This window comes from Corella eumyota, chromosome 1, assembly GCF_963082875.1.
Source record: "Corella eumyota chromosome 1, kaCorEumy4.1, whole genome shotgun sequence".
Lineage (NCBI taxonomy): Eukaryota > Metazoa > Chordata > Ascidiacea > Phlebobranchia > Corellidae > Corella > Corella eumyota.
The window spans coordinates 19637979-19709248 of record NC_137490.1 but is presented as its reverse complement, the minus strand read 5'-3'; the positions used below and the strand labels follow the sequence as shown (position 1 = coordinate 19709248).

Here is a 71270-nt window from a genome sequence, read left to right as displayed (position 1 = left end):
AAAGTTTAATATTTTTTTTATTAAAATTTAATGTTTTTTGACTATTTTAGGTTTTAAATATGAATTCTTACCTATTTTTCTATTTATTGTTTTTTGGATTTAAAGTTTATGGATATGAAGACTACTCTGGTGATAATTATGCAATTTCTGTTCCATCTGAATCCAGATTTAAACTAAAGTATGATTCTAGTTGTCAAGCTACAAGTTAATATTGATTAATTAGTTATAGTTATCATATTTTAATAAATATAAATGTTCAAATTTTTTGTATTAAAATATATATTTTTAACTGCATATGCTTTTTTAAAACACAAGTTTTTATTGTGTTTTTTTAGGTGTGCGCCAAGTAAAACTCCTTTAATAAATTATCCGTTGAAGGAATATGATTATGTTGATGTTTACAAATGTTCAAAGCTTCACCCAGAATTATTTTTTGAATGTCCATATCGATCTGAATCACATGACTGCAAGAGTAGTGCAAACAAAACACTCTGTTTGCGAAGTAAAATTTCTATGGGATGCCTGGCTTCCTGTTTTGAAAGTTTTCCTCAACAAGGATTCAGATGCTCAAATCGTGACTCTCAGTTCTTACCCCAATTTCTTTTATATGATTTTATTGCTGATTATGACAACAGAGCTGACTTGTGCTTCAACAAAGTCAAAAATCTTAACACCAGGTAAATAAAATTTTTATTTATAATATTTTTAGCATATTCGTGATGATAAAAACTGATTTTAAATGAAGTAGTAAGAAGATGGACAAATTGACATGTGCATTTTCATGGTTTTAAACATATCATAATGAATTTAATAAACCTGCAGGCCTAATGGTGACTGCAGTTTCTTTTTTATATATTACAGTCCTTACCAAGTATATGTTTTGGTCTATAAGCCTGGATAATGCTATTTCCTATTAATCCAACCTTAAGCTCACTTTCTATTGGAAAAATAGCGTATTGCCTGGTTTAAATTTCATTCAACTTACAATTTTTTTATTAAGTAAAACTGTCTTAATGTATTAACTAACACCAGATGTTCATTATTAATTGCATTTTATGTAAAAACTTAATGCTTATGTTTAATGTATATATTTTTTAGTTTCGTTCAAACAAAGAATTTGGTGTTAAATGAAACTGCTTGTTGGAAATGCTTGGATTCCACTTTAATTAATAAGAAACATGTTTGTGATGGAAAAATTGATTGTCCAGATTTATCAGATGAATGTCTTTGCCAAAATCAATGGAAAATGTTCACGAAATTATGCCAACATATAGCTCCAGTTGCATCAACATTTAAGTATTTTTTGATTAAAATTTTTGTATTAAACAGTAACAAAATTGTGTAGGCCTACTACCCAACCTTTTTTAAGCATAAAACTAAGTCATTTATAATTTACAATATTACATGCCTAATTTGAAGTATTGGTATAAATTTAAGTGCTGCTTAAAAAACTATTGATTTTTGGTAACTATTTTATGAAGTTGACATATTTTAATAAAGTAACAAGATGTTTTTGCCTATAGTCCAGAAAACAACTCATGTAATCCAGGGGAATTAATATGTGATAATACAACTTGTATAAACAAAACAGGGATTTGTAATGAAATTGTTGATTGTGAAGATCAAAAGGATGAAAAGTAATTTAAAATTGTTTTTATACTATTTATAAACTGTTTTGATAATAAGTTTAAAGCATAGTAACCTTATTTAAATACATTCATTATTATGTATACCGGCAGCGCGGTGTAGTAGTAAAAACACTTGCTACATCACTATGACGTCGTGGGTTCAATCCCCACTTCTCTTATGCTTTAGCGCCACTAAGTAAGGCGCTATAAACAGTGTGAACTCCTGCTGAGCCAGCACTTAATCAGCAGCATAATTACCGGGCAATTATAATCTAAATAATATTCCAAACTGTTAAAGGCACCCCAAAAGTTGGTGGAAGTAACTAATGTTACACGCATGGATTTGACTATCCCACATCGAGGATAAAGATATATACAAAAAAATGTTATATAAATAATGCACACTAATTTTTTTTAATTTCTTTTGTGCTGTGTTTAGTTTTCCATTTTGTCCCAATCCAATATATTGTACAGAGGCTTCTAAACAAGGACAAAAGTGCAGGTTTAGTTTGTTTCTTATTTTAAGTAATATCCTAAAATTGTGAAATATTTAAATAAATCTCGATTTAATCAGTAAGTTGTGTGCGCCATTTTAAACTTTGGTCTATATATTAAAAAATAAAATGATTAAAAGTAAGGAATATTAACATATATAAATTATCTATTAAAAGGTAAATTGAACATTTTGTTATGGGTGCAGGTGTAAAAAATTTGGAGAATGTAAAAGTAAAGTTGCTACATTCTGTGACGGAGTACAAAATTGCATGCTTTTTGATGATGAGTGCACACCAAATTGTTATCAAAATATACAAAACTTACATGACTGTGCTTTGTCAAGAACAAATATGTAAAAATATACTTTTAAACTATGCATTTATACAAAAAAATAATAAAACTGAAATAATCTTAATAAGTGTTACTAAATTTAGGTTTTAAATTGTATGTATCATATTTTAGTTGTATAACATTTTTTCATTGCATAAAAGTTATAAGGATGTCATTTTAATAAAATTTGACTGAACTTATTGTTATTTTAGGTTCACTATGGACATATGTATGTTTAGTTCGACTACATTTAATCAAACTAATTGTTGTCTACAACTTGAGGTAATTGGTTTACCATTATGTTGCAATGGCATACTGGGTGATAATTATTTTCTATGAGAAGATGAAAGTATTAAACTGTGCCATGATAGACAACGATTTTTTTGTCAAGCCAATGATAATCGGGTAAATCTATTTTATTAGAACAAATATACTAGAATTTTGAAATCCTATGACCTAAAAGTTTGTAAAATTTGTAGGTATCTATTACTCAACAAGAAGTATGTGATGGAGTAATAGATTGTGTTGATAAATCTGATGAAATGCTTTGCCAAACCGATGGCAGATTTTATTGTGAAAATAAAATCCCATTGTTTATCTCTAGACAAAAAGTCAGTTTAATGACTAAAATTGTTTTATTTACTACATCATAAAAGTATCTGCAAAACAAAAAATGTTTTTATGGTTTTCGTTTACTGTGGTGTTATAAGCTATTTTAAATTTTGGCGTTCCCCCCCTATTTTTGTAGTGGTAGTAGCCTACTTGAATAATAAATTGTTATATTATAGATAGGTGATGGGGTTTTTGATTGTGAAGATGGAACAGATGAATGCCCTTCAACGCACGATGTCATTTCATCAACAAAAAATCTTATTGGAAATAATATTTTAAGATATTTTGGAATTTGGTTTATGGGAATTCTTGCCCTTGGTGGAAACTTGGTAAAACAATTTTAAACAAGATTACTTTTTCTATTTTAAACTGTTGAACTGTTTTTCTTAACGTGATAGGTTGATGTATATTTAAATATAAAAACCTATTTTAGGCTGTTATTGTTGAAATTATGAAAAGTGTAAGAAGTAAGGCTTCCAAATCTATATCTGCAAATGAAATATTTGTTATAAATTTAGCATTTGCCGACTTTTTAATGGGATTTTATTTAGTATGTCTTGCTAGTGTCGGGGTCTATTACCAAGGTATTTAGATTGTAAGCTAAAACATTATACATTGCTCATTTTTCCGCCTTAATATTTGAAATTTTTTTTCATTCTTATTTATTTTAATATAGATTTCATTTTTTTTATAGATAGGTATTGTGCATATAGTCGAATATGGAGATCTAGCACCTTGTGCACCACCTTAGGGATTCTCATTGTCTTGTCAAGCGAGACTTCAGTAGTAACCATGGCTTTATTGACTTCTTACCGCCTCTTTTCTATTTTAAAGGTGCTTATTATATAAGAATAAGATGCAGCAAAAGATTTTACCATAAAACAGAATTATGTTATATCATTAAACAAATATATAGTATAAATGAATATGTTAATGTTTGTAAAGTTATTTACTTATTATATGTTTTTTTTTTAGAATTATTTATAAACCGGTATATCTTTTTTTATAGAATTATTTATAAAATAATGTTTTTTAGCCTTTTGCATCTCAGAGTTTTCCTAAAACAAAACATGTAGTTGTTGCAGTTTTCATGGCTTGGTGTTTTTCTGCTTTGCTTGCATTTCTACCACTTGCAAATGTTTTTCAAACCACATTTACTCCTGAAATTAATGTACTTACTAAAAGTCCATTCTTTAACACAACTGAAGTTAGCTTTACAAGTCAAATTAAAAATGACTATTAATTTATTTGTGCAAAAGCTTTATATACATATAATTAAAAAACTTGGTATTTTTTTAATTTGTATTTTGTTAAATTTCATTCATAAAGAAATAGTCTTAACTATTATTACATTAATTTAATTGATTTAGACTATCTGAACTACCTTATACTTTAGTCTAAATTTTCCCTAGAATACTCAAACTTATCTTCTTCAATTATTGATCAAATTAATTTTGCAAGTTCATGGCAAGAGTTACAAGATATAAAAATTAAGAGGTTTCCAGACTTATCTTTACAAATATCAAAGTATATTGGGGAGGTTTTAAAAATTTGAAAAAAATATGGAAAAAAATGAAATCAAAAACCAATATTATTGTTTTATAGATATTATAGCTCTCATAGTGTTTGTATGCCAAAGATTTTTGTGACAAAACAAGAGCAAAAAAAGTTAGTTGAGTCTGTTAAAACATAATTAACACTTATTAGATGTATGTAAGCTAATATTGTTTTCCAGTATCCTAAAAACTATTTACTTACTATTTGTTTTAAAATTAAAAATGAAGTTAAATTTTCGTTTAACATAAAAGTTAATTGTATTGCAAAGGCAATTTTTTTGATGTTAACTCCGTTACCTTTAAATTTCTTTATTAGTTTATACATTTAATCATGAAATATTATTTTTTTATTTAAGTATTTTATTTTTTTTATTTAAGTAAGTAAATATTTATTAAATTCAGAGCTGTAATAAACTTATATTTGATTTGATAAAATTTTTAAAATAGATTTTAATGCAGTAATGATATTTAACTTTATACATAATTATAACGTAACAGGAAGTGGGTTTATAATAAAACTCCATGCATATACATCCTTATTTAACAATAATCCAATTCAGGGAATCCAATTTATGGAATCCAATTCAAAGTAATTATCAAAGTCAGAGCAGTTTTTAACCTAATAATAGATTTGGAATAACAAAAAACAAATTTTGTCATTTTATATTATAAACAAATAAAATGTAAGTGCAACTGTTATAAAGTTTAATACAGGAAGTCTAATTGTTATAAAGTTTATTACATTTACTTCATCATGGGTGTAAAACATAATGTTTATTAGTGTGTAAAGGGTGTAGGCTTTTTGTAATAACTTAATATGGTTTAGTTTTACTTTAAAGACTATAAGTTCAGTAGTTTTATCTTTATTTTAGAATTATAAAGTAATAATTTTTTTATAAATGTAGGGTTTAAAAATGGAATTCTACTTATTTATACTTTTATTGTTCTTTGGTTGTGTACCCTTGAACTTTGGATTTAAGTATGATTCTAGTTGTTTGGCTTTGTATAAGTAAAATTAATTAATAAGAGCTTTTATTTTTTGTAGAAATTAATACATAATCAATTTTTATTAAAAAATATATTTTAAGATATATACCTGTTATTGTAAAGTAGTATCTATTTTTTAGGTGTACACCAAACATTCAATATGGGTATGTGGACAAATATGATTTTGCTGATATTTATAAATGTTGGTGGCAGCTACCAAAAATATTCTTTGAATGTTTGTATCAAGATAAATCACAAAGATGTATTAGTGAGAAGACTAAAACAATTTGTATCCGGAATACATGGAGATGCAGTTATCCCTGTAGAGGGAATCGTTATCGAGGATTTAGATGCTCAAGTCGTGACTCTTATTTCTTACCCCAAAGTTTGTTATATGATTTTGTTGCTGATTGTAAAAACAAAGCTGACTTGTGTTTTAACAAAAAGCAAGACTTAAACACTAGGTAAAATAATTTTTTATGGTTTTAGCACATTAGTAATAGTGAAATTAAAATAAAACAAGCTAATGAAAAATGGTCAAAGGATTATGTTTTATGGTTTAAAACATGTCATAATTATTACATTTTTTAAAATATTAGGTTGGTTAGTTTTCAGAAATAAATTTATAAACAAACTAGTAATTTTTTATGTATTGCATAAAAAAATTTTGCAGTGATAATTGAAAAGATTTTTTTTAGCTTTGCTCAAAAAGAAAATTTGGTGTTAAATGAAACTGCCTGTTGGAAATGCTTGGGTTCCACTTTAATCAATAAGAAACATGTTTGTGATGGAAAAATTGATTGCCCAGATTTATCAGATGAGTGTCTTTGCCAAAATCAATCTAAAATGGTCACAGAATTATGCCAACATATAACTCCAGTTGTATTTACTTCTAAGTATTTTGATATTAAAATTTTCTATTTAAAGTAATATAAACTAACAAAGTTAAGTACTAACAACCCTTTTTTAAGTATAAAACTGTAAAATTAATTAAACTAACTAACCTAATAGCCAATTAAGTTATCAAGTATTAGGAAAAGCCATTCAATATAAAAAATATAATCTACTTTTTATGTGATGGGTATCTTTTTAAAAAAAGCATCTGATTTTAATAACATGTTTTGTCTATAGTCTGCAAAACAACTCATGTAATGCTGGGGAATTGATATGTGATAATACAACTTGTATAAACAAAGCAAAAATTTGTGATGGAATTGATGATTGTAGAGACCATATGGATGAGAAGTAAATTTGAAAAATTTAAAATATTTTTTATTAACTGTTTCAAATTTTTTATTAAACTTTATTTTACAGTTTTCGAAAGCTAAGTTACCATTAAAATAAAAGTTATTATTTTTTTATGCTTAATATTACACAACTAAATCTGTATATTACTTTAACTTTTTCATGCTGTATTTAGTTCTCTATTTTGTCCTATTGCAATATTATGTGGAGAGGCTTCTAAACAAGGACAAAAGTGCAGGTTTAGTGTTGTATTTTAAGCATTATTTAATAATTTTGCAAATTGTTTTACCCAATTGCTGTTAATCCCTTTTGCAAGGATGCTTTAGTATCTAAATTTTTCAGTATATATTTTTGAAACAAATGGGATAACTGGTATATTTAAATAACCGTATTTGCAAATATGTTTTTAGTTTCTTTTTTAAGAAACGTTGACAAGCAATTAGGTGTATTATAATTGAGAAAACTTAAACTTAGGTGTGTTTTAGTTTATAATTTAACTAAAATATGTGAAAATTAAAAGTAAGGAATATAAGCATAAAATATTTTTTATTAAAAAGTAAAATTAAACATTTTGGTGCAGTTGTAAAGAAAATTCCGGATGTACTAACCATTTTGCTACTTTTTGTGATGGAATAGATGATTGTATGGAGAAGGATGATGAATGCGAACCAAATTGTTATTGAGATATACAAAACTTAAATGACTGTGCTTCGTCAAAAACAAATTTGTAAAAAAAATATTTTAAAACTAAAAATAAAACAGTGTAATGAAAAATGGTTAAAAGATTATGTTTTATGGTTTAAAACATGTCATTATTATAACATTTTTTAAAATATTAGGTTGGTTAGTTTTCAGAAATAAATTTATAAACAAACGAGTAATTTTTTATGTATTGCATAAAACAATTTTGCGGTGATAATTGAATAGATTTTTTTTAGCTTTGTTCAAAAAGAAAATTTGGTGTTAAATGAAACTACTTGTTGGAAATGCTTGGATTCCACTTTAATTAATAAGAAACATGTTTGTGATGGAAAAATTGATTGCCCAGATTTATCAGATGAGTGTCTTTGCCAAAATCAATCTAAAATGGTCACAGAATTATGCCAACATATAACTCCCGTTCTATTTACTTCTAAGTATTTTGATATTAAAATTTTCTATTTAAAGTAATATAAACTAACAAAGTTAAGTACTAACAACCCTTTTTTAAGTATAAAACTGTAAAATTAATTAAACTAACTAACCTAATAGCCAATTAAGTTATCAAGTATTAGGAAAAGTCATTCAATATAAAAAATATAATCTACTTTTTATGTGATGGGTATCTTTTTAAAAAAAGCATCTGATTTTAATAACATGTTTTGTCTACAGTCCAGAAAACAACTCATGTAAGGCTAAAGAATTGATATGTGATAATACAACTTGTATAAACAAAGCAAGAATTTGTGATCAAATTGATGATTGTAGAGACCATATGGATGAGAAGTAAATAAGAAAAATTTAAAATATTTTTTATTAAGTGTTTCAAATTTTTTTTAAACTTTATTTTACAGTTTTCGAAAGCTAAGTCACCATTAAAATAAAATATATTATTTTTTTATGTATAATATTACACAACTAAATCTGTATATTACTTTAATTTTTTCATGCTGTATTTAGTTCTCTATTTTGTCCTATTGCAATATTATGTGGAAAGGCTTCTAAACAAGGACAAAAGTGCAGGTTTAGTGTTGTATTTAAAGCATTATTTAATAATTTTGCAAATTTTTTGACCCAATTGCTGTTAATCCCTTTTGCAAGGATGCTTTAGTATCTAAATTTTTCGGTATATATTTTTGAAACAAATGGGATAACTGGTATATTTAAATAACCGTATATGCAAATATGTTTTTAGTTTCTTTTTTAAGAAACGTTGACAAGCAATTAGGTGTATTATAATTGAGAAAACTTAAACTTAGGTGTGTTTTAGTTTATAATTTAACTAAAATATGTGAAAATTAAAAGTAAGGAATATAAGCATAAAATATTTTTTATTAAAAAGTAAAATTAAACATTTTGGTGCAGTTGTAAAGAAAATTCCGGATGTACTAACCAATTTGCTACTTTTTGTGATGGAATAGATGATTGTATGGAGAAGGATGATGAATGCGAACCAAATTGTTATCGAGATATACAAAACTTAAATGACTGTGCTTCGTCAAAAACAAATTTGTAAAAAATATATTTTAAAACTAAGCATTTAGTTTATAATTAACAAATAATTTATAAAACTGAAAAAATCTCAACGAAGTGCAATTACATTTAAATTTAAAAGTTTTTATAACTTAATTTTATTTTAGGACCATAAGAGTATGTTTGAAAGGTTCACGTACATTTAATGTGACAAAATGTTGCCTACTACAAAATTTTAATTTTTTTGGAAGTTGTTGCAATGGTATATTAGGTGAAATGGCTTTAAGAGCATATGGAATAGTTGATGATGAGAACATACAATTGTGTCATGATAGAAAACGTTTTTTTTGTAAAGCAATTTCAGATCGGTATGTTGAAAAGGTAAATTCTTTTTTTTATTAAGTATAACATATTTCTAAAAAAACTTTGTATTTGCAGGTATCTATTAGTCACCAGGAAGTATGTGATGGAGTAATAAATTGTGTTGATAAATCTGATGAAAAAAGTTGCACAAATGATGGCAGATTCTATTGTGAAAATAAAATCCCATTGTTTGTCTCAAGACAAAAAGTTAGTTTAATAATTTAAATTATTTTATTTAGTTCAATTATGAAAATATCTGCAAAACAAAAAATGCTTTTCGGGTTTTTGTTTTTCTGTGGTGTCATGATCTATTTTAAATTTTAACAACTACACCCAACTTCTTTAGTTGCAGTGTTATGTAATAAACTGTAATATTATAGGTAGGTGATGGGGTTTTTGATTGTGAAGATGGAACAGATGAATGCCCTTCAACGCACGATGTCATTTCATCAACAAAAAATCTTATTGGAAACAGTATTTTGAGATATTTTGGAATTTGGTTTATGGGAATTTTTGCAATTTGTGGAAATCTGGTAAAACAGCTTTAAACAAGACTATTTTTGCTATTTAAACTTTTGTGCTTTGTTTTTCTTAATGTAATAGGTTAAAATGTGAATATTAAGTATATTTTAGGCTGTCATTGTTGGAATTATGAAAAGTGTAAGAAACGATGCTTCCAAATCTATATCTGCAAATGAAATATTTGTGATAAACTTGGCTATTGCTGACTTTTTAATGGGAGTGTATTTATTAGCTCTTGCCATAGTTGGAGTTTATTATCAAGGTATTAGGTTTATTGAACATAAAAATATAACTAATTTTTTTTTAATATAAATTTTATAATTTTGTATAGATAGATACTGTGCTTATAGTCGGATATGGAAATCTAGCACCTTGTGTACTACCCTGGGTATTCTTATTGTCTTGTCAAGTGAAACTTCTGTTGTTACAATGGCTTTATTGACTTCATACCGTCTCTTTTCTATTTTAAAGGTAAATTTAAATAAAAAAATAAATTGTATTAATTTTTCTCTACAAAGCAATAATATGTAATATCATTAAACAAATGTATAAAAGACTTTATAAGTTATTGCATGTTTAATGTTCATCTTATTTAATTGTGTATAGTGCTAAATAGATTTTTGTGCTTTAATTTTCAATTAAAAATTATTATTAAAAAAATGTTTTTTAGCCTTTTGCATCTCAGCGAATTACTAAGAGAAGATATGTAGTTGTTGCAGTTTTAATGGCTTGGTCTTTTTCTGCTGTGCTTGCATTTCTTCCACTTGCAAATGCTTTTCAAACCACATTTACTCCTGAAATTAATCTACTTACTAAAAGTCCATTCTTTAACACAACTGAAGTTAGCTTTACAGGTCAAATAAAAATGACTAATATTTCATTTGTGCAAAAGCTTTATGTACATAATAAAAATTTGGTATTTTTAAAATTTATATTTTGTTAAATTTCGCACATAAAAATATAGTCTTAACTATTATTGCATTAATTCAATTGATTTAGACTATCAGAACTACCTTATTCTTCGGTCAAAATTTTCCCCAGAATACTTAAACTTATCTTCTTCAATTATTGATCAAATTAATTTTGCAAGTTCGTGGCAAGAGTTACAAGATATACAAAATGAGAGATTTCCAGATTTTCCCTTACAAATATCAAAGTATTTTGGGTGAGTTAATTTACAGAGTGTAAAAAAATAAATATTAAACCACTGTTTATTTTGTTTTAGATATTATAGCTCTCATAGTGTTTGTATGCCAAAGATCTTTGTGACAAAACAAGATTTTTCCTGGCTATTTTCCATTGCGGTTACTACGTTGAATTTCGTAATTTTTGTTTACATTTTTGTTGCTTATGTTGTGATTTACAAACGCTCACAAGGAAACAAGAACCTTCAACCTACCAATGATAATGCCGTTGCACAAAGAGAATTGAAAAAAAGAAGTAAGTAATAAAAATAAGGTATTTATGTAACGTTTATTTGCCTGATAGTCTTTTGTAAAATGATATTTTATTGCGAAAAGATTCACAAACAACCGTTCACAAGCTTGTATCGAGAATACTACATAAAATACACTGCCACACGGTTAACTGATAAATCACGCGGTTCAGCCCACGTGATAGAGATAACGGTGTAAACACGTGACTAGGAACAGCTAACACTCCAGTCTGGAAAGTAGGACAGCATGCACGCACGAGATTTTTTTCATTAAAAAAATGCACGCCTGGAATTAGCGTTTTGCACGCCTAGTGTCTTAAAAAAATGTGCATGCGCAGTAATTTTTTTACGCTTGCACGCACGAGATCTCGTCCATTGGTTTGTTTTGCCACTTCGATTTTTTAATCCGATAGGTAGATTCATTAAGCTTCTGCGTTATTACAAAAGTTGAGTGAGAGTCTTTTTGTAAATTTTGCACCCCATTTTTATCACGAACCACAACGGTCTCTCCGGGGAATAAAGGCTGCAATACCTCATGTTGATTTCTATTCCTTTTCTTGCAACCAACACACTTTTTATTACATTTAATAACATCAGAAATTATTAAAATCCAATAAAAGCGCTTTTGCAATAACCTCAGCGTTGACATGACGCCTCTGTGCCCTTCTTGTGCTTCTTATAAAATGTTCAACTGTAGTGATATTGCCACAACTATTTATAAATGAAACTGAGACCCGAAAGCGACTCCTGTTTTCGAAAAAGGATATTATTTTCAACCACCAACGATGACAGCTGTTCATCATATTTTAAAAAAGATTTATTATGCGTTATTTTAGAGCACAGTCTTTGTTTCACTTTCTGTATTTCTTTGTCCTTAAATGAGCCTGAGCAACTTTCTCTTTTATGAAATCTTTGTTATTTATTACTGATATTAAACGCATATTAAAAATTTCGTCATCCTGAACACCACCTTTTTTAGGGGTCACTGCTTTTGACTTTATTGTTACATTTCTTTTTAAAGAGGAATAAGTTGGATCAGAAATTGAGTTAAACGCGGAAGGTAACTTGGTATTGCTCGCCTTTGAACTATCATCACTTAATCTAGTGGGCGATATTTCGTTACTGGTTAGATCCACTCTATACAATTGTTCGTAAAGCTGCCCTGTCTCCAAAGCGTTTTCTATTGTAGATGGTAATGTGTGATGAATGTCGGAATGCAACTCACTATCCTTTTTAATTGCATTTAAAAAGCAATTTAGTTTAAGTTTTTCTAGTTCTTCTTTTCTCGAATTTTGATGCTTGCAGCCTTACCATATAGACTAAGTGCAAGCCTGTAGCTACTTTCTCTGGCATCCCATTTGGTAGCGTATGCTATGAGGTTAAACTTTATGAGATATCTTTCAACGTCGGTGTCACCTGTGTGTTTTTCTAGCGCTTGGTTGCTGTTAAGCTCTGGTGATTGGCACACTCTTAAGACCAATTCTTTTTTCAGGGAGGCTAGTTTCCTTTTCATCGCTCGTAGTTCTTGTTTGACTACGTTCTTGATCAACAACGATGATTTAAAATAATGGTCATTATACAACAAGTGTTGGTCTAACGATTGTTTTTCCTTTTTGCAACTTTTCTTTAAATTCGCTGTGGCTTCAAATAATTTGATCTCGGCAGGACCTTCAATGTAACATTTATTTGCCTGATAGTCTTTTGTGAGAAGCCTGATATTCTTTTGTAAAATAAGTATTTTTTTGCGAGAAGATTTATAAACAACCGTTCACAAGCTTGTACCACGAATACTACATATAAAACATTGCAACACCGTTAACTAATAAATCACGTGATACAGCCCACGTGATAGAGATAACGGTATAAACACGTGACTTAAGGTGTAAACACGTGACTAGGAACAAATAACACTTAGCCTAAACAAGAAAATGGAGAAATCGTTACATTTAACAGTATGAATGCGAAAATTGTTTTTATTTCAACAATATTTACTAACTTTAATAACATTTACTTTTAGTCATGCAAAAGAAGATTATGAGATTGGTGTTTACAGATTTTGGTTGTTGGGTTCCAATCTGTATTATGGCTTTCTTAAAAATTTCAGGAGTCCACATTCCAGATTCTGCTTATGCTTATTCTGCTATTATTCTCTATCCAATTAACAGCTCACTTAACCCACTTTTGTACTCCAATGTGTTAGATAATGCTTGGAACAAAATCAAATCTGTTTTTGTTAGAAAAAAACAAGAAATTCTTATACAAAAAGAGTCAAACCAGAAGGGTTCCAACACAAAAGAAACAAACCTTTAATAAGTGTAAATATAATTTAAAACTTATTTGTTACAAATATTTAAACCATTTGTGTTCACCAATATGTAAAATATTTTTAATATTTCCTAAGACAATTTTTCGTTGTATATGTTTTTAAATTTATATTTATATATAGTTGACTTTTGACAACAATATTATGTACTAATTATTTGTATCATATTAAAAATTAAAAATATTAAAAAAAAAATAAAAATATTTAAAAAAAATTATAAAAATTATATAAAAAAACATTTTAAATAAAAAAAAAAATTATAAAAATTATATTATTATTTTTCGGTAAAGTTAACTCGAATATAAATAAAAACTGTTTTGGGTTTAATAACAGCTGGGTTTAATTTTTTTAGCGTTTGTATTATTTTGTATTATTATTTCAGATATTGTTGTGTTTAAAAAATCTTTTAAACATTTTAGTTTTGTTGCTTATACACAGGTTATTAAATTCAAAAACTCCAAAACTTTGTTTTAATTGAATAGTTTGGCAAAAATCGTTGGTGGTGTAGGCAGAGAAAATTAACAAAACTAGTTTCGTTCTTTGTAAAATTTGAGTTTTTGTTCTTACATTTATTATTTCAATTAAGTTAAGCTCTCACATCAAATACCTTAAACTTATAGTAATTTTAATTAAGTCAGTAAAATAAAATATAATAAATGTCAAAAACTTAGGGCTGTAAAAAATTGAGCAACAAAAAAGTAAAATTGTTTTTTTTATTGCAAAAAGTTGTTAAATTTCTGCACAACATATTCACAGGATAGAGATAATCAATCATGTGTTTTTGGATATAGTACATATAAACCTATTGGATATAGTACATATAAAGAAATTCCAAATATTAATCAAAAAAAACTCAGGTAGTGCAATTATCATAGAATTTGTTAGGCATGTTATGATAAATTAATATAATTCTGTTTTATTTTGAAGGGCAATAAGTTTAAAAGTTTAATATTTTTTTTTTATTAAAATTTAATGTTTATTTACTATTTTAGGTTTTAAATATGAATTCTTACCTATTTTTTCATTTATTGTTTTTTGGATTTAAAGTTTATGGATACGAAGACTACTCTGGTGATAATTATGCAATTTCTGTTTCATCTGAATCCCGATTTAAACTAAAGTATGATTCTAGTTGTCAAGCTATAAGTTAATATAGATTAATTAGTTATAGCTATCATCTTTTAATAAATATAAATGTTCATTTTTATTTTTTTTATATATTTTAAACTGTAAATGCTTTTCTATAACCCTCTTTTTTTTGTGTTTTTTTAGGTGTGTGCCAAGTAAAACTCCTTTAATAAATTATCTGTTGAAGGAATATGATTATGTTGATGTTTACAAATGTTCAAAGCTTCACCCAGAATTATTTTTTGAATGTCCATATCGATCTGAATCACATGACTGCAAGAGTAGTGCAAACAAAACACTCTGTTTGCGAAGTAAAATTTCTATGGGATGCCTGGCTTCTTGTTTTGAAAGTTTTCCTTATCGAGGATTCAGATGCTCAAATCATGACTCTCAGTTCTTACCCCAATTTCTTTTATATGATTTTATTGCTGATTGTGACAACAGAGCTGACTTGTGCTTCAACAAAGTCAAAAATCTTAACACCAGGTAAATAAAATTTTTATTTATAATATTTTTAGCAAACTGGTGATGATAAAAAGTGATTTTAAATGAAGTAGTAAGAAGATGGACAAATTGACATGTGCATTTTCATGGTTTTAAACATATCATAATGAATTTAATAAACCTGCAGGCCTAATGGTGACTGCAGTTTCTTTTCTGTATATTACAGTCCTTGCCAAGTATATGTTTTGGTCTATAAGCCTGGATAATGCTATTTCCTATAAATCCAACCTTAAGCTCTCTTTCTATTGGAAAAATAGCGTATTGCCTGGTTTAAATTTCATTCAACTTACAATTTTTTATTAAGTAAAACTGTCTTAATGTATTAACTAACACCAGATGTTCATTATTAATTGCATTTTATGTAAAAACTTAATGCTTATGTTTAATGTATATATTTTTTAGTTTCGTTCAAACAAAGAATTTGGTGTTAAATGAAACTGCTTGTTGGAAATGCTTGGATTCCACTTTAATTAATAAGAAACATGTTTGTGATGGAAAAATTGATTGTCCAGATTTATCAGATGAATGTCTTTGCCAAAATCAATGGAAAATGTTCACGAAATTAAGCCAACATATAGCTCCAGTTGCATCAACATTTAAGTATTTTTTGATTAAAATTTTTGTATTAAACAGTAAAAAATTGTGTAGGCCTACTACCCAACCTTTTTTAAGCATAAAACTAAGTCATTAATAATTTACAATATTACATGCCTAATTTGAAGTATTGGTATAAATTTAAATGCTGCTTAAAATACTATTGAAATTTGGTAACTATTTTATGAAGTTGACATTTTTATTAAAGTAACAAGATGTTTTTGCCTATAGTCCAGAAAACAACTCATGTAATCCAGGGGAATTAATATGTGATAATACAACTTGTATAAACAAAACAGGGATTTGTGATGGAATTGTTGATTGTGAAGATCAAAAGGATGAAAAGTAATTTAAAATTGTTTGTTTTACTATTTATTAACTGTTTTGATAATAAGTTTAAAGCATAGTAACCTTATTTAAATAAATTCATTATTATGTATACCGGCAGCGCGGTGTAGTGGTAAGACACTTGCTACATCACTATAAGGTCGTGCAGTCAATCCCCACTTCTCTTATGCTTTAGCGCCACTGAGTAAGGCGCTATAAACAGTGTGAACTCCTGCTGAGCCAGCACTTAATCAGCAGCATAATTACCGGGCAATTATAATCTAAATAATATTCCAAACTGTTAAAGGCACCCCAAAAGTTGGTGGAAGTAACTGATGTTACACGCATGGATTTGACCATCCCACATCGAGGATAAAAATATATACAAAAAAATGTTATATAAATAATGCACACTAATTTTTTTTTATATTTTTTTAATTTCTTTTTGTGCTGTGTTCAGTTTTCCATTTTGTCCCAATCCAATATATTGTACAGATGCTTCTAAACAAGGACAAAAGTGCAGGTTTAGTTTGTTTCTTATTTTAAGTAATATCCCAAAATTGTGAAATATTTAACTAAATCTCGATTTAATCAGTAAGTTGTGTGCACCATTTTAAATTTTGGTCTATGTATTAAAAAATAAAATGATCAAAAGTAAGGAATATTAACATATATAAATTATCTATTAAAAGGTAAATTAAACATTTTGATTTGGGTGCAGGTGTAAACAATTTGGAGAATGTAAAAGTAAAGTTGCTACATTCTGTGACGGAGTACAAAATTGCATGCTTTTTGATGATGAGTGCACACCAAATTGTTATCAAAATATACAAAACTTACATGACTGTGCTTTGTCGAGAACGAATATGTAAAAATATACTTTAAAACTATGCATTTATACAAAAAAATAATAAAACTGAAATAATCTTAATAAAGTGTAACTAAATTTAGGTTTTAAATTGTGTGTATCATATTTTAGTTGTATAACATTTTTTCATTGCATAAAAGTTATAAGGATGTCATTTTAATAAAATTTGACTAAACTCATTGTTATTTTAGGTTCACTATGGACATATGTATGTTTAGTTCGACTACATTTAATCAAACTAATTGTTGTCTACAACTTGAGGTAATTGGTTTACCATTATGTTGCAATGACATACTGGGTGATAATTATTTTCTACGAGAAGATGAAGATATTAAACTGTGCCATGATAGACAACGATTTTTTTGTCAAGCCAATGATAATCGGGTAAATCTATTTTATTAGAACAAATATACTAGAATTTTTAAATCCTATGACCTAAAATTTTGTAAAATTTGTAGGTATCTATTACTCAACAAGAAGTATGTGATGGAGTAATAGATTGTGTTGATAAATCTGATGAAATGATTTGCCAGAATGATGGCAGATTTTATTGTGAAAATAAAATTCCATTGTTTATTTCTAGACAGAAAGTCAGTATAGTAACTAAAATTGTTTTATTTACTACATCATAAAAGTATCTGCCAAAAAAAATGTTCTTCTGGTTTTCGTTTACTGTGGTGTTATAAGCTATTTTAAATTTTGGCGTTTACACCCTTTTTTGTAGTGGTAGTAGCCTTCTTGAATAATAAATTGTTATATTATAGATAGGTGATGGGGTTCTCGATTGTGAAGATGGAACAGATGAATGCCCTTCAACGCAAGATGTCATTTCATCAACAAAAAATCTTATCGGAAATAATATTTTAAGATATTTTGGCATTTGGTTTATGGGGATTTTTGCCCTTGGTGGAAACTTGGTAAAACAATTTTAAACAAGATTATTTTTTCTGATTTAAACTGTTGAACTGTTTTTCTTAACATGATAGGTTGATGTATATTTAAATATAAAAACCTATTTTAGGCTGTTATTGTTGAAATTATGAAAAGTGTAAGAAGTAAGGCTTCCAAATCTATATCTGCAAATGAAATATTTGTGATAAATTTAGCATTTGCCGACTTTTTAATGGGATTTTATTTAGTATGTCTTGCTAGTGTCGGGGTCTATTACCAAGGTATTTAGATTGTAAGCTAAAACATTATACATTGCTCATTTTTCCGCCTTAATATTTGAATTTTTTTTTCATTCCTACTTATATTAATATAGATTTCATTTTTTTTATAGATAGGTATTGTGCATATAGTCGAATATGGAGATCTAGCACCTTGTGCACCACCTTAGGGATTCTCATTGTCTTGTCAAGCGAGACTTCAGTAGTAACCATGGCTTTATTGACTTCTTACCGCCTCTTTTCTATTTTAAAGGTGCTTATTATATAAGAATAAGATACAGCAAAAGATTTTACCATCAAACAGAATTATGTTATATCATTAAACAAATATATAGTATAAATGAATATGTTAATGTTTGCAAAGTTATTTACTTATTTATATGTTTTTTTATACAATTATTTATAAACCGGTATATTCTTTTTTATAGAATTATTTTTAAAATAATGTTTTTTAGCCTTTTGCATCTCAGAGTTTTCCTAAAACAAAACATGTAGTTGTTGCAGTTTTCATGGCTTGGTGTTTTTCTGCTTTGCTTGCATTTCTACCACTTGCAAATGTTTTTCAAACCACATTCACTCCTGAAATTAATCTACTTACTAAAAGTCCATTCTTTAACACAACTGAAGTTAGCTTTACAGGTCAAATTAAAAATGACTATTAATTTATTTGTGCAAAAGCTTTATATACATATAATTAAAAAACTTGGTATTTTTTTAATTTGTATTTTGTTAAATTTCGTTCATAAAGAAATAGTCTTAACTATTATTACATTAATTTAATTGATTTAGACTATCAGAACTACCTTATTCTTTGGTCTAAATTTTCCCCAGAATACTTAAACTTATCTTCTTCAATTATTGATCAAATTAAATTTGCAAGTTCGTAGCAAGAGTTACAAGTTATACAAATTAAGAGGTTTCCAGACTTATCCTTACAAATATCAAGATATTTTGGGTAGGTTTTACAAAAATATGTAGAAAAATATGAAAAAAAATGAAATCAAAAACCAATATTTATTGTTTTTTAGATATTATAGCTCTCGTAGTGTTTGTATGCCAAAGATCTTTGTGACAAAACAAGATTTTTCTTGGTTATTTTCCATTGCAGTTACCACATTTAATTTTGTAATTTTTGTTTACATTTTTGTTGCTTATGTTGTAATTTACAAACGTTCACAAGGAAACAAGAACCTAAAGCTTACAAATGATAAAGCTATTGCTCAAAGAGAATTAAAAAAAAGAAGTAAGTTATAAAAAAATAATTATTTTACAATAATAATGCGCTATATAGAACATGGGTAAATATTTCTATAATATATTTACTAACAAAAACATTTTTTTCTTTTAGTCATGCAAAAGAAGATTATGAGATTGGTGTTTACAGATTTTTGTTGTTGGGTTCCAATCTGTATTATGGCTTTCTTGAAAATCTCAGGAGTCTACATTCCTGATTCTGCTTATGCCTATTCTGCTATTATTCTCTATCCAATTAACAGCTCACTTAACCCACTTTTGTACTCCAATGTGTTAGATAATGCTTGGAACAAAATCAAATCAATATTTGCTAGAAAAAAACATCCAAATCTTAAACAAAAAAGTTCTACTTCCAAGAGTTCCAACACCAATGAAACGAAACTCTAGTAGGTGTTATAGATTAAAACTCATTTGTTAGCATTCAAATATTTAAACCATTTAAGTCCACCAATTTGTTAACTATGCTCAAACACATTTTTCTTTATGTATAGTGTGTTTTTAACTTATATACTATTAGTAACAATAAATAATTGTTGTGGCCTTATTAAAACATTTAAATTCCTATAATCTTAACTTGTGTATAAATTAATATTGTCTGTGGTTAGTTGCTTTTTCAAAAGATTTTTTGTTAGGTTTTTGTTTGTATTTATTTTTTAGATTTTGTGGCGTTTATTAATATTTTAAAGCTTTTTTTGTGTTGTTGCTTTTAAATAGGTTTATTTATTCAAAAACTTTGTAAAATTACTTTGTGGTTTCGTCCAAAAATAATAATAAAAAAAATTTGTTGTTCAAAAATGCAAAGAGTTCTAAGCTTTTTCAAAAGGGTCATTTGATCAAGTTTGTATAATGAAAATGCTTGTTGCCAGAAATTTTCAGGTGCAAATAGCAAAAAAAAGGCCTAAAGAACAATCTACAGATTAACTATTGTGTAATAATAAATAAAAACACATTTTGCCAAGGGCAACTTGAGATTTGGCCACCGTAAACTAAATGTTACCCCATGTTTATGCAGTGAAGTTGTTCTTGGCACGCCGAGGATAAAGATTTAAAAAATGACATCATTTTACAAAAACGTCAATTCAAAACACAGTTACTTCTTTCGCTATGTCTGTGCGATCCCGTGTGGTAACTAGTCAGCTAGAAGGGGGACCAGAAGCTACGACAGTGAAAAGCTTCAGCCAGAAGATTTGGCCTGCAAAAAACGCGGGGAGCTAGAAGTATGTGGTAACTAGTTTCACTGCTTACATGGTTAGGTGTCAGTGTTGTAGATCGTTTAGGAAACTTCAGCAAAAAAAATAAATAGTATAATTATCGTGTAATAATATTTATTGATATTTCAAACTGTTAAGGTTATTTTAATAAAATATGGTAAGATCTTTCAGCCAAAAAAACAGACTGACAGTACAGAAAGAACAGATGCTGATAAATTTTACAACTAAAATATTTCAAATATAAGTAAACGTTAAATAATTATTTATAAAATTTTAGAGTCTATCAAATTGCAATTTTACCCTTTTAAAATATTTAAAATGGGGGTACTAGGTCTATGGGAAATACTACAAGATGTTCAAACTCATAAAACTAAAGAAGATTTGTTAGGTAAAACACTTGCAATCGATCTTGCAATGTGGATATGTGAAGCAGAATCAGTTAAACCCATGAAAAATGCAATAAGCAAACCATATTTAAGGTTTTATAAAATTTAAAAATTGTTGTGTATTAACTTGTCCTTGTAAAAAGCCGCTTCTACAGCTTAAAAATTAAGTAACACTTATTATTCCAATTTGGTCTTAAATTTTCTTCTGCGATTTGGAATTTTATTTACCATATTGTCAACTTGCGAATTGCTGTAAAGCTTCACAGGAGTTCAGGTTGTTTATAGCGCCTTCCTGATAGATGCTACAAGTACAACGTGTACATTTTTGGGATCAACTCAAGACCTTAAATAGTGAAGCCCAGTTTTCTAACTACAACAACAGAAGTGTTAACTGCAATTGTTTATTTCATGGTCTTAGACTGTCTATTTTTAATATTAATTTTTCTGTTGTAAATGTATTGTTGCTAATTGTTTACAAAGGACACTAAATTAACAAAATTAATTTTTAGAAATTTGTTCTTTCGAGTAACATCACTAACTCGTAACGGAATAAAACCAATATTTATTATTGATGGAAAAGCACCAAAGTTAAAATGGGATACAATGGCGAAAAGAATGAACGCAAGGTAAAAAAACTGTTAGGCTATTTCTGCAAGTTGAATTTTAAAAATTGGAACATTTTTAGCAAAAATTAATATTAAATTGTTTTATGGTGGTATGTTAACTAGGATTTTAATTTTAAAACAAATTAATTAGAAAGGAACCTACTTCAGTTAGAAGTCATGGAACTGGTTCTAGGAGCAGATTAAATGCAAGATTTAATGAGGTAAAAAAGACAATAAAAAACATTTTTTTTATTTGTACCTACGCCTTATATTAATTAATATTGTCAGAACTTAAACATAAAAAGGAATTATTTAACAAAAAGTTTTTTTCAATACAGTGTTGCAAGTTGTTAGATTGCTTGGGTGTTCCTTGGATTAAGTCTGCAGGGGAAGCTGAAGCAACTTGTGCTGCATTAAACATGGATAATATTGTAGATGGTTGTGTAACTAATGATGGAGATTGTTTCCTGTATGGAGCTAAGATAGTGTATAGAAATTTAACTGTTGACAGCAAGGTAAGATAAGTGAAATGCGATATGTTACTAGTGAAGCTTTTAAATATTTTGATTTTTGATGTGATAAGATCGACTTTACAACCTAAACATAGAGTAACACTATTCTTAACTCAATCTCGAGCTGCCTTTGACAGTTTGTGATATTATAATTTATAGTTTTCTAATAATCAAGCTACTGATTAAGTGTTGCTGATTAAATTGGACCTTTTACCTCTTTGAAAACTTGCTGTTTAATAATAAATATCATCACAAAACTAGTGAAATAGCAAGGATGCTAAAAAATTATTTGGTTATTGAATCATTTTTAAATAAAAGTTTTAAATTTTTAGGGAATTTCAACCGAATGTTACAAAATGAAAGACATAGAGTCAAAATTATCACTGAATAGAAGTTCACTGATAGCTCTTGGTTTAATACTCGGATGTGATTATTGTCCACAAGGAATACCTGGTATCGGGCGGGTAATGAAAGTTATAGGTTTTTTAACAGTAAATATTAAAATTAAATTTGAAAAAATTGTTAAATTTCAAAAAGATTGTTTTGTTTAAAAAAATTTTATAAAAAAAATTAAGTTTATAAGTGTTCACACTTATATCTATAAATAAATGATTTAAATAAATTAATTTAAATAATTTTGAAACTTATTTTAAGGTTCATGCAATACAAATTGTATCTAAGTTCAAAGGTGATAATTGCATAAAAGAGTTAAAATTATGGAAATCGAAAGAAGTTGTTAATATTTCAAAAAAGAAACCAGCACACTGTTCAACATGCAAACATGAAGGTCGGTTAAAAGTTATTTATTATTTTCTTACATAAAATGTGGTGTTATTTTGCTATAGCAAGACTTAAAATTTTTTGCTATAACAGACTGGATTTACTTTTTGTATATATATAATACCGGCAGCATGGTGTAGTGGTAAAAACACTTGCTACACCACACATGCGGCCGTGGGTTCAATGCTCTCATGCGCCCTTGAGTAAGGCGCTCTAAATGGTATGAACTCCTGCTAAGCCAGCACTTAATCAGCAGCATAATTACCAGGCAATTATAGTCTCTAAGATAACCCAAACTGCCACAGGCAACTCGAGACTGGCTCGGGGTTCGACTTTCCCACCTCGAGGATAAAGATATAGGCTATACAAAAAAATATAATTCTATATCAAAAATTTTAAAATTTTTATTAATTTCTAGGAAGTAAGAACGATCATGTGAAATATGGCTGCAATGTTTGTAATACTGATTGTAGAGATGGAATAAACACAAGTTTAAAATGTAACTGTGTTTGGCATGAAACTGAACTTGAACGAAAAACTCAAGTCTCAGAAGAAAGCATTAGGCAAAAAATAAACAAAGTAAATGTTTGTTAAAATTATGTTGGTATTTATATAGTTAACTTTTCTATTCTTGGTTTCGTACAATTCGTCAAGTGTTTATTAAAAAAATTGTTTGTTTATGTAACATAGTTAAAAAAATACCGATAAGCAGTTTTTAAAATAGGCCTATATACTTTTATTGCATAATATGTTTTTAAAACCGGTTTTAAAAAAATGTATTAACAAGTGACTCTTTTTAATTTAAGTATTTAATTACCATTTTTAAAAATACCAAAAAAATTTCACAGGTTGAAAATTTTCCAAATCAAACAATTATTAACGAATTCTTGAAGAAAATTTCTGTTCAAAATTTTCATGGTTTAACTTCGAGAAAACCTGCTTTTGAATTAGCAGTTGACTTTCTTACTGACAAACTTGATTGGCCCAAACAATATTGTATTAAAAAGACTTTGCCTTTGTTTACTTATTGGGTACTGCATAATGAAGAAGATAGAAATAAGGAGTTACAATTAATAAGGTAAATTTAAAAAAAATTGCATATATACCATTTTTTTTATTTAATTATTCTTAATAAGGAAAGCTAAGTTTACAGCCCTAAACAGGAGGTTGTCTATTGATAGAGCCTAAATTTATTTCTGTAAACTTTTTTTTATCTTTAATTTACAAATTATTTTTTCTAAGAATTATAAAGAAAAGAAAAGTTGATGGAGTTTCGATGTTTGAGTTAGAATGGGAATGTGATATTTTTGATGAAATTGAAGCAATAACCATTGAACCCCAAGACCAGGTTGAATCAGCTTATCCTAAAATTGTAGAGGAATTTTGGAGTAAAATTGAAAATAAAAAGAAATCTAAAAAACAACCAAAAAAGAAAAAGAATGGTAAAAATATTTTTAGTTTAAGTTTAATACAACTAGATTTTTAGCATTTTTCATAGTGTTTTAAAGTTTTTTTTTTGTATATTGTATATATGCCTAAAGTTGAATTTGAATTTTTAAATATTAACTATAATTAATCAAAAACCTGCAGCGTGGTGTAGTGGTAAGAACACTTGCTACACCACACATGAGGTTGTGGGTTTAATCCCGATCTCCTGCTGTAACATCCCTGAGTAAGGCGCTATAAACAGTATAAACTTGTACTGAGCCAGCACTCAATCAGCAGCATAGTTACTGGGCAATCTTAATCTATAATATCCCAAACTGCTACAGGCAACTCGAGACTGGGTCAAAGTAACTGATGTTACTCTATGTTTAAGTCATGCATTCGACTTTCTTACATCAAGGATACAAAAAAAAATTCGGTTATTACATTAAAAAATATAATATGTATATAAAATTCATAATAAAAAAACATTTTTTTTTAGTTATCAAAGAAAATAAGGCAGAAATTCCAGCCTCAAATTTGACAACTTATTTTAAAGTTAAAAAGCCACGGGATTTAAAAATAGAGGAAAAACTAAAAAACCATAAGAAAAAAATTCCTAAAAATGACGGTGAAAACTTGGACGATGTTATTTTTGTTTCTGAAACAAAACCGACTGATTTAAATAACAATAATTTAAATATATTACAAAGTAGCCCAAAACGACCTGCTGGTAACTTTAAAAAATTCACTGGCAAAAAATCCAAAAAACAACTTAATTTAGACCAGTATTTTTTACCCTAAAATTCAAAAAAATATATTTTTTTAAAGTTTGTTGTTTACAGACACTTTTGTACTGGAATCAGCTTTTAAATCCGTAAAAATATCTGATGAAGAAAATTTAGAGCCATCTTTACCTCAAAGTTGTATTAAGTCGTCTGAAATAAACAATATTTCATTTGATCTTAATTTTTCGCTCGGCAATTCCCTTTTACGAACGCCAATGATTGAAAAAAACGCAAAATGTCAAAAAGAAAATTTTGTTAAAATCTCCGAAAAATCCCGATCACAAATCGTCGACTCTGGCTTAGACAACTCAACTGAAGACATGTTTGGAAATCTTAGTTTAAACCATTTATCGACGCCTGTTAATATAAAAACTGAACCAATCAAATTAGATCACGTGTTTATAAATCATGCTACAAATTCCGTATCATCTCCTATACTTATGAACAGAATATCTAAAACTCAACAACCAACTAAACCAAAGCACTTGACTTCCAAAAATCATGTGACGTCAGATACTCACGTGACGTCAGACAACCACGTGACCTCGGATGAAGAAAGCGGGAGCCCTGTTTATATTTCTTTGATGGAAAGATTAAAATTGTAAACTATTTTTCTTCCTTATTGCACAATTTTTATTATTCACAAATGTTCTATATGTAAAACAACTTTAACGATTTATTGAATTGAAATCTCGAATATAATAAAAATAAAGAAACATGGCAATTCTACAGCACCAATTTTAAGTCAAGAAGCTTTAAAATATAACAACACTAATTTTAAGCGCTTACAGAATAAAATAAGTTATACTTGTTGTTTCAATATACAATTTAAATGTGGCCTACTGGTAGAATAGGGGGTAATTCTACCTTATGGGTGGGGTTGTTATTGTTTAGCGTGAATTTATCATCCATAACTACAACTAATCTCTCGTCTTCATTTTTTCGACCCTTCCACTGGGTAAGTAGAACTGCTGTGAGTAAAACTATCGTACCCAGGTGAACCCAGATTAAACCCATTTCCGCGTTGTACCACCAATCAGTGTTCAGCAATTCGGTCACGTGTTTAGCTTCTGTGAAAAAAAAATAAAAACTGGAAAAATAATTTAGTCTAAATTTAAATAAAAAATAGTTAAAACTATTTATTCAAAATGTCTTTTTCATTTTTTTGACTAATTTTTAAATGTATCTTACCAATTAAATTTGGTTTACAGGATTTTTTGTTCTCTGTTAATTCATATCCTTCTTTACATGAACAATCTTTATTAATCTCGTCACAGAAATGCATACAACCTCCATTATTCTAAAACAACAATAGCCTCTTAACTGGTCTATAAAAACGTTACATTTTATTTATTTCGTTTTATTTTCTGCACTTTTTTTGAAAGTTTTTAGAAATTTAAGGAATGTTGCAAAATATTTTTTTTAGCATATGTTTATGGTTTTATTAAGTATCAAACAACATGTTACAAATTGGATTAAACTTTTTCACAGAATAAAAATATTTCTTTAAAAATAAAGTTTTTTTAAATTTTTTTATTCAATCTCACCTTGGCGCAGAATCTTGGTTTCACCAACAAAGGACCGAACGATGTTAGCTGAGTAATATTTCGTCTGAAAATACTTCGCTTCCACATAAATGAATGATGTGGGATCGGAGGTGGAGCGGGGTTGCTATCCAACATGTAACTGGGTGGGGCATGGACTGCATCTTCAAGGGGTTTAGGCGGGGGCTTCGAATGTTCCTCAATGAACTAGTAAAACAAATAAGCAAATAATTTAATTTTTGTTGCTTACCATATTTCGACTTGAAGAGATTATGTTTAAGCGGCTTAATTTACAGGATATAAATGTTCAAAAAAATTGTAAAGTAATTTTAAAGTTCACCAAAGCCGAAAACGCACTTTATCGTGAATAAAAGTTTTTATTACTTCTTTTGCCATTTAAAAAAAAAACTCTATTATGTATCAAAAAAAAATTCTATAAATGTCAATTTTTAATTTTTTTTTTTCGGAAATATGTTTTTTTGGCAAAATGATTTTAGGTATATAAGCATATGCAGTTCAAGTCACTACATTTAAAAGATTTTTAGTATCTTAATTGTGCAAACAAAAGGCTCGACCAATAAACCAAAAAAAGCTTAATAACTTTCAAGTGTTTTCAATCGAATGTTATTTTTAATTACTTTGATTCGACAAATTGTTTTTCACCAAAAGTAATTTTTATTTTGTTTAATTTCTAACCCTTGTTTAAATTATCTTTTGAATTTATGTTTAATCTTACCTCTTGACACTCCGATCTATCTTGACAAACAAACATTCGACAATGAAGATATATAAGATGTTCTTCTGCATGACTTAGCCACTGGAACGAATTAAACGAGAACCTTGCGGTTATAACTGAATCGTTTCCGTTTGCATATATATTTACTGTGTCGCCGTGTTCTATAGGATCGTGCATCGGTTTTCTAACATATAAAATAAGTTTTAAATTTATTTTTGTACATCAATTTATCTTCAATGTGGAAAGGTCAAATGCACGACCTAAACGTAACAACAGTTACCCTTACCCAGTCTCGAGTTTGGAATATCATTAAATATAATTGCCCGATGAATACGCTGCTAATTTAATGCTGGCTTAGCAAGGGTTCATACTGTTTATAAAGCCTTATACTCAAGGGCGCTACAACATGAGAACACTGGGGATTAAACCCATGACCTTATGTAGTGTAAAAAGTGTTTTGACCACTACACTACGCCGAACAATATATATTTTGAACAGGTTTTGCCCAGAAACTACAAGTTTGCATATTACAATTTTACGACGTTAACTTTATATAGTTTAAGATATTAGATTAAAAATTACAAAAAAGGTAGTTTTTTATTTTAAATTATTTACCCGAAATGTATCAAGCCATATCGGACCCGAAAGTCAGGAGAAGGGTGGGGGGTAGCCCAGCAATCTCTCGCCTAACAAAACATATAATATTAGAAAAAATGATGGTGTTTTAATATAGCAAGAGCAATTGACTTTGCCTAGTAGGTCTAAGGTTTAAGTCCAGTAGCATGTTATTATAGTTTTGATATTAGGTTACAGACGGAATGGTTACTAACTTAAGTGGTTTTAAAGCTACACTTCGCAGCTAGGCGTTTACGTATATATTAAACATACTTTTACTGTAAATTAAAAATTTAACCTGTTACTGTAAAGAAATGTAAAAAGGCAGTTCTAAGTTTAATTTGTCTGTCGTGTTAAAGGATATAAAACTTGAGTAATTTAAATTTTCTCACTTACACCTCAATTATAAATTTAATAAAAATTTACTTGGACTATATGTTCCGGGTTCATAACATCTAGTTGTTGAACTTCGACATAAATATTTTCGGGCACTGTAAATGTTTGTTCTAATCTTCGTGTTTGATAAGTTTCGTCTTCGTACAGAACCATCTCGAGCGGAAAATCGACAATTTTTTCCTCTTTGAACCATAATTTTCTAAAGGATTTTTTAATTAGTGCTTGACATTTTTGAATCTATAATATGTCAATATCGATTTTTATGGTGTTCAATTTAAATAAAATGTACTGTTTACATATTTTGAAACTTATAATTTCTTAATAATTTAGTTATCTTACGGCACATCTTTATTAACGACTCTCTGAGTCATATTCTTGAGAAAACAAGTTAGTTGAATGTTGATGGGCTTTTGGGCGACATCATTTGACATAAACGTTCGAGCAATTATATTGTAGGTGTACCCCAATGGTGACTTCAAATAATATATTAATTATAAACGTTTAAGGATTAATAAAACTACAAATGTGTACAATACGTTTTTATGAACATAAAACCTTTATTTTCTCTAATTTGTAGTGGAGGTCAAATATGTATAAAAAAGAATTATTATTAAATAAAGCAGTTTATAACAAATGGGCCATTTACACAATACATGGACAAATTCGATTACCGTGGATAAGGGCGGGCAATCCTTTGGTTTAAATTTAAACTCAACGTGGCCAGAATGACCGGTAACTACTCGGCATGATGGGTTTAATGTCTTGGGGTAAGGAGTCGTTGATACAAAAATATCAACGACGTTTATTTGATAGAGCTGGCATTTTTCAAACCTTAAAAAAAACATAAGAAAATAAAGTGTTTGTAATTTAATAAGAATGTAACATTTTGATAGTTTAAGTATATTGTATAGAAATTTAAAATACATGTTGTTTTAAATTTAAATATTATGTCAATTTTTGTTTTTGAAACAGTTACTTGACTTACTTTATTTCGACGCTCGATCTTGTACATTTAATTTCTGGTTCCAAATAACTGGAAAGCGATTCTTGATTATTTCGATCAAAATCTTCCGGTACCGAAAGACAGGGTTCTATGAAAACATAAAATGTAAATTTTATCAGCAAGTAGACTTTAAAACAAGCAGCAAGTTTTTTAAGCAGCAAGTAGACTTTAGAACACAAACAAAACAAAAAATAACGATGCTGTGTATTAAGTGCTAACGAAATTATGCTATGGTTTAAAACAGGTTATAGTTATTAGATCTTTACAAATAGTTTTATAATATATCATAACAAGCTTACTACCTAAATATATTTTAGTATTTTAGTTACTTACTTGCGCTTGTATTCTTCCATAAACAAATAATTTGAACTAATACTAAAACTAACTTCATAATTGCTATCAACTAGACCACCCCTTAAAAAGGCAATCGACTTGTTATAAAAGTATTAGTAATTAAACAAACTGTATTTGATTTTTTTAAATTGGAATATAACTATTATACATTAAAACCAAAAATCTATTGAAAATTTTCACAGGCATTAAAAACGTTGACAGGAAATTTGGTTTACATAATTTACAAACGATACTTGGTTTGACATACTTTTTATTTAGTATTAATACACAAACTTTTATTAATTTAACTATATACACAAACTTTTATTAATTTAACTCTTAATTTTTCTCGATAAAATAATTAAAAAAATATTGGGAATATGTTAAATGTTATTTAAAAATGCAAATTTATAATTGGACTTTATTTTATATCTTGACCAAACAAAAACTAATTGTCTGTTTTATTTAATATTATTGTATAGTTCTTTACTATATTTATTTTACTGTATTTAAAGCTAAAAGAAATGATTTCAGGACTTAAACCGTTCCAATAAGATTTTACAGTGGGAAGATTATTTAATTAGATATACGTGAAATAAACTATATTAATTATACTATTTTAAACATTATTTAATCAACAATAAGTAAATTAGATATTATGTAAACTAATTAACTGTCAGGTTTATTATCTTACCCTAAGAATAAATATTCAAAATAGAAATTAAAACATTAATAGATATTAGTGGCACGATTTATCAAAACAAACAAAAGTCAAAATCTTTACTCGCGGCGGCAAATTTTTGTAAATAATAAAAATTAGCTGAACGTGAACTGATCAACAAATTAGTTAGTTATTAAACCTAAAAACGTATATTATGTAATAATATATCGGTATTTTGCAATAACTTAATAAATTTAAAATGCCTATATTTAAATTTAAAGAGCTTTAAATTTTGATTAAGACCTTTAGACTCTTTTTTTTAACTATTTTTAACAAAAAAAATTTTTTAGAATAAAAGTTAAAGATTTTTTACAAATTAATATATTTTAACATATTTGCAACAATGGACGACTCTTTAGATGCTTTTCAAACACCCGACTTAAGTAAAGTCAAATCTATATCAATGGGAAGAAAACGTAAAATCTCCAAAGCTAAGAAAATTAATATTGATAAAAAATCAAACAAAATTGATATAAACGATACAATGTATGGGCTGGATAATTTGGACAATGAAAATATATTAACTGATTGCAATTCCAGCTCGAACTTAACTAATAACAATAACAATTCAAAAATTTCAAATATGGATACTTTTTCCACTCCAAAATCAACTGCTAAAACCGAAAAGACTTCGAAATTACAACCTACTGTGACCTACTCTCCTGGTGGAATATGTTCTCTCTGTAAGATAAAAATACCAAAAGAAGAGTGTGAAAGTCATCGGCAAAACTGCATGAGGATAAAATTTGGTTCAAGACGAACAATGAAATGTGAATTGAAGTCCAAACTTAAGTGCAAGTACTGTGCGAAAGATATAAATATTTCTGATATAAGATCCCATGAAAATGAATGCAAGGATAAGCCAGAAACAATAAAGTCTTCATATTTTTCAAATACAAATCCTGATACTGTTTGTTGTCCAACTTGCAACATGGATTTATCAAATTATGATGAACTAAAACGAACTCACCATGTTAACAAGTAATTTTTTTTGTAACTTTTATTTAATTTTTTAAATTTAAAATACAAAAAAAATTTTGTGTATAAAGTAATTTTTTGTGTAGTTGTCAGAACACTTTGCTTTACTGCATGAGGTCCTGGGTTCAATCTCCACTGCTTTTATGCAGTAGTGCCTTTAAATAAGGTGCTATGAACGATATGAACTTCTGCTAAGCCAACACTTAATCAGCAGCTTAAATAGCGGGCAATTATAATTCATTATATCCCAAGTAGGCAAAGGCAATTTGAGACTGGGTTAGGTAACAAATGTTACTCTATGTTTAGGTTGTGAAGTTGACCTTTTTACATCGAGGATAAATGTTATAGAAATAATTTAAATATTTTGTTTTATGCTTTGATTTTACCAATTTTTTTTAAAGATGTCTGGACAAAACTGTAAATCCAGTCATTGAAACTATGTCTTTTGGATCAAGTTCTTCAAATCAAAATGAAAAAGTTTCCTGTTCAGAATGTAATAAAACTTTTAAAACTTCAAGGGGTCTAAAAACTCATTTTAACAGAAAACATAAAAATGCATCTGAAAACAATTCTGTAAGTAAAAAATTATTTATTTAGGATTTTAAAATTTTTCTAAATCTTTTTTTTTATTTAAACGGGTAATTATTTACCTACAAGCAAAATATAATTAAAATTGTACATCTATTAATTTGTTTTTTTAATAAAAGTAATTAAGTAAAATAAATTAAATATATTTTAAAGACAAATGAGAACCCAGAAAATAAACGTCGTTCCTTAAAACCCCCTAAAAATGTTGACGAAGAAAATATAGCTGTAAGTTAACACTGTTCTTATATCGTTTTAAATAAAAGTTATATAATTTAAATAAATACTTAAATATTTATTTTGTTTTGTTTTATTAGCTAGCAAAAGCAATATCAGCATCTGAATGTTCTGAGCAAAAATTAAGGAAAAAGAAGGAAAAAAGAAAGTAAATCATTAAATTTATAATAAAATTGTTAATAAAAAAGCAACCGTTACATATACTTAAAAGTATTGTAGTCTTTATAAGTTAACATATAAAAATAAAGTTTTAGTTAGTATATAAATATTAACATTTTTGTTTAGAAAAAAAGAACCTGAAATTCCTGCAATGATTCAAATTAGTCCAAACTCGAGAAGAAAAGCTTTTGGTGAACGATTACAACAAATATTTGAGAAAAAGGGTAAATTTAAATATACCCAAGTTATCTTTAGTATTTATTTTATTAAGGGCATATTTATGCACACATTTTAAAAAATGTCACTAAAACTAAGTTCAACTGTAAAATTTTTTTTTTATAATTTTACACGATTTTTTTTTTGATTTTAGATGAGGATTATGAAATTAGTAGCACCCCACAACTGCCTGTTTCTAATTCAACTAAATGGAATTTTACTTCTGAATTAAATCAAAATAATGAAATTAATGAACCTATACTACACACTATAGAACAGGTTTATTACCTTCAATAGCTTACATTCCAAATATATTTGGGTATTTAAATAGTATATATTTAAATTCTTTATTTTAAGATTTAATTTATTTATTAATTTATTTAATGAAAATATAGGCTATACAAAAAAAAACTTTTAAAAATGATTTCAAAATAAATAATTTTCTAAAACTTTTTTTTTCTTCAGAATCAAATTGTTGAACAAGAAAATAATAAAGAGATTAAAAATCCATTTTCACCCAAGCAAGCCCCATTTGTTATTTTAACAAAGTTAAACGAGAAACAATTTCTAAATACTGATTCACCAGAGGATAATAAAAATAACAAAGCAACTTTATCTGAATTTAATTTGGCGGTATCTGAAGATGCAGATATTGAAAATTCTGTCGATTCTAATGTAAGTTATAACCAAATTAGTTTTAATAACTAAAATTTATTTTTTAGTTATTTTGAAGTAGTTTTTTTTTTGTATTTTTATTCTCGATGCGGGAAAGTCGAATGCGCGACTTAAATATAAAGTAACATCAGTTACTCTGACCCAGTCTCGAGTTGCCTGTGTCAGTTTGGGATATTATAAATTATAATTGCTCGAAATGCTGGCTCAGCAGGAGTTCTCACCGTTTATAGTGCCTTACTTAAGGGCACTACAGCATAAGATTAGTGGGAATTAAACCCACAACCCTATGTGTGGTGTAGCGAGTGTTCTTACCACTATACCATGCTACCGGTTTAAGTTTAACATATTGTCTTTATTTTTTGAGTTTTAAGTAGAATACCTTTATCAACTTGTGCGTTTTTTAATCACTTTTAGTTAATGTACATATTTATATTGAATTCTTTTTTTATATAGCCTTATTAAATATATCTAAACCATACTTTATAATCACTTACTACTTATTAATAGGTTAACATTATTTTAAATTATTATATAAATTAGAATATATATAAAGTGTTTTTTTTTTTTTACTGTCCTGAATTTTTTAGAAGGCCGTTAAACTACAAGTAATTTTTAATTCTTTTTTAATTGTTTGTGTGTTTAGGTTTTTTTAATGCAAAAAACTATTTTTAAATCGTAACTGTGATAATCTTTTTTTTTGCAGGCTATTAAACCAAGTAAGTTTTTAAGGAAGAAAAGTAACTGGGCATTAAGTTCATGCAAGGATTTAAACGCTGAAGACTTTAGGGTTGACCAACTTTTGACTACTACCCAATTTGGACCAATCAAAACTTACGAAAATATTCTAGAACTACAACAAGACAATGCTCAGGTTAAAATTCTTATTCGCAAAATTTTACTTTTTTTAATTTTTACAAAAAAATTTTTATTTAAAAAAATCTAAAAAAGATAATAAAGTAAAAGAAACGTGTAACTTACAAAACAATTTTTATTAATTAAAGTTAATTTAAGACTATAATCTGTTATTCGTTATAGCATTTTTTGTCATTTAACATTTTTTGTCACTTAACATTTTTTGGGGTTATTTTTATTAGACAAATGAATGTGGTTCTGTAGATTCAACAGAAGTTAAGTCAAAAGAAAACCAAGATAATATTGAAATAGATAAAGTTTTTACGAATTTTGAAGCGAAAAATGCTAATGATAAAACTGTAGATTTTTGTTCTAGTTCAAATGAGGTAAAATTAACTTTTGATTTACTTTTTAAATAAATATAAAACCATAATTTTATTTTTTTCATACAATACTTATTTTTAAAATGGTAAACTAGCTTTACGATTTGTGTTATCCTAGTTCAATTAATTGGCCTACGATAGTTTAAAATACTGTTAATTATCAGCAAAGTTGCGGTGGGAATTGAACCTTAGACCCTGGAGTTTTAGTAATGTGACACTAGCACTACAATGCTTACTTACTTTAACAATTTTAAAAACACTTCATTTGTGGAGTGCGAGTAATAGTTGCAGGCAGATATGAGTTAGGGGTTGTGACCATATAGCTACAGACTATACTTATTAATAGATTTTATGTTTTTAGAACAATGATCATGAAAACCTTAATTTAATGTCAGAACAAAACCACCCAATTTCTAATAATACAATTGATATGCAAGACAACATTGTGGATTTAACACAAGATAATAGCGAAAATTTGGAAAGTCAAGAATCTAAAAATTCATTCAAATTTAAAGAAAATAATATTTTATCGTTAAATCAAGTCGGCAATGATTTAAAGAATTGTATAAACACACCAACTTTTAGTGACTTGACTATGATATTTGAATGTGGGTCCAAAATATATCTTCATAAATTTATACTGCTTTGTCGTTGTCCCCTATTACTTAAGGTAACATTTTAATTTTCGTTTTTTGCTGATGATTGCTTTGTATAAAAATAAAATGTTAAATTATTTAAATATTTTTAGTAAGTATTGTTTTTATTTATATACTAAAAATATATGACAGTGTGGTGTAGTGGTAAGAACACTTGGTACCCACATGAGGTAGTGGGTTTAATCCCCACTGTTATTATGCTATAGTTCCCTTAAATAATGCGCAATAAACGATATGAACTTCTGCTGAGCCAGCAATCAGCAGCTTAATTATCGGAAAATTATAGTCTATATAATATCCCAAACTGCCACAGGCAACTCGAGACTGGGTCAGAGTAACTGATGTTACTCTATGTTTAGGTTGCACATTTAACCTTCCCACATCGAGGATAAAGATACAAAAAATATAAATAAAAAAATATGCTGATTTTTCTTTAGGTACTTGAAGATGGTTGCTATAATGATATGTACCAAGTGACAGAATGTTCACATACTGAGTTTAAAACTCTTGTGGATTATATTTACAGTGGTGATGCAGACGATATTAAAGCTTTACAAAATATTGCTCAAAAATTTGTAAATAAACCAGGTATCTTGTTTTTTTTTTTATCCAAATAGAGAATTATGTATTAGTGGATGTAAATTGTTTTGCTAAATAAATTGTTTTTTTTCTAAAAGTTGTAGTTTTTAATTAATATAGAAAATTGTGTTATATATTTTGTCAAAAATTTTTTAAACTTAAAATACTACCCTGTTATAACTAATTTGTTTTCAAATTTTTAGATTCTTTTTCTTTTAGTCCACAATTACAGTGTTGTACAACAGAAAACAGCAACTTATTTTCACACATGCAAACCAAAACTAACATTTCTACTAGCAAAAGTAATGCACAAGAATATAAAACACAATCCAATAAAAAGTCGCTTGAAAATGACTCTGAATTAATAAATACTTCAACAGATTTAATCCAAGATAATAATATCAATTCAACATCAATTAAAAATTCTAACCTCGAAAAAAATCAATCACAAAAAAGTGTTATCAATGATGAACCATTTAAATCTTCTAGTTTAAATGCTACAAATAACAATGGTGGCTTCTGTGCTAAACAATGTGATGACAATGAGGACATTGTATGTTCTGACGAAGACCTTTTTGGGCCGCCAGAAAATTGGATTCCAATAATTGTTAACGAAACTTGCTTTGAAAATAATTTTGTTGAATCAAACCCAAAAACACCAATAAAACCTTTTGTAAATAAGAGGACATCGGATGTTATAACTCCATGTTTTAGTAAGCTTTTGTATAAAATTGACCATGTTTAAATATTTTTAAATCATAACTCTGTAAAGATTTCACAATTTTTAAACCACATGTTATACTTAGCATATAAAAACTTATCCTTAAATTTTTTTTAATTAAAAATTGCTAGTTGTTCATATATAAGTTTTTACTGCGGTTAGTGTACAAAGCCGGCAGCATGGGGTAGTGGTAAGAACACTTGCTACACCACACATGAGATCGTGGGTTCAATCCCCACTAATCTCATGCTGTAGTACCCTTGACTAAGGCACTATAAACGGTATTAACTCCTGCTGAGCCAGCACTTAATCAGCAGCATAATTACCGGGCAATTATAATCTATAATATCCAAAACTGCCTCAGGCAACTCGAGATTAGATCGGTGTAACTGATGTTACTCTATGTTTAAGTCGCGCATTCGACTTTTCCACATGGAGGATAAAGATGTATACAAAAAAAATGTTACTTAAAAAATATTACACGAGTGTTTTTTTTTCTAAGGTAATAGGCATAAAACCATGAGAATGACAGGAAGTACACCGAAATGGGAAAACTTAAATACCAACAAAAATAATCTTATGTTGGGTTCTGATATTCAGAATGTATCTTCTATTATGGCAACACCTAATTTAAACGAAACTTCAAAACTAAATAATTCTAAACTTGTGTCTTTCAACAATTTAAGTATTCTGCAGGATAGGTTAAGTTACCAACGAAATATAGGTAAGTAGAATTTTTTTATGAAATTCTATTTTTTTAAGATTTTGCCTTTAAATTTAATTAATATTTTGAGTTTGTATAGTTTTAAAATTTTTTTTATATGTATTATCTACTTTTTTTAAAAGCTGTTGCTAAATTATTTATAATATATATAAATATTTTATTATTTAAGATTTTAAAGAAAACTCAATACACGAAAACAACAAAACAGAAAATGATGATGAAATTTTATCCTGCAGTTTTAGAAGTAATGAATTTCAATATATAAGTGATAATGAAATTAGTACAAATCAAGATAATAATGAAAAAGAAAAACTGGAAGAGCAGAATCGGAAATCCGTTGATTATTCATTCAGTCAGCCAATATTAAGCAACAAATCACCAAATTCGAAATCCGAAAAAATTTTAGAACCGGTCAAATATAAATTTCGAAAAACAAAGAAAAAATCCACTACACCCTTGAAATGGGAAGAAATTCCTTCTGTTTTAGAAAATCCAGACTCTTTTTTATCCCCAAATGTTAATATAATTCATCAGAAATTTGCAAATATGGACAAAAATCAAATTAAGACACCGCAACAGCGCAAGCGTAGAAATTCAACTGGGAATTCTTTTACACCAATGCCTAACTACAGTGATATGGATACACCACATATATTAGAATATGTAAGGTTATTTTTTTTGGTATAAAAGTTTTATAAAAAAAACTTTCATCTAATTTAAGTTTAGGCTTTTGTAAGCTTATTTTTAAAATTATATTTTTTTGTTTCGTAGAAGTATTTAGCGCAAAATTTTTTATTATTTTAAAAATTAAAGAGATTATGTGGTTGAATATATACCTTTAATTTTAAATTATTTCCACTTTTAAGGGTAAAAAAATTGGATTAAAAAAGGCGCTCGGCAAGAAAAAATTGAAGTTAAAATTAAAAGAAGCATTTGCTTGGAAACATCAATATTCTGATAGCTCTGATGATGAAGTTGAAGTAAATATATCTCATGGTACACCAGTATTACCTAAACAATCATCTGGTAAGTAGAATTTATATAAATTAGATTTTTGCGCAGCACATAATATAGCCTAGCTGGTTTAAAAAATTAACATTTAAACAACTACAAAAAAAAATCTGAAATTTTAGCAAAAAAAATCATTTAAAATTTACTTGTTAAAAAATTAAACCTATTTATTTAAAGGTAAAAAATAACTAGGACTTTAAAAGAGTTATCAATAAATTTTTTTTTAAAGAGCTTTATACCGAAGAAAATCCAGTTCAAATTGAAAGAAAAAAATTATTTTCGGATTTTGAATCTCAAAGTGATGAAGAAAGTAGCTTAAAAGGTAAAAAAAACAAAATTAAAAATTATATAAATTTAATTGCTTAACGATTGTTATTTGTTATTTTGGTTTGAGGGTTTAAGTTTATTTAAGAAGTTATGTGTTTAGTATGGTATTGTTTAGTTAGAAAGCAAGATTGATTTTTTTAAAAATTGTCAAATAGTAAATTGAGAAGCATATTTGCATTAATTTTAATGTTAGATCAAAAACGAAAAAAAATCGAAATTTTTGTTCAAAAATCACAAGAAAAGTTGGAATCTCTTACAAATAAAGGTAAATCGAAAAAAAATTGCAAAATTTTTAAAATTAAAAAAAAATCAATTTAACGAAAAAAATTTAACTTTTTTTAGAGTTTTCAAAGCAAATGCTACATGCTTTAAACTTACTACAAAAAAGAGGGCAATTAGAATTAGCTTTAGAAAGAGAAGCAAAGTTGAAGTCAGGTATAGCAAGAGGCTCAAGAATTGAAATGGAAATGTGGATGGAGGCATTAAACGTTGATTCAGATTCTTTTAACAAGAATCTCTCAATTTTGTTGGGGTTAGTTGAAGTTTTTAAATACTGAGTTTAAATTTTTGGGTAGCTTGCACTTTTCGTTTTTATTTAAAACTTTTGTACTTTGCAGTTCTACCTAATTTTCTTTCATACTTTACAGTCCTACCTAATTTTTTATCGTACTTTCTGGTACTGCCTAATTCTCTCTCATAATTTAGGGTCCAACCTAATTTTTTCTTGTACCTTTACTAGCCTAGCTAATTTTTTATCTTGTATTTTCTAGTCCTAGCTAATTTTATCTCATATTTTACAAGTTTACAGTCCTACCTAATTTTTTTCTTATACTTTAGGGTACTGCCTAATTTTCTCTCATTTTTCGAGGTCTAACTTTATTTTCTTTCATATATAGTACTTGCTTAAACTTTAAATTGGTACTTGCTTAAACTTTAAATTGGTACTTGCTTAAACTTTTCTCTTAAACTTTAAAGTCCTCAGATTTTCTAAAAAAAAAACACAGGCTTTCTCGTAACATTATTTTTTGTTCCCACCAAAAAAATTGTTAATGTTTTTTCTTAATAAAAAGTATATAAAATAACTTGTTTAAAAGTATATGAAATACACTAAAATACCATGTTTTAAAAGTATTTTTTAGTGATTTGTTAATATTTCTTAAATTTAAATTTTTAATTTTAGATTATCTCAAACAAAACAAGATACAATCAGTCAAGTTCTTACAAAATTCACAGCAAGACATCAAAACATTAAAGGAATCAATTTGTATTTACTTAATATAATTCCTACAATATATAGAGCTATGCTCAGACTTAACCCATCTCTAGAGCCCATATTGTAATCTATTCAAAGAATTATAGTTTTATGTTTATAACCAAATTAATACTTATCCTCTAACGTTTTTTTAGTTTTCTGATTTCCTTATTTATGTATTTTCTTTCATATACTAACTTATATTTATTTAAACGGTTTAATTTTATATCTGTATGCATTGGTTCAGATGTTAAGCATTATTTTAGTTGATCTTTTTTCAATAAAAAACCTCATTTAAATTATTGTTTAATTTTTGAAAAGTTATTTAGAAAAAGTTTGTTAATTTAATATTAGAGAAAAAAAAAATTGGATATTTTTAAATTTAATGTTTTATATTATTATTATTTCCGTATAATTTATTTTAACTTATGTTTAGATTTAAATATTGTTGAAACAATGGACAATTACCAATTTAGTGATGAAAATAAAGGAAGGTAAACAATGTGTTTAAAATTTAAAATAAAAACATTAACATTTAAAAAAAAAAATGTGAAAAAAAATTATTTTTTTAAACATTTTTGTAATCAAATTTTAAATTAAAAAGTTTTTCTAATTTTTTTAAGCGACATTGACGAGTTGCATAAAACTCTATTCATGCCAACTCTTTCACAATGCGATTCATCAGGTCATTCTGATAATGATGACGTCACAGCAACTCAAAAGTCACGTGCTAAAAAAATCAGAATCACTAACGATTATGAGATGGACGAATTCATGTTTGAACTTATAACAAAAGATGCTGAATTGCATGAAGATATTTTACAATATAAACCTATTTATATATCTCGGTTGAAATTTAACTTACTTGATGCCAAGTTTCGTTGTAATATGAACCAGTTAACAGAATACCTCGATAGGCAGGTAAAGTAAAAGTATTCTCTGTTTAAAAAGCTGTGAAAATTAAACAAAATTAACTTGACTTAAAAATATCTTAACTTTTTCGTATTAATTAAGAAATTTTTTTTAAGGGTATAACTTATACAACTGCAGATGAACGAAAACTAAAGCAAAACAAAAGGCAAGTTAAACGAAAAAAGTTGAAAAAAACAACTTAAACCTAAAACCTTAACTAAAAATAACTAATAAATTGATCATTTTAAATAAAAGTTTTGGCGGGAATTAATCCCGAGGGTTTAGTTTAGCGCAATTTCACGCCAAGCATTCTAATAAAGTGATTTTACTATAAAAACAATCAGTTTTCTACACCAAACTCTTAATTATATCATTCTCTGTAGATGAGTTGTAACATGGACTAGAATTTTTTTTATAGTAAGGCCTATTATTCGAAAGATGCTAAGTTATTTTTGACTAGATACATTACAATAGCTTTGTATATACGCCGTGGATTAATGTGTAAAACACTTGCCAATATAGTTAACTATGATTCGTTAAATGATTTAGTTTCGTAACATTATTTGATTTTACTTTTACAATTAAACAAAGGGAAATTAGTTTAAAAAAGACATGGTAAAGTTTAGTTATATTGACTTGGTCAAATATGTGAATGTGTTTGCCTGTATAAAAAACCAATGCAAGTTAATATTAATCTCTTAACTATATCAGGTAAGCGCAAATGAATTACTGGTTAGGAAATTAGCGTTTTAGGCAATCACTCACTACCACTGCACGTGATGTTTTCATCCGCTTTCCCATATACTTTATCGGTTAGATTGAGATTATTACCCAAATTATTTTACTAACCCCAACTTTGTAATCACCATTTAATGATATTTTATTAACTATTTTGTCGGTTCTCACATATTTTTGTTTTCACGTTATAAAAATAAAATAAATGTTAATGACAAGACATTTTATTTTTAAATGATTACAAATGACAATACAGCTTTACAACGTGAATCTAATTTAAATATAACAATTTTAAATTATACTAAAGAGCTATGATAATGCGACACCGTTAAAACTACAGTAACTTAATGTTTAAAAATAATCTAAATAATATTCTTGGATTTATGGGCTATAGTATGATGTTGCTACGGTTCATCTAATCTTCCTTCAAGACTAGCTACTCTTTCTGTAAGAGCGGCCAGTTTTGCTGCGTAAATAAATTAAAACAAATTGAATATAAAGGTTATGCATTGTTAAAGGAAAATATGATAGCCTTAATTATACCTTTGTATTATTAGATTATTCGACAATTAGAGTTTACAATTTTTTTTATAAAACAACATTATTTTACCTTGCTGTATTTCACAAGAGCAGAAACCTGGTTTTACTGTGATGGGAACTAAAAATTTTTAAAATAAGTTTAGTTGTTAATTTTGGTAATCAAAAATTTAAAAAGTTACGTCTGTTAGAAATTTAATAGTGATGTTAATAACGCCGCCAAGAATATTAATAAATGCATACTTAACATTTTTACTTTTAAATGCTTGCTTAACAACACAACACGACACATGGCACTTTAAAGGGCTTGTTGGTATTATTAAATAAATATGCTTAATAAAAAAATCACCTATACTGTAATCCAATGAGAATTTTAAGTTTGTGGAATCGTCTGAAATATCAATGATAAGGGTTGCAAATCTTCCAGTAGAAGCTCGTTCTCGTTTCGCTAGAGCACTAAAACAAGCGTTATTATCAAGTTCTGTGTCGGAGTTTCCATCGAGTACATCCGTAGGGCCGTCACAAGCAATAGCATATTCAGCAGACGGATCATATTCACTATATTGAAAAACTACACCTTCAACCGAGTAATCATTAAGAACTGTTTCTACAACGTAACCCAGAGGAGCTTCAATCTCCCAAAAACAAAGGGGGGTTTGCTCAATGTTGACAAGGTCATAATCTGGATAACTTGGATTAGTGATCGTTCCAATTGCATTTTGTTCGGCAATAATTCTCTTGCCCGCACATTGCAACTAAAGCAACCAATTTTTACAATTTTAAATGCATTTGACGACTTAAAAAATAAAGATATTTAAACCACTTTTATGATCAAAAAATAGTAACACCATTTTTATTTAGTCAGAATAACATACATTACTATTACCCCTTAAAGCACAGTTAAGGGGCCATTTTTACAAAAAAGAATTAATAAATCAGAAATAAAGTTTTTTTTTTAAAAACTGTTTACCTGAGCGAAACATTGCTGAGCCAATAATGCAACCAAAAATATTTTCAATGCAATCATTATTAAATTTTTTTACAACAAATCTAAAATATAAACAATTTAAAGCAAATGGCGCTTCTCTAGTAATTTAACTTTCCCATTTGTTATTCGTTTACCTGTGAACGATGTTTTTATACCTTGTTTTTTTATACAAAACGCGCTTCGAAAAAAGAAAAATTAAATTAAAAATGAGAGCGCGTTATTTTACTTAAATATATGCTTTCACCAACAATTGTTGTTAAGAACTTTTAAGTAATGTTTTTCGAAATGTAAGTAGGCGACTGCATAATTAAAATGTCGTTGTTGTTTGCGAAAACGTTAAATTGGGTACGTTTTTAATCTAAAATAGTTTTTAATCTATAATAACGTGTTTGCTGCAAGCTTTGTTTCGACAAGGGCCATAATTAATACAAGATTAGCAGAAGAGGATTGTACCTTTCGGTGTCTTCTCTGGAAAAAACATGTCAACGGGTGCAGAATCAAAACAGAATTGTTTTTAATAAAAAAATTCTACCTTTGTTAGCTTAAAAAAGATTTATTTACTTTTTTTAAATTTCAAGTTAGTCCAAAGTTAAATAATTTAATTTTGGTTCGTTATGGTTCGGTTTCTTTATTTTTCGATTTTTATTGTTTATTTTTATTGTTAACTTTGAAATTCAAAAACTAGTTTAAAAATGACTGGTAAGTCATATTTTAAAAACATAAAAGTTAAATAGTTTCAATCAGTAAAGAAAGCTTATACAAGTCGTTATTAACTGGTCAAGAAATAAGCCTTTTGGGTCGTATTACTGCCCTAACTGCATTGGTTATCTTTATGTTGTATAAACAATAATAAAAAAATTATAAAAAATTGGTTTTACCGGGATTTGCTTTCTAAGTTCTTGAAATCGTTGTATATTTAATTTAAATTTACGCTTTACAGCTGCAACATTGTTTGCGATTCTGCAAAAATATTTTTTTTTGTGTTAAAAGCATTTTTTATTTTTTTTATTTTGTTTTTTTGCGCATTGATAAAAGTAAATAATAAATACGATATACAATTAATATTACAACAATGCGACGGGAAAAAATGACAAAATCAATTTAATGATTTAAAACATGCCAAAAGTAATAATGTTAACATAAAGATTTTAGGTATGTTATGGCATGGTCACCAAACCCAAAAGTAGTTATATTCTTATAAATATCGTAAAAGTAAAGAAATGCAAAACAGTAAAAGTAACAGAAGTAATATGGATTAACTGTTGCGATTGTAAAAAAAGTAATAACCTGTCACTTAATAATGGATTTGGGAATATTTAAATTACTTGGGTATAATTCTAGCTTAAAACAATATAGCATATTGCAAATAGTAAAGAAGGTATAAAATTAAATTGTTTTACTAAAATAATATTTACCTTTAAAAATGAAAAAAAGTAATATCCTTCATTTTTTGATTATAAAAAAAATTAATTTTTAAAATATAAAAAATTTGAAGCCTGGCTAGTCAGTTTAGTTTCGGAAACCTATTTTAGTCCAGACGAGCCTAATTTTTATGTCAAATTCTTAATGCACTTAACGCTAACGAAGCTGGAAGTTTTTAATAAAAACAACATTGTTTTGATTTTGCTGCCGCCTACGCTTATTTAAAAAAATGACCAAGAAGAAAAGCACGATTTTGTAAATAAAACGTTTTAATGCCCTCTCACGCTAATCGCATGTTTAACAATGCCTTTGGTTAATTCCAAACATGCAGCAAACATTGTTTAAAGAAGAACATAAGCTGTTTGTTTTAGCTGACAACACAACTGTTTACATTATGCTGTTGCCTACTTACATTTCGAAAACATTACCGAGAAGTTCTAGAAAAAAAAATGTTTGTGGGCGTTGATAATCTGCCTATAACAAAGGCTTATTTTTAAGTAAAAAAACGTGCTTATATTAATTAATTTTCCTTTTTCTAAGCATGTTTTTCAAGGTATAAAATCATCGTTCACGGGTGGAAAAGATTACCCAATAACAAGGTTACATCTTAGATTTGTTGTTAAAGTTTGATAATGATTGCATTGAAAATAATTTTGGTTGCATTTTTGGCTCAACAATGTTTGGCTCAGGTAAACATTCATTTAAAAAATTTTTTGTTTTTTTTTAATTCTTTTTGTGAAATGGTCGACTTAATTGCGATTTATTGGGTTATGTATGCTTAACGATAAAATTGTGATAACCATCTCACCTAAAGATGATACAACCTTTTTGATGCTAAAAGTGCTTTTAATAACTTTACTTTTTTATTTTTTATGTCGTAAAATACATTTTAAATTTTAAAAATTGATTGGTTTAGTTGCAATGTGCCAACAGCAGAATCATTGCCGAAAAGGGTGCAAGTGGAACAATCACTAGTCCAAATTATCCACAAAACTTGGTTATTGAACTTGGGGAAGCACCAACATGTTTTTGGGAGATAGAGGCTCCATTAGGTTATGCTGTTAGGGCAGCTATCAGAGATTTTACACTAACAGATTTGGATTTTGACCCTGATTTTTATGACGACAACGCTTGTCGTGCTCATCTAGGTTTGCACGATGGCGATCAAAAATCGGGAAAGCTAGTGGTATGCTTTGACAATTATCGTCCTCAACTTATTACTAGTGGAAGGATTGCAACCTTCGAAATAACTTTTGATCACGGCCTAAGAGCGGAAACAACATTCTCAATGGATTACAGTATAGGTAATTTCTTTTTTTAAAAATCCTCCTGTTAATATAAATGTGAAAAATTATTAACGTTTTTATATACCATACTAAAGCGTATAGTGCTGTTACGCAAAATTAAAAAACAAAACAATATTTTTAGTACCTATGACAGTAAGTCCAGGTCACTGCTCTTGTGGAATACAGGAAGGTAAAACAAATTTGTTTTTATAAAAATAAATTTTAACTTTAATTCTAAACACTGTTACTATGCACACCATAAGTTTAAAACCAAACCTATGTTACTACTACAAACCAAAAGTATTTTAACAATATATAATTTAAAAATCTTTTTAAAAATCTATTTTTATATGTTTTTGATTTAATTTTTTGTCAGCAAAACTTGCTGATCTTACCGAGGAAGTTGCTAGCCTTAGAAGAAAAGTAGAGGAACTAATAAAGAAACGATAAGACCCCATAAACAATATAGTGCAAGAATCTTATTTTTCATTTGTTGTAACTGCTACAAAATATCACATAAACATAAAAAATTATACCTGTTAAGTCAAACCCAAATCGCTTTTTTTGCAGTTGTATTATTGTTTGTGAATACTCAAAAATAAAATTCCTTATGTACTAATTATCGCAAATACAAATTTATAATAACCTAAGTAGTGATTAATTGACCTAAATGCCCCTTTTGACCAGTAAGTCAATCAAACTGACCGGAAACATCTGCGACCTGAAGCATTTTTATTGATCTTTATTGGTTTTCTTGTCATTAAAATGACAAACTTTTTCTTAATGATCTTCTTTTTTTGAAGCATGTTCTGTTAAAATATAAAAACAATGCTAACACCAACCAGTGTAAAAGATAAGCAAATGCGAAGTTAAATTACTAAAGAAGCGTCATTTGGTTTAATTTATTTAGATTTTAGATTTTTAAAAAAAATTAGATATTGATTGCATTGAAAATATTTTTGGTTGCATGATTCTCATCAATATTTCGCTTAAGTGAAAATTTATTTTAAAAAACTTTAGTTTGTATTTATTTTTTATTTTTTTGTAAAAATGGACTCGTTACTGTGATTTAAGGTAACAACAGTAATGTATGTTATTTTGATTATGTTATACAGAGGTCGTTTAAAAGTAATATTACCACTTTACTACGAGGTGTTACAGCCTTATTGGCGGTAAAATTTCTTTTAATATCTTTTTGAAGTCAATAAACACGTTTAAAACTGTAAAAATTGGTTGAATTATTGCCGAACAAAATACAACTGGAACAATCACTATTCCAAATTATCCAGAATAAGACAATGTCAACGTTGAGCATACCCTCTTTGTTTTTGGGATATTAGTTTAAATTGTTGAGGGGGGGACTCCACAGATAATTGCACATTTGCTCTAACATCTTATCAATAAATATCTTACTATTTGTGGTAGGTAATAATTAAAAAAAAATAATTTTAAAAATTTTACTTTCATGGAAACTTTAAAAATTATTATCGAACCTGTCAACTTTTTGTCAAATTGTGCCTCCGTTGATATAAGATCGTTATCTAAGACGACGCACATAGACGCACATTGGCCTAACTAACATTCAAAATAAAACATTTTGCGAAAGTTTTCAGTAAAACAAAAGTTTGAGGTAATTTTTATTTTGGGTTTAATTAGGTCACGTGATATTTTTGGCCAATGATATTGCATACAAATTTTTTGAAAAAAAATAAAAAATTTTAAATCGAAAAATAATTGTTGTGTTAGAACCGCACAGGTCCAATTACCTTGTTTACAAAATATTTTTCAAAAATATTAATATTCATAAAAGTTATGAAACTTTTATTAAAAATTTATGAAATCTCAAAACCTAAAATTTTGTATTTTATTAGACGCACATTGGCCTAACTAACATTCAAGATAAAACATTTCGCAAAAATTTTCAGTAAAACAAAAGTTTGAGGTAATTTTTATTTTGCGTTTAATTAGGTCACGTGATATTTTTGGCCAATGATATTGCATACAAATTTTTTGAAAAAAAATAAAAAATTTTAAATCGAAAATAATTGTTGTGTTAGAACCGCACAGGTCCAATTACCGTGTTTACAAAATATTTTTCAAAAATATTAATATTTATAAAAGTTATGAAACTTTTATTAAAAATTTATAAAATCTCAAAACCTAAAATTTTGTATTTTATTAGACGCGCATTGGCCTAACTAACATTCAAGATAAAACATTTTGCAAAAATTTTTAGTAACACAAAAGTTTAAGCTAATTTTTATTTTGGGTTTAATTAGGTCACGTGATATTTTTGGCCAATTTTATTGCATACAAATTTTTTAAAAAAAAATAAAAAAAATTTTAAATCGAAAAATAATTTTTGTGTTAGAACCGCACAGGTCCAATTACCGTGTTTACGAAATATTTTTCGAAAATATTTATATTTATAAAAGTTATGAAACTTTTATTAAAAATTTATAAAATCTCAAAACCTAAAATTTTGTATTTTATTATACGCGCATTGGCCTAAATAACATTTAAGATAAAACATTTCGCGAAAATTTTCAGTAAAACAAAAGTTTGAGGTAATTTTTATTTTGGGTTTATTTAGATCACGTGATATTTTTGGATATTGCATACAAATTTTTTGAAAAAAAATTAAAAATTTGAAATCGAAAAATAATTGTTGTGTTAGAACCGCACAGGTCCAATTACCGTGTTTACAAAATATTTTTCGAAAATATTAATATTTATAAAAGTTATGAAACTTTTATTAAAAATTTATAAAATCTCAAAACCTAAAATTTTGTATTTTATTAGACGCGCATTGGCCTAACTAACATTTAAGATAAAACATTTTGCGAAAATTTTCAGTAAAACAAAAGTTTGAGGTAATTTTTATTTTGGGTTTAATTAGGTCACGTGATATTTTTGGCCAATTTTATTGCATACAAATTTTTTAAAAAAAAATAAAAAATTTTAAATCGAAAAATAATTTTTGTGTTAGAACCGCACAGGTCCAATTACCGTGTTTACGAAATATTTTTCGAAAATATTAATATTTATAAAAGTTATGAAACTTTTATTAAAAATTTATAAAATCTCAAAACCTAAAATTTTGTATTTTATTAGACGCGCATTGGCCTAACTAACATTCAAGATAAAACATTTCGCAAAAATTTTCAGTAAAACAAAAGTTTGAGGTAATTTTTATTTTGGGTTTATTTAGATCACGTGATATTTTTGGATATTGCATACAAATTTTTTGAAAAAAAATTAAAAATTTGAAATCGAAAAATAATTGTTGTGTTAGAACCGCACAGGTCCAATTACCGTGTTTACAAAATATTTTTCGAAAATATTAATATTTATAAAAGTTATGAAACTTTTATTAAAAATTTATAAAATCTCAAAACCTAAAATTTTGTATTTTATTAGACGCGCATTGGCCTAACTAACATTTAAGATAAAACATTTTGCGAAAATTTTCAGTAAAACAAAAGTTTGAGGTAATTTTTATTTTGGGTTTAATTAGGTCACGTGATATTTTTGGCCAATTTTATTGCATACAAATTTTTTAAAAAAAAATAAAAAATTTTAAATCGAAAAATAATTTTTGTGTTAGAACCGCACAGGTCCAATTACCGTGTTTACGAAATATTTTTCGAAAATATTAATATTTATAAAAGTTATGAAACTTTTATTAAAAATTTATAAAATCTCAAAACCTAAAATTTTGTATTTTATTAGACGCGCATTGGCCTAACTAACATTCAAGATAAAACATTTCGCAAAAATTTTCAGTAAAACAAAAGTTTGAGGTAATTTTTATTTTGGGTTTAATTAGGTCACGTGATATTTTTGACCAATGATATTGCATACAAATTTTTTGAAAAAAAATTAAAAATTTTAAATCGAAAAATAATTGTTGTGTTAGAACCGCACAGGTCCAATTACCGTGTTTACAAAATATTTTTTTTAAATCATAATATTCATAAAAGTTATGAAACTTTTATTAAAAATTTATGAAATCTCAAAACCTAAAATTTTGTATTAAATAGACGCGCATTGGCCTAACTAACATTTAAGATAAAACATTTTGCGAAAATTTTCAGTAAAACAAAAGTTTGAGGTAATTTTTATTTTGGGTTTAATTAGGTCACGTGATATTTTTGGCCAATAATATTGCATATAAATTTAAAAAAAAAAAATTAAAAGTTTTAAATCAAAAAAAAATTGTTGTGTTAGAACCGCACAGGTCCAATTACCGTGTTTACAAAATATTTTTCAAAAATATTTATATTCATAAAAGTTATGAAACTTTTATTAAAAATTTATGAAATCTCAAAACCTAAAATTTTGTATTTTATTACCCGCGCATTGGCCTAACTAACATTCAAGATAAAACATTTTGCAAAAATTTTTAGTAAAACAAAAGTTTAAGGTAATTTTTATTTTGGGTTTAATTAGGTCACGTGATATTTTTGGCCAATAATATTGCATACAAATTTAAAAAAAAAAATTAAAAATTTTAAATCGAAAAATAATTGTTGTGTTAGAACCGCACAGGTCCAATTACCGTGTTTACAAAATATTTTTTAAAAATATTAATATTCATAAAAGTTATGAAACTTTAATTAAAAATTCATGAAATCTCAAAACCTAAAATTTTGTATTTTATTAGACGCACATTGGTTTAACTAACATTCAAGATAAAACATTTCGCAAAAATTTTCAGTAAAACAAATGTTTGAGGTAATTTTTATTTTGGGTTTAATTAGGTCTCGTGATATTTTTGGCCAATGATATTGCATACAAATTTAAAAAAAATAAATAAAAAATTTTAAATCGAAAAATAATTGTTGTGTTAGAACCGCACAGGTCTAATTACCGTGTTTACAAAATATTTTTCAAAAATATTAATATTCATAAAAGTTATGAAACTTTTATTAAAAATTTATGAAATCTCAAAACCTAAAATTTTGTATTTTATTAGACGCACATTGGCCTAACTAACATTCAAGATAAAACATTTCGCGAAAATTATCAGTAAAACAAATGTTTGAGGTTTTTTTTATTTTGGGTTTAATTAGGTCACGTGATATTTTTGGCTAATGATATTGCATACAAATTTTTTGAAAAAAAATTAAAAATTTTAAATCGAAAAATTATTGTTGTGTTAGAACTGCACAGGTTCAATTACCGTGTTTACAAAATATTTTTCAAAAATATTACTATTCATAAAAGTTATGAAACTTTTATTAAAAATTTATGAAATCTCAAAACCTAAAATTTTGTATTAAATAGACGCGCATTGGCCTAACTAACATTTAAGATAAAACATTTTGCGAAAATTTTCAGTAAAACAAAAGTTTGAGGTAATTTTTATTTTGGGTTTAATTAGGTCACGTGATATTTTTGGCCAATAATATTGCATATAAATTTAAAAAAAAAAATTAAAAGTTTTAAATCAAAAAAAAATTGTTGTGTTAGAACCGCACAGGTCCAATTACCGTGTTTACAAAATATTTTTCAAAAATATTTATATTCATAAAAGTTATGAAACTTTTATTAAAAATTTATGAAATCTCAAAACCTAAAATTTTGTATTTTATTACCCGCGCATTGGCCTAACTAACATTCAAGATAAAACATTTTGCAAAAATTTTTAGTAAAACAAAAGTTTAAGGTAATTTTTATTTTGGGTTTAATTAGGTCACGTGATATTTTTGGCCAATAATATTGCATACAAATTTAAAAAAAAAAATTAAAAATTTTAAATCGAAAAATAATTGTTGTGTTAGAACCGCACAGGTCCAATTACCGTGTTTACAAAATATTTTTTAAAAATATTAATATTCATAAAAGTTATGAAACTTTAATTAAAAATTTATGAAATCTCAAAACCTAAAATTTTGTATTTTATTAGACGCACATTGGTTTAACTAACATTCAAGATAAAACATTTCGCAAAAATTTTCAGTAAAACAAATGTTTGAGGTAATTTTTATTTTGGGTTTAATTAGGTCTCGTGATATTTTTGGCCAATGATATTGCATACAAATTTAAAAAAAATAAATAAAAAATTTTAAATCGAAAAATAATTGTTGTGTTAGAACCGCACAGGTCTAATTACCGTGTTTACAAAATATTTTTCAAAAATATTAATATTCATAAAAGTTATGAAACTTTTATTAAAAATTTATGAAATCTCAAAACCTAAAATTTTGTATTTTATTAGACGCACATTGGCCTAACTAACATTCAAGATAAAACATTTCGCGAAAATTATCAGTAAAACAAATGTTTGAGGTTTTTTTTATTTTGGGTTTAATTAGGTCACGTGATATTTTTGGCTAATGATATTGCATACAAATTTTTTGAAAAAAAATTAAAAATTTTAAATCGAAAAATTATTGTTGTGTTAGAACTGCACAGGTTCAATTACCGTGTTTACAAAATATTTTTCAAAAATATTACTATTCATAAAAGTTATGAAACTTTTATTAAAAATTTATGAAATCTCAAAACCTAAAATTTTGTATTTTATTAGACGCGCATTGGCCTAACTAACATTCAAGATAAAACATTTCGCGAAAATTTTCAGTAAAACAAAAGTTTGAGGTAATTTTTATTTTGGGTTTAATTAGGTTACGTGATATTTTTGGTCAATGAGATTGCATACAAATTTAAAAAAAAAAATTAAAAATTTGAAATCGAAAAATAATTGTTGTGTTGGAACCGCACAGGTCCAATTACCGTGTTTACAAAATATTTTTCGAAAATATTAATATTTATAAAAGTTACGAAACTTTTATTAAAAATTTATGAAATCTCAAAACCTAAAATTTTGTATTTTATTAGACGCGCATTGGCCTAACTAATTTTAAAATAAAACATTTCGCGAAAATTTTTAGTAAAACAAAAGTTTGAGGTAATTTTTATTTTGGTTTTCATTAGGTCACGTGATATTTTTGGCCAATGATATTGCATACAAATTTAAAAAAAAAAATAATTAGTTTAAATCGAAAAATTATTGTTGTGTTAGAACCGCACAGGTCCAATTACCGTGTTTACAAAATATTTTTCAAAAATATTTATATTCATAAAAGTTATGAAACTTTTATTAAAAATTTATGAAATCTCAAAACCTAAAATTTTGTATTTTATTACCCGCGCATTGGCCTAACTAACATTCAAGATAAACATTTTGTAAAAATTTTCAGTAAAACAAAAGTTTAAGGTAATTTTTATTTTGGGTTTAATTAGGTCACGTGATATTTTTGGCCAATGATATTGCATACAAATTTTAGAAAAAAAATTAAAAATTTTAAATCGAAAAATAATTGTTGTGTTAGAACCGCACAGGTCCAATTACCGTGTTTACAAAATATTTTTTAAAAATATTAATATTCATAAAAGTTATGAAACTTTAATTAAAAATTCATGAAATCTCAAAACCTAAAATTTTGTATTTTATTAGACGCACATTGGGGCCTAACTAACATTCAAGATAAAACATTTCGCGAAAATTTTCAGTAAAACAAAAGTTTGAGGTAATTTTTATTTTGGGTTTAATTAGGTCACGTGATATTTTTGACCAATGATATTGCATACAAATTTTTTGAAAAAAAATTAAAAATTTTAAATCGAAAAATAATTGTTGTGTTAGAACCGCACAGGTCCAATTACTGTGTTTACTAAATATTTTTTTAAAATATTAATATTCATAAAAGTTATGAAACTTTTATTAAAAATTTATAAAATCTCAAAACCTAAAATTTTGTATTTTATTAGACGCGCATTGGCCTAACTAACATTCAAGATAAAACATTTCGCAAAAATTTTCAGTAAAACAAAAGTTTGAGGTAATTTTTATTTTGGGTTTATTTAGATCACGTGATATTTTTGGATATTGCATACAAATTTTTTGAAAAAAAATTAAAAATTTTAAATCGAAAAATAATTGTTGTGTTAGAACCGCACAGGTCCAATTACCGTGTTTACAAAATATTTTTCGTAAATATTAATATTTATAAAAGTTATGAAACTTTTATTAAAAATTTATAAAATCTCAAAACCTAAAATTTTGTATTTTATTAGACGCGCATTGGCCTAACTAACATTTAAGATAAAACATTTTGCGAAAATTTTCAGTAAAACAAAAGTTTGAGGTAATTTTTATTTTGGGTTTAATTAGGTCACGTGATATTTTTGGCCAATTTTATTGCATACAAATTTTTTAAAAAAAAATAAAAAATTTTAAATCGAAAAATAATTTTTGTGTTAGAACCGCACAGGTCCAATTACCGTGTTTACGAAATATTTTTCGAAAATATTAATATTTATAAAAGTTATGAAACTTTTATTAAAAATTTATAAAATCTCAAAACCTAAAATTTTGTATTTTATTAGACGCGCATTGGCCTAACTAACATTCAAGATAAAACATTTCGCAAAAATTTTCAGTAAAACAAAAGTTTGAGGTAATTTTTATTTTGGGTTTAATTAGGTCACGTGATATTTTTGACCAATGATATTGCATACAAATTTTTTGAAAAAAAATTAAAAATTTTAAATCGAAAAATAATTGTTGTGTTAGAACCGCACAGGTCCAATTACCGTGTTTACAAAATATTTTTTTTAAATCATAATATTCATAAAAGTTATGAAACTTTTATTAAAAATTTATGAAATCTCAAAACCTAAAATTTTGTATTAAATAGACGCGCATTGGCCTAACTAACATTTAAGATAAAACATTTTGCGAAAATTTTCAGTAAAACAAAAGTTTGAGGTAATTTTTATTTTGGGTTTAATTAGGTCACGTGATATTTTTGGCCAATAATATTGCATATAAATTTAAAAAAAAAAATTAAAAGTTTTAAATCAAAAAAAAATTGTTGTGTTAGAACCGCACAGGTCCAATTACCGTGTTTACAAAATATTTTTCAAAAATATTAATATTCATAAAAGTTATGAAACTTTTATTAAAAATTTATGAAATCTCAAAACCTAAAATTTTGTATTTTATTACCCGCGCATTGGCCTAACTAACATTCAAGATAAAACATTTTGCAAAAATTTTTAGTAAAACAAAAGTTTAAGGTAATTTTTATTTTGGGTTTAATTAGGTCACGTGATATTTTTGGCCAATAATATTGCATACAAATTTAAAAAAAAAAATTAAAAATTTTAAATCGAAAAATAATTGTTGTGTTAGAACCGCACAGGTCCAATTACCGTGTTTACAAAATATTTTTTAAAAATATTAATATTCATAAAAGTTATGAAACTTTAATTAAAAATTCATGAAATCTCAAAACCTAAAATTTTGTATTTTATTAGACGCACATTGGTTTAACTAACATTCAAGATAAAACATTTCGCAAAAATTTTCAGTAAAACAAATGTTTGAGGTAATTTTTATTTTGGGTTTAATTAGGTCTCGTGATATTTTTGGCCAATGATATTGCATACAAATTTAAAAAAAATAAATAAAAAATTTTAAATCGAAAAATAATTGTTGTGTTAGAACCGCACAGGTCTAATTACCGTGTTTACAAAATATTTTTCAAAAATATTAATATTCATAAAAGTTATGAAACTTTTATTAAAAATTTATGAAATCTCAAAACCTAAAATTTTGTATTTTATTAGACGCACATTGGCCTAACTAACATTCAAGATAAAACATTTCGCGAAAATTATCAGTAAAACAAATGTTTGAGGTTTTTTTTATTTTGGGTTTAATTAGGTCACGTGATATTTTTGGCTAATGATATTGCATACAAATTTTTTGAAAAAAAATTAAAAATTTTAAATCGAAAAATTATTGTTGTGTTAGAACTGCACAGGTTCAATTACCGTGTTTACAAAATATTTTTCAAAAATATTACTATTCATAAAAGTTATGAAACTTTTATTAAAAATTTATGAAATCTCAAAACCTAAAATTTTGTATTAAATAGACGCGCATTGGCCTAACTAACATTTAAGATAAAACATTTTGCGAAAATTTTCAGTAAAACAAAAGTTTGAGGTAATTTTTATTTTGGGTTTAATTAGGTCACGTGATATTTTTGGCCAATAATATTGCATATAAATTTAAAAAAAAAAATTAAAAGTTTTAAATCAAAAAAAAATTGTTGTGTTAGAACCGCACAGGTCCAATGACCGTGTTTACAAAATATTTTTCAAAAATATTTATATTCATAAAAGTTATGAAACTTTTATTAAAAATTTATGAAATCTCAAAACCTAAAATTTTGTATTTTATTAGACGCACATTGGTTTAACTAACATTCAAGATAAAACATTTCGCAAAAATTTTCAGTAAAACAAATGTTTGAGGTAATTTTTATTTTGGGTTTAATTAGGTCTCGTGATATTTTTGGCCAATGATATTGCATACAAATTTAAAAAAAATAAATAAAAAATTTTAAATCGAAAAATAATTGTTGTGTTAGAACCGCACAGGTCTAATTACCGTGTTTACAAAATATTTTTCAAAAATATTAATATTCATAAAAGTTATGAAACTTTTATTAAAAATTTATGAAATCTCAAAACCTAAAATTTTGTATTTTATTAGACGCACATTGGCCTAACTAACATTCAAGATAAAACATTTCGCGAAAATTATCAGTAAAACAAATGTTTGAGGTTTTTTTTATTTTGGGTTTAATTAGGTCACGTGATATTTTTGGCTAATGATATTGCATACAAATTTTTTGAAAAAAAATTAAAAATTTTAAATCGAAAAATTATTGTTGTGTTAGAACTGCACAGGTTCAATTACCGTGTTTACAAAATATTTTTCAAAAATATTACTATTCATAAAAGTTATGAAACTTTTATTAAAAATTTATGAAATCTCAAAACCTAAAATTTTGTATTTTATTAGACGCGCATTGGCCTAACTAACATTCAAGATAAAACATTTCGCGAAAATTTTCAGTAAAACAAAAGTTTGAGGTAATTTTTATTTTGGGTTTAATTAGGTTACGTGATATTTTTGGTCAATGAGATTGCATACAAATTTAAAAAAAAAAATTAAAAATTTGAAATCGAAAAATAATTGTTGTGTTGGAACCGCACAGGTCCAATTACCGTGTTTACAAAATATTTTTCGAAAATATTAATATTTATAAAAGTTACGAAACTTTTATTAAAAATTTATGAAATCTCAAAACCTAAAATTTTGTATTTTATTAGACGCGCATTGGCCTAACTAATTTTAAAATAAAACATTTCGCGAAAATTTTTAGTAAAACAAAAGTTTGAGGTAATTTTTATTTTGGTTTTCATTAGGTCACGTGATATTTTTGGCCAATGATATTGCATACAAATTTAAAAAAAAAAATAATTAGTTTAAATCGAAAAATTATTGTTGTGTTAGAACCGCACAGGTCCAATTACCGTGTTTACAAAATATTTTTCAAAAATATTTATATTCATAAAAGTTATGAAACTTTTATTAAAAATTTATGAAATCTCAAAACCTAAAATTTTGTATTTTATTACCCGCGCATTGGCCTAACTAACATTCAAGATAAAACATTTTGTAAAAATTTTCAGTAAAACAAAAGTTTAAGGTAATTTTTATTTTGGGTTTAATTAGGTCACGTGATATTTTTGGCCAATGATATTGCATACAAATTTTAGAAAAAAAATTAAAAATTTTAAATCGAAAAATAATTGTTGTGTTAGAACCGCACAGGTCCAATTACCGTGTTTACAAAATATTTTTTAAAAATATTAATATTCATAAAAGTTATGAAACTTTAATTAAAAATTCATGAAATCTCAAAACCTAAAATTTTGTATTTTATTAGACGCACATTGGGGCCTAACTAACATTCAAGATAAAACATTTCGCGAAAATTTTCAGTAAAACAAAAGTTTGAGGTAATTTTTATTTTGGGTTTAATTAGGTCACGTGATATTTTTGACCAATGATATTGCATACAAATTTTTTGAAAAAAAATTAAAAATTTTAAATCGAAAAATAATTGTTGTGTTAGAACCGCACAGGTCCAATTACTGTGTTTACTAAATATTTTTTTAAAATATTAATATTCATAAAAGTTATGAAACTTTTATTAAAAATTTATGAAATCTCAAAACCTAAAATTTTGTATTTTATTAGACGCGCATTGGCCTAACTAAAGTTTAAGATAAAACATTTTGCGAAAATTTTCAGTAAAACAAAAGTTTGAGGTAATTTTTATTTTGGGTTTAATTAGGTCACGTGATATTTTTGGCCAATGATATTGCATACAAATTTTTAGAAAAAAAATTAAAAATTTTAAATCGAAAAATAATTGTTGTGTTAGAACCGCACAGGTCCAAGTACCGTGTTTACAAAATATTTTTTAAAAATATTAATATTCATAAAAGTTATGAAACTTTAATTAAAAATTCATGAAATCTCAAAACCTAAAATTTTGTATTTTATTAGACGCACATTGGCCTAACTAACATTCAAGATAAAACATTTTGCAAAAATTTTCAGTAAAACAAAAGTTTGAGGTAATTTTTATTTTGGGTTTAATTAGGTCACGTGATATTTTTGACCAATGATATTGCATACAAATTTTTTGAAAAAAAATTAAAAATTTTAAATCGAAAAATAATTGTTGTGTTAGAACCGCACAGGTCCAATTACCGTGTTTACAAAATATTTTTTTTAAATCATAATATTCACAAAAGTTATGAAACTTTTATTAAAAATTTATGAAATCTCAAAACCTAAAATTTTGTATTAAATAGACGCGCATTGGCCTAACTAACATTTAAGATAAAACATTTTGCGAAAATTTTCAGTAAAACAAAAGTTTGAGGTAATTTTTATTTTGGGTTTAATTAGGTCACGTGATATTTTTGGCCAATAATATTGCATATAAATTTAAAAAAAAAATTAAAAGTTTTAAATCAAAAAATAATTGTTGTGTTAGAACCGCACAGGTCCAATTACCGTGTTTACAAAATATTTTTCAAAAATATTTATATTCATAAAAGTTATGAAACTTTTATTAAAAATTTATGAAATCTCAAAACCTAAAATTTTGTATTTTATTACCCGCGCATTGGCCTAACTAACATTCAAGATAAAACATTTTGCAAAAATTTTTAGTAAAACAAAAGTTTAAGGTAATTTTTATTTTGGGTTTAATTAGGTCACGTGATATTTTTGGCCAATAATATTGCATACAAATTTAAAAAAAAAAATTAAAAATTTTAAATCGAAAAATAATTGTTGTGTTAGAACCGCACAGGTCCAATTACCGTGTTTACGAAATATTTTTTAAAAATATTAATATTCATAAAAGTTATGAAACTTTAATTAAAAATTCATGAAATCTCAAAACCTAAAATTTTGTATTTTATTAGACGCGCATTGGCCTAACTAACATTCAAGATAAAACATTTCGCGAAAATTTTCAGTAAAACAAAAGTTTGAGGTAATTTTTATTTTGGGTTTAATTAGGTTACGTGATATTTTTGGTCAATGAGATTGCATACAAATTTAAAAAAAAAAATTAAAAATTTGAAATCGAAAAATAATTGTTGTGTTGGAACCGCACAGGTCCAATTACCGTGTTTACAAAATATTTTTCAAAAATATTTATATTCATAAAAGTTATGAAACTTTTATTAAAAATTTATGAAATCTCAAAACCTAAAATTTTGTATTTTATTACCCGCGCATTGGCCTAACTAACATTCAAGATAAAACATTTTGTAAAAATTTTCAGTAAAACAAAAGTTTAAGGTAATTTTTATTTTGGGTTTAATTAGGTCACGTGATATTTTTGGCCAATGATATTGCATACAAATTTTAGAAAAAAAATTAAAAATTTTAAATCGAAAAATAATTGTTGTGTTAGAACCGCACAGGTCCAATTACCGTGTTTACAAAATATTTTTTAAAAATATTAATATTCATAAAAGTTATGAAACTTTAATTAAAAATTCATGAAATCTCAAAACCTAAAATTTTGTATTTTATTAGACGCACATTGGGGCCTAACTAACATTCAAGATAAAACATTTCGCGAAAATTTTCAGTAAAACAAAAGTTTGAGGTAATTTTTATTTTGGGTTTAATTAGGTCACGTGATATTTTTGACCAATGATATTGCATACAAATTTTTTGAAAAAAAATTAAAAATTTTAAATCGAAAAATAATTGTTGTGTTAGAACCGCACAGGTCCAATTACTGTGTTTACTAAATATTTTTTTAAAATATTAATATTCATAAAAGTTATGAAACTTTTATTAAAAATTTATGAAATCTCAAAACCTAAAATTTTGTATTTTATTAGACGCGCATTGGCCTAACTAAAGTTTAAGATAAAACATTTTGCGAAAATTTTCAGTAAAACAAAAGTTTGAGGTAATTTTTATTTTGGGTTTAATTAGGTCACGTGATATTTTTGGCCAATGATATTGCATACAAATTTTTAGAAAAAAAATTAAAAATTTTAAATCGAAAAATAATTGTTGTGTTAGAACCGCACAGGTCCAAGTACCGTGTTTACAAAATATTTTTTAAAAATATTAATATTCATAAAAGTTATGAAACTTTAATTAAAAATTCATGAAATCTCAAAACCTAAAATTTTGTATTTTATTAGACGCACATTGGCCTAACTAACATTCAAGATAAAACATTTTGCAAAAATTTTCAGTAAAACAAAAGTTTGAGGTAATTTTTATTTTGGGTTTAATTAGGTCACGTGATATTTTTGACCAATGATATTGCATACAAATTTTTTGAAAAAAAATTAAAAATTTTAAATCGAAAAATAATTGTTGTGTTAGAACCGCACAGGTCCAATTACCGTGTTTACAAAATATTTTTTTTAAATCATAATATTCACAAAAGTTATGAAACTTTTATTAAAAATTTATGAAATCTCAAAACCTAAAATTTTGTATTAAATAGACGCGCATTGGCCTAACTAACATTTAAGATAAAACATTTTGCGAAAATTTTCAGTAAAACAAAAGTTTGAGGTAATTTTTATTTTGGGTTTAATTAGGTCACGTGATATTTTTGGCCAATAATATTGCATATAAATTTAAAAAAAAAATTAAAAGTTTTAAATCAAAAAATAATTGTTGTGTTAGAACCGCACAGGTCCAATTACCGTGTTTACAAAATATTTTTCAAAAATATTTATATTCATAAAAGTTATGAAACTTTTATTAAAAATTTATGAAATCTCAAAACCTAAAATTTTGTATTTTATTACCCGCGCATTGGCCTAACTAACATTCAAGATAAAACATTTTGCAAAAATTTTTAGTAAAACAAAAGTTTAAGGTAATTTTTATTTTGGGTTTAATTAGGTCACGTGATATTTTTGGCCAATAATATTGCATACAAATTTAAAAAAAAAAATTAAAAATTTTAAATCGAAAAATAATTGTTGTGTTAGAACCGCACAGGTCCAATTACCGTGTTTACGAAATATTTTTTAAAAATATTAATATTCATAAAAGTTATGAAACTTTAATTAAAAATTCATGAAATCTCAAAACCTAAAATTTTGTATTTTATTAGACGCACATTGGTTTAACTAACATTCAAGATAAAACATTTCGCAAAAATTTTCAGTAAAACAAATGTTTGAGGTAATTTTTATTTTGGGTTTAATTAGGTCACGTGATATTTTTGGCCAATGATATTGCATACAAATTTAAAAAAAATAAATAAAAAATTTTAAATCGAAAAATAATTGTTGTGTTAGAACCGCACAGGTCCAATAACCGTGTTTACAAAATATTTTTCAAAAATATTAATATTTATAAAAGTTATGAAACTTTTATTAAAAATTTATGAAATCTCAAAACCTAAAATTTTGTATTTTATTAGATGCGCATTGGCCTAACTAACATTCAAGATAAAACATTTTGCAAAAATTTTTAGTAAAACAAAAGTTTAAGGTAATTTTTATTTTGGGTTTAATTAGGTCACGTGATATTTTTGGCCAATAATATTGCATACAAATTTAAAAAAAAAAATTAAAAATTTGAAATCGAAAAATAATTGTTGTGTTGGAACCGCACAGGTCCAATTACCGGGTTTACAAAATATTTTTCGAAAATATTAATATTTATAAAAGTTACGAAACTTTTATTAAAAATTTATGAAATCTCAAAACCTAAAATTTTGTATTTTATTAGACGCGCATTGGCCTAACTAATTTTAAAATAAAACATTTCGCGAAAATTTTTAGTAAAACAAAAGTTTGAGGTAATTTTTATTTTGGTTTTCATTAGGTCACGTGATATTTTTGGCCAATGATATTGCATACAAATTTAAAAAAAAAAATAATTATTTTAAATCGAAAAATTATTGTTGTGTTAGAACCGCACAAGTCCAATTACCGTGTTTACAAAATATTTTTCAAAAATATTTATATTCATAAAAGTTATGAAACTTTTATTAAAAATTTATGAAATCTCAAAACCTAAAATTTTGTATTTTATTACCCGCGCATTGGCCTAACTAACATTCAAGATAAAACATTTTGTAAAAATTTTCAGTAAAACAAAAGTTTAAGGTAATTTTTATTTTGGGTTTAATTAGGTCACGTGATATTTTGGCAAATGATATTGCATACAAATTTTAGAAAAAAAATTAAAAATTTTAAATCGAAAAATAATTGTTGTGTTAGAACCGCACAGGTCCAATTACCGTGTTTACAAAATATTTTTTAAAAATATTAATATTCATAAAAGTTATGAAACTTTAATTAAAAATTCATGAAATCTCAAAACCTAAAATTTTGTATTTTATTAGACGCACATTGGGGCCTAACTAACATTCAAGATAAAACATTTCGCGAAAATTTTCAGTAAAACAAAAGTTTGAGGTAATTTTTATTTTGGGTTTAATTAGGTCACGTGATATTTTTGACCAATGATATTGCATACAAATTTTTTGAAAAAAAATTAAAAATTTTAAATCGAAAAATAATTGTTGTGTTAGAACCGCACAGGTCCAATTACCGTGTTTACTAAATATTTTTTTAAAATATTAATATTCATAAAAGTTATGAAACTTTTATTAAAAATTTATGAAATCTCAAAACCTAAAATTTTGTATTTTATTAGACGCGCATTGGCCTAACTAAAGTTTAAGATAAAACATTTTGCGAAAATTTTCAGTAAAACAAAAGTTTGAGGTAATTTTTATTTTGGGTTTAATTAGGTCACGTGATATTTTTGGCCAATGATATTGCATACAAATTTTTAGAAAAAAAAATTAAAAATTTTAAATCGAAAAATTATTGTTGTGTTAGAATCGCACAGGTCCAATAACCGTGTTTACTAAATATTTTTCAAAAATATTAATATTTATAAAAGTTATGAAACTTTTATTAAAAATTTATGAAATCTCAAAACCTAAAATTTTGTATTTTATTAGACGCGCATTGGCCTAACTAACATTCAAGATAAAACATTTCGCGAAAATTTTCAGTAAAACAAAAGTTTGAGGTAATTTTTATTTTGGGTTTATTTAGGTCACGTGATATTTTTGGATATTGCATACAAATTTTTTGAAAAAAAATTAAAAAAAAATCGAAAAATAATTGTTGTGTTGGAACCGCACAGGTCCAATTACCGTGTTTAAGAAATATTTTTCGAAAATATTAATATTTATAAAAGTTATGAAACTTTTATTAAAAATTTATGAAATCTCAAAACCTAAAATTTTGTATTTTATTAGATGCGCATTGGCCTAACTAATTTTAAAATAAAACATTTCGCGAAAATTTTTAGTAAAACAAAAGTTTGAGGTAATTTTTATTTTGGTTTTTATTAGGTCACGTGATATTTTTGGCCAATGATATTGCATACAAATTTAAAAAAAAAAAATATATTTTAAATCGAAAAATTATTGTTGTGTTAGAACCGCACAGGTCCAATTACCGTGTTTACAAAATATTTTTCAAAAATATTAATATTCATAAAAGTTATGAAACTTTTATTAAAAATTTATGAAATCTCAAAACCTAAAATTTTGTATTTTATTACCCGAGCATTGGCCTAACTAACATTCAAGATAAAACATTTTGCAAAAATTTTTAGTAAAACAAAAGTTTAAGGTAATTTTTATTTTGGGTTTAACTAGGTCACGTGATATTTTTGACCAATAATATTGCATACAAATTTAAAAAAAAAATTAAAAATTTTAAATCGAAAAATAATTGTTGTGTTAGAACCGCACAGGTCCAATTACCGTGTTTACGAAATATTTTTTAAAAATATTATTATTCATAAAAGTTATGAAACTTTAATTAAAAATTTATGAAATCTCAAAACCTAAAATTTTGTATTTTATTAGACGCACATTGGTCTAACTAACATTCAAGATAAAACATTTCGCAAAAATTTTCAGTAAAACAAATGTTTGAGGTAATTTTTATTTTGGGTTTAATTAGGTCACGTGATATTTTTGGCCAATGATATTGCATACAAATTTAAAAAAAAATAAATCAAAAATTTTAAATCAAAAAATTATTGTTGTGTTAGAACCGCACAGGTCCAATAACCGTGTTTACAAAATATTTTTCAAAAATATTAATATTCATAAAAGTTATGTAACTTTTATTAAAAATTTATGAAATCTCAAAACCTAAAATTTTGTATTTTATTAGACGCGCATTGGCCTAACTAACATTCAAGATAAAACATTTCGCGAAAATTTTCAGTAAAACAAAATTTTGAGGTAATTTTTATTTTGGGTTTAATTAGGTCACGTGATATTTTTGGCCAATGATATTTCATACAAATTTTAAAAAAAAAATTAAAAGTTTTAAATCAAAAAATAATTGTTGTGTTAGAACCGCACAGGTCCAATTACCGTATTTACAAAATATTTTTCAAAAATATTAATATTCATAAAAGTTATGAAACTTTTATTAAAAATTTATGAAATCTCAAAACCTAAAATTTTGTATTTTATTAGACGCGCATTAGCCTAACTAACATTCAAGATTAAACATTTCGCAAAAATTTTCAGTAAAACAAAAGTTTGAGTTAATTTTTATTTTGGGTTTAATTAGGTTACGTGATATTTTTGGCCAATGATATTGCATACAAATTTTTTGAAAAAAAATAAAAAATTTTAAATCGAAAAATAATTGTTGTGTTAGAACCGCACAGGTCTAATTACCGTGTTTACAAAATATTTTTTAAAAATATTAATATTCATAAAAGTTATGAAACTTTTATTAAAAATTTATGAAATCTCAAAACCTAAAATTTTGTATTTTATTAGACGCACATTGGCCTAACTAACATTCAAGATAAAACATTTCGCGAAAATTATCAGTAAAACAAATGTTTGAGGTTTTTTTTATTTTGGGTTTAATTAGGTCACGTGATATTTTTGGCTAATGATATTGCATACAAATTTTTTGAAAAAAAATTAAAAATTTTAAATCGAAAAATTATTGTTGTGTTAGAACTGCACAGGTTCAATTACCGTGTTTACAAAATATTTTTCAAAAATATTAATATTCATAAAAGTTATGAAACTTTTATTAAAAATTTATGAAATCTCAAAACCTAAAATTTTGTATTTTATTACCCGCGCATTGGCCTAACTAACATTCAAGATAAAACATTTTGCAAAAATTTTCAGTAAAACAAAAGTTTGAGGTAATTTTTATTTTGGGTTTAATTAGGTCACGTGATATTTTTGGCCAATGATATTGCATACAAATTTAAAAAAAAAAATTAAAAATTTTAAAATCGAAAAATAATTGTTGTGTTAGAACCACATAGGTCCAATTACCGTGTTTACGAAATATTTTTTAAAAATATTAATATTCATAAAAGTTATGAAACTTTAATTAAAAATTCATGAAATCTCAAAACCTAAAATTTTGTATTTTATTAGACGCACATTGGTCTAACTAACATTCAAGATAAAACATTTCGCAAAAATTTTCAGTAAAACAAATGTTTGAGGTAATTTTTATTTTGGGTTTAATTAGGTCACGTGATATTTTTGGCCAATGATATTGCATACAAATTTTAAAAAATTAAATAAAAAATTTTAAATCGAAAAATTATTGTTGTGTTAGAACCGCACAGGTCCAATAACCGTGTTTACTAAATATTTTTCAAAAATATTAATATTCATAAAAGTTATGAAACTTTTATTAAAAATTCATGAAATCTCAAAACCTAAAATTTTGTATTTTATTAGACGCGCATTGGCCTAACTAACATTCAAGATAAAACATTTCGCGAAAATTTTCAGTAAAACAAAAGTTTGAGGTAATTTTTATTTTGGTTTTCATTAGGTCACGTGATATTTTTGGCCAATGATATTGCATACAAATTTAAAAAAAAAAAATAAAAAATTTTAAATCGAAAAATTATTGTTGTGTTAGAACCGCACAGGTTTAATTACCGTGTTTACAAAATATTTTTCAAAAATATTAATATTCATAAAAGTTATGAAACTTTTATTATAAATTTATGAAATCTCAAAACCTAAAATTTTGTATTTTATTAGACGCACATTGGTCTAACTAACATTCAAGATAAAACATTTCGCAAAAATTTTCAGTAAAACAAATGTTTGAGGTAATTTTTATTTTGGGTTTAATTAGGTCACGTGATATTTTTGGCCAATGATATTGCATACAAATTTAAAAAAAATAAATAAAAAATTTTAAATCGAAAAATTATTGTTGTGTTAGAATCGCACAGGTCCAATAACCGTGTTTACTAAATATTTTTCAAAAATATTAATATTCATAAAAGTTATGAAACTTTTATTAAAAATTTATGAAATCTCAAAACCTAAAATTTTGTATTTTATTAGACGCGCATTGGCCTAACTAACATTCAAGATAAAACATTTCGCGAAAATTTTCAGTAAAACAAAAGTTTGAGGTGATTTTTATTTTGGTTTTCATTAGGTCACGTGATATTTTTGGCCAATGATATTGCATACAAATTTAAAAAAAAAAATAAAAAATTTTAAATCGAAAAATTATTGTTGTGTTAGAACCGCACAGGTTTAATTACCGTGTTTACAAAATATTTTTCAAAAATATTAATATTCATAAAAGTTATGAAAATTTTATTAAAAATTTATGAAATCTCAAAACCTAAAATTTTGTATTTTATTAGACGCGCATTGGTCTAACTAACATTCAAGATAAAACATTTCGCAAAAATTTTTAGTAAAACAAATGTTTGAGGTAATTTTTATTTTGGGTCTAATTAGGTCACGTGATATTTTTGGCCAATGATATTGCATACAAATTTAAAAAAAATAAATAAAAAATTTTAAATCGAAAAATTATTGTTGTGTTAGAATCGCACAGGTCCAATAACCGTGTTTACTAAATATTTTTCAAAAATATTAATATTTATAAAAGTTATGAAACTTTTATTAAAAATTTATGAAATCTCAAAACCTAAAATTTTGTATTTTATTAGACGCGCATTGGCCTAACTAACATTCAAGATAAAATATTTTGCGAAAATTTTCAGTAAAACAAAAGTTTGAGGTAATTTTTATTTTGGGTTTATTTAGGTCACGTGATATTTTTGGATATTGCATACAAATTTTTTGAAAAAAAATTAAAAAAAAATCGAAAAATAATTGTTGTGTTGGAACCGCACAGGTCCAATTACCGTGTTTAAGAAATATTTTTCGAAAATATTAATATTTATAAAAGTTATGAAACTTTTATTAAAAATTTATGAAATCTCAAAACCTAAAATTTTGTATTTTATTAGATGCGCATTGGCCTAACTAATTTTAAAATAAAACATTTCGCGAAAATTTTTAGTAAAACAAAAGTTTGAGGTAATTTTTATTTTGGTTTTTATTAGGTCACGTGATATTTTTGGCCAATGATATTGCATACAAATTTCAAAAAAAAAAATATATTTTAAATCGAAAAATTATTGTTGTGTTAGAACCGCACAGGTCCAATTACCGTGTTTACAAAATATTTTTCAAAAATATTAATATTCATAAAAGTTATGAAACTTTTATTAAAAATTTATGAAATCTCAAAACCTAAAATTTTGTATTTTATTACCCGAGCATTGGCCTAACTAACATTCAAGATAAAACATTTTGCAAAAATTTTTAGTAAAACAAAAGTTTAAGGTAATTTTTATTTTGGGTTTAACTAGGTCACGTGATATTTTTGACCAATAATATTGCATACAAATTTAAAAAAAAAATTAAAAATTTTAAATCGAAAAATAATTGTTGTGTTAGAACCGCACAGGTCCAATTACCGTGTTTACGAAATATTTTTTAAAAATATTATTATTCATAAAAGTTATGAAACTTTAATTAAAAATTCATGAAATCTCAAAACCTAAAATTTTGTATTTTATTAGACGCACATTGGTCTAACTAACATTCAAGATAAAACATTTCGCAAAAATTTTCAGTAAAACAAATGTTTGAGGTAATTTTTATTTTAGGTTTAATTAGGTCACGTGATATTTTTGGCCAATGATATTGCATACAAATTTAAAAAAAAATAAATCAAAAATTTTAAATCAAAAAATTATTGTTGTGTTAGAACCGCACAGGTCCAATAACCGTGTTTACAAAATATTTTTCAAAAATATTAATATTCATAAAAGTTATGTAACTTTTATTAAAAATTTATGAAATCTCAAAACCTAAAATTTTGTATTTTATTAGACGCGCATTGGCCTAACTAACATTCAAGATAAAACATTTCGCGAAAATTTTCAGTAAAACAAAATTTTGAGGTAATTTTTATTTTGGGTTTAATTAGGTCACGTGATATTTTTGGCCAATGATATTTCATACAAATTTTAAAAAAAAAATTAAAAGTTTTAAATCAAAAAATAATTGTTGTGTTAGAACCGCACAGGTCCAATTACCGTATTTACAAAATATTTTTCAAAAATATTAATATTCATAAAAGTTATGAAACTTTTATTAAAAATTTATGAAATCTCAAAACCTAAAATTTTGTATTTTATTAGACGCGCATTAGCATAACTAACATTCAAGATTAAACATTTCGCAAAAATTTTCAGTAAAACAAAAGTTTGAGGTAATTTTTATTTTGGTTTTCATTAGGTCACGTGATATTTTTGGCCAATGATATTGCATACAAATTTAAAAAAAAAAAATAAAAAATTTTAAATCGAAAAATTATTGTTGTGTTAGAACCGCACAGGTTTAATTACCGTGTTTACAAAATATTTTTCAAAAATATTAATATTCATAAAAGTTATGAAACTTTTATTAAAAATTTATGAAATCTCAAAACCTAAAATTTTGTATTTTATTAGACGCACATTGGTCTAACTAACATTCAAGATAAAACATTTCGCAAAAATTTTCAGTAAAACAAATGTTTGAGGTAATTTTTATTTTGGGTTTAATTAGGTCACGTGATATTTTTGGCCAATGATATTGCATACAAATTTAAAAAAAATAAATAAAAATTTTAAATCGAAAAATTATTGTTGTGTTAGAATCGCACAGGTCCAATAACCGTGTTTACTAAATATTTTTCAAAAATATTAATATTTATAAAAGTTATGAAACTTTTATTAAAAATTTATGAAATCTCAAAACCTAAAATTTTGTATTTTATTAGACGCGCATTGGCCTAACTAACATTCAAGATAAAACATTTCGCGAAAATTTTCAGTAAAACAAAAGTTTGAGGTAATTTTTATTTTGGGTTTATTTAGGTCACGTAATATTTTTGGATATTGCATACAAATTTTTTGAAAAAAAATTAAAAAAAAATCGAAAAATAATTGTTGTGTTGGAACCGCACAGGTCCAATTACCGTGTTTAAGAAATATTTTTCGAAAATATTAATATTTATAAAAGTTATGAAACTTTTATTAAAAATTTATGAAATCTCAAAACCTAAAATTTTGTATTTTATTAGATGCGCATTGGCCTAACTAATTTTAAAATAAAACATTTCGCGAAAATTTTTAGTAAAACAAAAGTTTGAGGTAATTTTTATTTTGGTTTTTATTAGGTCACGTGATATTTTTGGCCAATGATATTGCATACAAATTTAAAAAAAAAAAATATATTTTAAATCGAAAAATTATTGTTGTGTTAGAACCGCACAGGTCCAATTACCGTGTTTACAAAATATTTTTCAAAAATATTAATATTCATAAAAGTTATGAAACTTTTATTAAAAATTTATGAAATCTCAAAACCTAAAATTTTGTATTTTATTACCCGAGCATTGGCCTAACTAACATTCAAGATAAAACATTTTGCAAAAATTTTTAGTAAAACAAAAGTTTAAGGTAATTTTTATTTTGGGTTTAACTAGGTCACGTGATATTTTTGACCAATAATATTGCATACAAATTTAAAAAAAAAATTAAAAATTTTAAATCGAAAAATAATTGTTGTGTTAGAACCGCACAGGTCCAATTACCGTGTTTACGAAATATTTTTTAAAAATATTATTATTCATAAAAGTTATGAAACTTTAATTAAAAATTCATGAAATCTCAAAACCTAAAATTTTGTATTTTATTAGACGCACATTGGTCTAACTAACATTCAAGATAAAACATTTCGCAAAAATTTTCAGTAAAACAAATGTTTGAGGTAATTTTTATTTTGGGTTTAATTAGGTCACGTGATATTTTTGGCCAATGATATTGCATACAAATTTAAAAAAAAATAAATCAAAAATTTTAAATCAAAAAATTATTGTTGTGTTAGAACCGCACAGGTCCAATAACCGTGTTTACAAAATATTTTTCAAAAATATTAATATTCATAAAAGTTATGTAACTTTTATTAAAAATTTATGAAATCTCAAAACCTAAAATTTTGTATTTTATTAGACGCGCATTGGCCTAACTAACATTCAAGATAAAACATTTCGCGAAAATTTTCAGTAAAACAAAATTTTGAGGTAATTTTTATTTTGGGTTTAATTAGGTCACGTGATATTTTTGGCCAATGATATTTCATACAAATTTTAAAAAAAAAATTAAAAGTTTTAAATCAAAAAATAATTGTTGTGTTAGAACCGCACAGGTCCAATTACCGTATTTACAAAATATTTTTCAAAAATATTAATATTCATAAAAGTTATGAAACTTTTATTAAAAATTTATGAAATCTCAAAACCTAAAATTTTGTATTTTATTAGACGCGCATTAGCCTAACTAACATTCAAGATTAAACATTTCGCAAAAATTTTCAGTAAAACAAAAGTTTGAGTTAATTTTTATTTTGGGTTTAATTAGGTTACGTGATATTTTTGGCCAATGATATTGCATACAAATTTTTTGAAAAAAAATAAAAAATTTTAAATCGAAAAATAATTGTTGTGTTAGAACCGCACAGGTCTAATTACCGTGTTTACAAAATATTTTTTAAAAATATTAATATTCATAAAAGTTATGAAACTTTTATTAAAAATTTATGAAATCTCAAAA

The 71270-nt window shown here is 26.0% G+C and overlaps 4 protein-coding genes across 4 annotated transcripts; 3 read left to right on the top strand and 1 right to left on the bottom strand.

The window, feature by feature from the left end:
• The first annotated feature begins 21041 nt into the window (after nt 1-21041).
• LOC145756113 (flap endonuclease GEN homolog 1-like) lies at nt 21042-25886 on the top strand. The gene is made up of 11 exons (XM_082572343.1): nt 21042-21202; nt 21619-21735; nt 21866-21935; nt 22053-22229; nt 22559-22690; nt 22881-23013; nt 23425-23585; nt 23855-24084; nt 24249-24448; nt 24934-25062; nt 25277-25886. Exons 1-11 carry the CDS (start codon nt 21042-21044, stop codon nt 25822-25824), a joined length of 2058 nt encoding a protein of 685 aa, XP_082428469.1. The 3' UTR covers nt 25825-25886.
• Nucleotides 25887-31013: 5127 nt separating this feature from the next.
• On the top strand, nt 31014-32520 carry LOC145756129 (uncharacterized). Its single transcript, XM_082572344.1, has 4 exons — nt 31014-31548; nt 31947-32118; nt 32287-32358; nt 32448-32520. Exons 1-4 carry the CDS (start codon nt 31052-31054, stop codon nt 32517-32519), a joined length of 813 nt encoding a protein of 270 aa, XP_082428470.1. The 5' UTR covers nt 31014-31051; the 3' UTR covers nt 32520.
• A 138-nt stretch (nt 32521-32658) lies between these two features.
• LOC145741806 (uncharacterized) lies at nt 32659-40010 on the top strand. Its single transcript, XM_082559467.1, has 15 exons — nt 32659-32750; nt 32897-33021; nt 33208-33417; nt 34121-34288; nt 34512-34655; nt 35014-35322; nt 35746-35896; nt 36091-36600; nt 37111-37332; nt 37502-37995; nt 38199-38358; nt 38573-38665; nt 38864-38935; nt 39013-39202; nt 39851-40010. Exons 1-15 carry the CDS (start codon nt 32678-32680, stop codon nt 40008-40010), a joined length of 3081 nt encoding a protein of 1026 aa, XP_082415593.1. The 5' UTR covers nt 32659-32677.
• Nucleotides 40011-41849: 1839 nt separating this feature from the next.
• On the bottom strand, nt 41850-43156 carry LOC145763718 (uncharacterized). The gene is made up of 4 exons (XM_082575226.1): nt 43077-43156; nt 42456-42861; nt 42180-42227; nt 41850-42035 (listed from the first exon to the last, which is right to left on the bottom strand). The coding sequence occupies exons 1-4, from the start codon at nt 43131-43133 to the stop codon at nt 41974-41976; spliced, it is 573 nt and encodes a 190-aa protein (XP_082431352.1). The 5' UTR covers nt 43134-43156; the 3' UTR covers nt 41850-41973.
• Nucleotides 43157-71270: the final 28114 nt, after the last annotated feature.

Bases quoted from the DNA above. Each gene is read 5' to 3' on its own strand.
- LOC145756113 (XM_082572343.1), top strand. From the start codon at position 21,042: ATGGGGGTACTAGGTCTATGGGAAATACTACAAGATGTTCAAACTCAT. The intron at 21,203-21,618 runs GTTTTATAAAAT...ATTAATTTTTAG, and splicing joins ATAAGCAAACCATATTTAAG to AAATTTGTTCTTTCGAGTAA. The intron at 23,586-23,854 runs GTAAATGTTTGT...AAAATTTCACAG, and splicing joins TTAGGCAAAAAATAAACAAA to GTTGAAAATTTTCCAAATCA.
- LOC145756129 (XM_082572344.1), top strand. From the start codon at position 31,052: ATGTATGGGCTGGATAATTTGGACAATGAAAATATATTAACTGATTGC. The intron at 31,549-31,946 runs GTAATTTTTTTT...TTTTTTTTAAAG, and splicing joins CGAACTCACCATGTTAACAA to ATGTCTGGACAAAACTGTAA. The intron at 32,359-32,447 runs GTAAGTTAACAC...TTGTTTTATTAG, and splicing joins TTGACGAAGAAAATATAGCT to CTAGCAAAAGCAATATCAGC.
- LOC145741806 (XM_082559467.1), top strand. From the start codon at position 32,678: ATGATTCAAATTAGTCCAAACTCGAGAAGAAAAGCTTTTGGTGAACGA. The intron at 33,418-34,120 runs GTAAGTTATAAC...TTTTTTTTGCAG, and splicing joins AAAATTCTGTCGATTCTAAT to GCTATTAAACCAAGTAAGTT. The intron at 38,666-38,863 runs GTAAAAAAAACA...TTTTAATGTTAG, and splicing joins TGAAGAAAGTAGCTTAAAAG to ATCAAAAACGAAAAAAAATC.
- LOC145763718 (XM_082575226.1), bottom strand. From the start codon at position 43,133: ATGATTGCATTGAAAATATTTTTGGTTGCATTATTGGCTCAGCAATGT. The intron at 42,862-43,076 runs GTAAACAGTTTT...TGGTTGCTTTAG, and splicing joins CTCAGCAATGTTTCGCTCAG to TTGCAATGTGCGGGCAAGAG. The intron at 42,228-42,455 runs GTGATTTTTTTA...AAAAATTTTTAG, and splicing joins CTCATTGGATTACAGTATAG to TTCCCATCACAGTAAAACCA.